General features: G+C 54.3%; 2 protein-coding genes across 2 annotated transcripts; both read right to left on the reverse strand.

Moving 5' to 3' along the window:
* Positions 1–20309: 20309 nt before the first annotated feature.
* Positions 20310–29003, reverse strand: CRX (cone-rod homeobox). The gene is made up of 4 exons (XM_039250137.1): positions 28844–29003; positions 23834–23967; positions 22867–23018; positions 20310–21267 (listed from the first exon to the last, which is right to left on the reverse strand). Exons 2-4 carry the CDS (start codon positions 23931–23933, stop codon positions 20620–20622), a joined length of 900 nt encoding a protein of 299 aa, XP_039106068.1. The 5' UTR covers positions 23934–23967; positions 28844–29003; the 3' UTR covers positions 20310–20619.
* A 20232-nt stretch (positions 29004–49235) lies between these two features.
* Positions 49236–54233, reverse strand: SELENOW (selenoprotein W). Its single transcript, XM_039251129.1, has 6 exons — positions 54097–54233; positions 52473–52497; positions 52314–52367; positions 52078–52152; positions 51881–51979; positions 49236–49591 (listed from the first exon to the last, which is right to left on the reverse strand). The coding sequence occupies exons 1-5, from the start codon at positions 54141–54143 to the stop codon at positions 51899–51901; spliced, it is 282 nt and encodes a 93-aa protein (XP_039107060.1). The 5' UTR covers positions 54144–54233; the 3' UTR covers positions 49236–49591; positions 51881–51898.
* Positions 54234–60937: the final 6704 nt, after the last annotated feature.

Consider the following 60937-nt stretch of genomic DNA (forward strand, 5'->3'; position numbering starts at 1 on the left):
CTTTTTTACTGCCTTGGTCCAGAAAGCTTCAGACAGCTACTAAAAATAACTTGCTTTACAGTATTAGAATTAATCAATTAAAAATCAAGGAGAACTCAGGGTAAGACAGCAAGAGGTGAAGTTAGCACCATGCAGGCGTCTCGTGGGGTTGTACAATTGGAACTGACCTTTCTAGCTGCCAAGTAGATAGGAATGCGTGCTCTGTGCCAATAATCATATTGCATAATATAATGCCATTCCATCACGTTGAAAACCTACTTTCAAGAGATTTTCAGAGGGGCTTATCACTCCCCTTCACAAGAGATAAGTTTTTCCCCCTCTACCCTTGCTACCTTTCTGCCTTGAGGGGCCATACTAGACAGTGACTAAAAACACAACTTCTGGAGATAATTACTAATTCACCTTTTACTGCACCTCTCTGAGCCTGCTTTCTTAGTTATAAAATGTGCATTTAATAGATGACCATTCATAACCATTCACAGTGGCTATGGAGGTGGGCATGCTAGTTGACTTACCTCACAGGGGCTGTGAAATCAATGAAGTCAGATCACTTGTATTATATAAAGCTCTGGGAACAATGACTAATACGGAGTGAGGGTGTTTGCATTTTCCACCCATTTCTCTTTCTTCTCCATCTTTTCTTTGTCTCCTCTTTCCCTTACTTTCCAATTTTTTTCTATGAAAAGGAAGAGACTTCAGATGGAGTGCACAGCCAAATAAAATAACATTAATTAAAAGTAGGTAAAAAAAAATATAGAGGATGAGTGGGATGGAGACCTGCCTGGCACTAATAGATTAAAGGAGAACATGTAGGAGCACCTGAGTGGCTCAGTCAGTTAGGTGTCCGACCTTGGCTCAGGTTCATGAGTTCGAGCCCCATGTTGGGCTCTGTGCTGACAGCTCAGAGCCTGGAGCCTGCTTCAGATTCTGTATGTGTGTCTCTCTCTGCCCCTCCCCTGCTCGTGGCCTCTCTCTCTCTTTCTCTCAAAGAATAAACACTAAAAAAAATTTTTTTAATTAAAAAAAATTTAAAAAGGAGAACACGGGGCATCTGGGTGGCTCAGTTGGTTAAGCATCCAACTCTTGATTTTGACTCAGGTCATGATCTCACGGTGGTAGATTGAACCCCATGTTGGGCTCAGCATGGAGCCTGCTTGGGATTCTCACTCTCCCTCTCTTTCTCTCTGCCCCTCCACCATGCACATGCTCTTCTCTCTCAAAACAAATAAGTAACCATTTAAAAATAAATAGGGGCACCTGGGTGTCTCCGTTGGGTGGGCATCAGACTCTTGGTTTTGGCTCAGGTCATAATCTCATGATTTGCGGGACCCAGCCCCGTGTTGGGCTCTGTGCTGATAGCATGGAGCCTGCTTGGGATTCTCTCTCTCCCTCTTTCTCTGCTCCTCCCCAATTCACACTCTTTTTTTTTAATGTTTTATTTATTTCTAGGAGAGAGAGAGAGACAGCGTGAGCAGGGGAGGGTCAGAGAGAGAGGGAGTCACAGACTCTGAAACAGGCTCCAGGCTCCGAGCTGGCAGTCAGCACAGAGCCTGACGCGGGGCTCGAACCCACGAACCGCGAGATCATGACCTAAGCGAAAGTTGGACGCTTAACCAACTAAGCCACCCAGGCGACCCCCCATTCACACTCTTGAGTGCTCTCTCTCTCTCCCTCAAAATAAACAAATAAACTTTTAAAAACGTATTAAAGGGGCGCCTGGGTGGCTTAGTTGGTTAAGCGTCCGACTTTCGCTTAGGTCATGATCTCACGGTTCGTGGGTTCGAGCCCCGCGTCAGGCTCTGTGCTGACTGCCAGCTCGGAGCCTGGAGCCTGTTTCAGAGTCTGTGACTCCCTCTCTCTCTGACCCTCCCCTACTCATGCTGTCTCTCTCCTAGAAATAAATAAAACATTTAAAAAAATTTAAAAAAAAGTATTAAAAAATAATACAGTATAATTTGCTTGTCTTTTATGGGTACCTTCTACATTGATTTTTAAGTGAGTATGTAAGGGCTGGCTTTTTAAAATTATTATTAGAAGAGTGGAGTGGAATCACTGGGCCAAGGGAGATGTACATCTCAAGTGTGTGTGTTACATATTAGGTTATTCCAAATTACCCTCTGTCAACATTTTTAGACTGCCCATTTTTAACTTTCTGAACACCGAAAATGATCAATTTAATTTTTTTCAAATAACAGACTATGTAATTTCTGCTAAATAACCAAGAAATTAAAATGATCAATAATGGGATATTGAATATGAGAGGAAGAAGAAATCCTTAAACTCTCCTAAGGCTACCAACTCTCAGTGCTCCTCTGTCTTCCTGTTCCAGTCACGCTATTTAGTTTCTAGGGGTAGACCAGATGTCCCATTAGAGAGGAAGCCAATTATCTTGTTGGGGAGACTGTGATACTATCCTAACCTCTGGCTTTTGCTTTTGTTTTTGTTTTCCCCCACAGTCTTTAGGTAAGTCTGGGTCGTGGAAGGCACAGAAGTTATAGGATTCATCAGCTGCCTCTCAAAATATGCCCTTTCCCTGATCATTGCAACCAATAAAGATTTGACGTCTCTTCCATATGGGTGATTCTTTTCGTTGAAAAAAAGGCACGGCCACCGCTCAGTGGCAATCAGTGCCTTGCTGACTGTGCTGGGGTGGGGAGCCAGTCATTCGTGGGGAAGAGCTTGCATTCAAATCAAGATCCTGATGAACTGCTCATTGTATAGTCTTTGGCGAATTAGGTAAATTCTCAGACTCACGCTTCCTCTCACACAATTTTTAAAATTAAACTATAATATACACTTCCAGTGTTTTGAGATCAAATTTATGACATAGAACCACCCATTGTAACGTAAGCAGTTCAGTGGCACTTAGTGCATCACGATGTTATACAACCATCACCCCTGTCTACATTTAAATCATTCCAGGGGCGCCTGGGGGGCTCAGTCGGTAAAGTGTCCGACTTCGGCTCAGGTCATGATCTTGTGGTCCATGAGTTCAGGCCCCACATGGGAGTCTGTGCTGACAGCTCAGAGCCTGGAGCCTGCTTCGGATTCTGTGTCTCCTCTCTCTGCCCCTCCCCCATTCGCACTCTGTCTCTCCCTCAAAGATAAATAAACATTAAAAGACTTTAAAAAAAGAAACCACAGACCTATAGATGGGGTGGCTTACAGACAACAAATTTATTTCTCACGGTGCTGGAGCCAGGAAGTCTGAGATCGGGGCACCAGCATGATCAGGTGAGGGCCCCCTTCCCAGCTGTGAATTCCCGTTTGCCTCTGAGCAGGGCAGAAGATGAGGGAGCTAGCTCTCTGGGGCCTCTTTTATAAAGGCCCATTCATAATCCTTCACCCTCTGGACCTAATCACCCCCAGAGTGTACAGAGTGTCCTAATACCATCACTGTACAGCATAAGAATTTGAAAGGGGCACAAACTTCAGGCCAGAGCACTAGCAGAAATGCAAAATGATAAGTCACTCTGGAAAGCAAGCCGCCTCTTCCCAAGTTTTGCGTTCTCCACAAGTTCAGTCGCAAAGCTCTGAAATTTGTGTCTGGCTCCCTTTACTCATCACCGTGTTCCTGAGATTCGAGCTCACGCACAGTACTTCATGGGGTGAATGTCCCACAGCTTACTTTATCCATTATATTGCTGATGGGCATTTGGGAAGCTTCTAGTTTGGGTTTATAACTCTTTTGTGTGTGTGTATGTTTTTTAAGTTTACTTATTTTTGAGAGAGAGAGAGAGAGAGAGCACGAGTAGGGGAGGGGCAGAGAGAGAGGGAGAGAATCCCAAGCAGGCTCCAAGCTGTCAGCACAGAGTCTGATGCGTGGCTTGATCCCACAAACCATGAGATTGTGACCTGGGGCCGAAATCAAGAGTAGGACACTTAACCGACTGAGCCATCCACGTGCCCCAGGTTTATAATTCTTTTTTTTTTAATTTTTAACATTTTTATTTATTATTGAGAGACAGAGAGAGACAGAGCATGACATGGGAATGGCAGAGAGAGGGAAAGACACAGAATCTGAATGAGGCTCCAGGCTCTGAGCTGTCAGCACAGAGCCCAATGCAGGGCTCAAACTCACAAACGAGAAATCATGACCTGAGCCGAAGTCGGATGCTTAACAGACTGAGCCACCCAGGCGCCCCAGGTTTATAATTCTTAATGCACCTTTGACTATATCTTTTTGCACATCTCTCGGTGCACATTTCTGTTGGGTATACACCAGAGGGCTGGGATTGCCAGACCCAAAGTTGTGTGTGCATGTGCCGGGAGCCGCACCGGCCTCTCTGGATGGCAATCACAGCAAGGAAATGGCAGTGTTTGCACAGCTCCTGCCATGAGAAATGAAAACTGGTATCTCCTTCTGCTGTTATTGGCTCATGATGAAAATGAGGCTGCTGGTATTGACCAGGCCTTACAATGTCCCATATCAGACCCATATTCTGAACACAGATGCCTCATAAGGAAAAGCCTATTCCTGCCTTTACAAAAGAGACTTTAGATGAAAGCTCTGTGGGCAATTGTCAAAAGGCTCTTCCTATGGACCTTGCAGACCCAAGACTTAGATAATAAAGGGGGTTAAGAACACAAGAGTTGCAATTGAGCCTGGCCCCGAGACAAAGAGCCTATTTTGGGGTTAAGGGCAGAACACAGTTACCACATATATCTTTGCTAATTGGTGAAGCATGGCAGTCCCTTCCTCAAGGCCTGCATTCCACAAACACCCTCCCTTACACTGGCAGCTGGGATGAGGATAGATAAGAGTAGCTAAAACATAAACCCAGGTGCAAAGACTGACACATTCAGGGCCCCCATGATAATTTCCACAAACAAACCAATTCAGAAACATTCACCCTCTTGAGAGCCAAACAGAATGACTCCTAGCTTATCTATATACAATTTAACTTGTATGTTACCCTATTTTTCACTAAGAACATTCTGTTATTTCCTTGTTCGGAATAATTCTGCAATTGATATCACAAAAGGCCTCCCATTGTAAGAAATTCTTTTCTCTGACCTCATGCTGTTGCTGAACTTTTAAATAAAGACAAAAACCGACAGGACAGAGATGCCTGCCTGGTGATCAGAAAGAATCTCGGGGCTCTCTCTCTCTCTCGCCGACACCGTCCATCATTCAGGGACCCCTAGACCTGCTGGAGCCGGCCTCCGACATGCATGACCACATAATAACGGTGGCCAACTGCTTTATAAAAAAGTTGTTTCCATTTAAATCCCCACCAGCCATGGTTCCAAATCCTTGCCAAATCAGTATTTTCTAGCCTTATGGGTTTAGCTGAAAATTATACTAATAGAAACAAGTGTAACGTTATGTTACCTCTGGCTTTTCTCCCTTTGAACTTGAGCACCTCTACCAAGGTCCCAACCCAAAGTCCAACTCGGAAGCGGTGGTATGTGGATGCCCCCTGATGGCCTCAAGGCATCACAACAGGTATGTGCACACCCCGTTTCACCCTGTCCCTGGGGCACTCCTTGAATGAACCTCACGTTTGATTTGACCTGTGCCTCTAGGCACGTGGTTTACATAGCAACCATTTCAAAGCTGCACTAGTTTAGAGTTATTTCTTGTTTGGCATTTTCTTTAGAGGAATTTCAGGTAAAGAGGGAAAAGCATTGGTTTTAATTTTTAAAAATTTTTTTACAAGCAATGTCACTGGCGGGTACTGTATTCACTTAGTATAAAGACAGCAATGATTAGATACTTTTCGTTTTGTGGCACTTGGTGTTTTTAGATAGATTTTAACGAAAGGGACAATCAGATGCAGCCATTTTGTTTTGTTTTGTTTTTTCATTTTTTTTAATGTTTATTTTTGAGAGAGAGAGGGAGCATCAGCAGGGGAGGGACAGAGAGAGAGGGAGAGAGTGAGAGGGGGAGAGAGAGAGAGGGGGAGAGAGAGAGGGAGACACAGAATCTGAAGCAGGCTCCAGGCTCCGGGCTGTCAGCACAGAGCCTGACATGGGGACTCGAGAACCGTTAGATCACGACCTGAGCCAAAGTCAGACACTTAACTAACTGAGCCACCCAGGCGCCCCAGATATAGCCATTTTGAATTTTCTTTTAGTGAAATAAAGTCTGGAATAGTCTTAATAACGACACCAATAGTTCAACTCCCTGAGTACATCTACTCCTCGTCAGGGAAGGGATTTGACTGAGAACAGATCTCAAGCTGTGCACATTAGAATCCCCCGAGCGGTTTTTTTTTTTTTATGTTTGCTTATTTATTTATTTTGAGAGGGGGTGGGACGAACAGGGAATGACAGAGAAAGAAGGAGAGAGAATCCTAAGCAGGCTGTGCACTGATGGCACGGAGCCCGATGTGGGTCTTGAACTCATGAACCGTGAGATCATGACTTGAACCAAGAGACAGACGCTTAACCAACGGAGCCACCCAGGTGCCTCTCTCCCCTGAGAGCTTTAAAATATACCGGTGCCTGAGTCATACCCCTTGAGACACTGCTTAATTGGTTGGGGGTGGGGAGGGGGCAGTATGGGCATGTGAAAATTCCCAGGTGGCCCTCATGGGTGGCAAAGTTTGAGAACCATGATTTAGAGCAGTGGTTCTCAAAGTGGAGTTCTGAGCATCGCTGGGGAACTGAGAAATGTGGAGTCTCGCCCCCCCCCCAGATGTACTGAATCTGAAATCAGGGATCTGGATGAAAAGGGGGTGTCTGGAAAGCCCCCCTAAGGTAAGCACCCTGGCAGATCTGGTGCCGTGGCCGGGTGGATGGGGGGCTCCTGCGAGCAGGTGCCAGGTTCACCCAGGTGAGGCGTCGCATGCCCCCCCTTCCCTCTAGCCACGCCGAGGAGCCAGCACACCTGGGACTCAGGTGATGCCTGTGTGACTCAAACAGCGCTCCGTCTTCCGAGCCTTCAGAGCCTCAGTTTGTCGCTGCTAGGAAATGGGTTACCTCTTCTATTTTCTCTGATTCCCATCTTGTCATCGAGAAATGGAGCTCCGTGGGAACCGAGACTAGAAACTCGCAGCCATTCCTCCAGACCCCCAGGCAGTGGCTGTGTCCTTTGCGTCTTTCCCACACTTTGGTTCTCCAGGACAACGGGACATCTTGTGTCTCTGGGGCTGAATATATCCCACACTGTTCCCTGGATATCTCAAACTGGGTATCCCCTTTGCCTGCTGGTGCAGAGACACACACACCCCCATCTGTCCCTTCTGGCAAATGGCCCCCTCCTTCTGGGTCTCGCCAGATTTTTGCTTCACTTCCTTTGACCACTGATGCCATAGTTAACAATGGACCTATAAGGATCACCCTGAAAACCACCAAAGATGGATCCGGATCATAGGGATCACCGTGGGTCCCAACAGATCAACAGTGGTGATGGGCCATACATTTGGTTGGTTTTTTTTTATTAAAAAAATTTTTAATGTTTATTTTTGAGAAAGAGTGAGCAGGGGACGGGCGGGGAGGGCCCGGGACAGAGGATCTGAAGCGGACTCTGCACTGACGGCAGCTAGCCAGATGTAGGGCTCAAACTCACAAACGGTGAGATCAGACCTGAGCCAAAGACGGAAGCTCAGGTCGGGCACTCAATCACTAGGCGCGCCAAGTAGCTGTACACTGGAATGAATGACTGCCGTAATTTTTTTTTGTAATAGGTAGGAAAACAGAAACTCTTGCTCTGGCACTTCTGTGGGGGACACAGATACAGGTAAGTCCCAAGACTTGTCTTTGAGAAGGTACCACCTGCCCCCCTCCTTCCTGAGCGGAGAGGGAAGTCCAGGTGCCTCTACTGGGGATGGTCCAGACACAGCCTGGGATTGTGGAAAGGGGAAAGTTCCCTGGGGGTGGCGAACACTCCTGGTTTCCGAGGGGGCAGGCTGCCGGGGGCTGATACTGAAAAGGTTAAGATGGGAGGGATCCGGGGCGACTGGGTGGTTCAGTCGGTTAAGCGTCCGACTTTGACTCAGGTCTTTATCTCACGGTTCATGGGTTCAAGCCCCACGTCGGGCTCTGTGCTGACAGCCAGCTCAGAGCCTGGGGCCTGTTTCAGATTCTGTATCTCCCTCTCTCTCTGACCCTCCCCTGCTCACACTGCCTCTCTCTCTCTCTCTCAGAAATAAAAACATTAAAAATTAAAAAAAAAAAGAGGGATCGGTGTTATTTAATCCACTCTTTCTGTGCGGTAAGGGGGTAGAAGCAAATTCTCTCCATTGTTAGACATTCCCTCCATTGGCCACACAGCATGGCCACCCCGTGCCTGCAGGTGCCCAAGGACACCAGCCTCCCTCCCGCTGCCTAGTGGGTGAGTCTGAATCTTATCTGACCCCTACCACTCCTCCACCCCCAGGAAGTCCTCAGGGGCTCCCCCTGCGTAAATTAGACTTCTCCCTGCATATTGGGGGGAGGGCTGGGGTGTGGGCTCGGTAGTGTGTGTGTACCTCCCCCCCAGGGTCTGTAGGATAGGGAGGGGCTTTCGCTGGCCCTCTTCCTGGCCCTGCCTCCACACCCCCCACACTCCCTGACACATGAGTGCCCCTCCCCCAAATCTGATCTAATTCCCTCTCTGCTCTGCCGAGGTCAGGTCGGCCTGGTCTAAGAAGATTGGAGCATTTGCTAAATGGGACCAGGACAGGGTCAGAGAGCCAGGTGTGGGGAGACCCGGGGGCCAGGGCAGCCACGGGGGGAGGGGGAGGGGGCAAAGAGAAGGGGTGAGGGGTTTTCTCCTGGAAAGGTGGGAGGGGTACTTCAGCATGCCATACAAGGGGAGAACAGCAGCGAGTTCTGCAGGAAACATTTCCAAGGTGACCATGAACTTTATTAAACTCCAAGTTATCGGTCCCAAAACAAGGTCCTGGGAAGATTACGATTAAAATGTTGAACTGGGTTCCTGGATACAAAATAACTGTAGCAGCTGAATCCTGTATACAGGACAAACAGATTTAAAAAAATAAAAGTTTAAACATCATCTAAAGTCAGGCACAACAGAAGATAAAAATGCTACAAAATCACCCTCCGGAAAGATGTACAGAAGACCTGTGCAGTTAAAATAACATTTCGTGGAGAGTCTTTGGAAAGCACCCAATGAACGAGTGAGTAACATGCTTAGGCTGGAAAGTTCCTTCTTGTAAAGATGTCAGTTCATCCCCAAACCATTTATGGATTTAATGCGATTTCGACTGAATTCCCAGCGAGGTTGCTCAGGCCTCACAGAGGAAGCCGGCAGAGGATCCGCGAGGCAAAGGGACGCTGGGAGCAAGGAGGGAGACCTGGGAACCCACAGAAATGCGCACGCGCGCCCTAAATGCGGGGACACCTCTGGGCGGCGCGTTGTCGGGTGACCACAAGATGCCACCTGCAGCAGCCCGACCCGCCAGCCACCGGGACGCGGCGCGCAGGCCCACACCCCCTAGTCGCATCTGGCCCCGCGGTAACTGCAGGGCTTTCTGGGGACAGATTCCCCTATAAATTCGGTGGCGGAGCCCGAGTCTCTGCCTTCTGCAGGGTCTCCTCCCTCTAGGGACTGGGCCATCCAGGGAAAGGGAATCCCTCCAAGGGGTCTTGGGGGGGAGACGGCCGCTGTGAAATTGGGGGCTAGCACGCAGTCAGGGTGTGGCGAGATGGCTGAGGCAGAAGAGCCCTGAGCCCAGGCGGAGCTGGGGGCGGGGCCGGGGGCGGGGCCGGGGACTTGGGCGGGGCCTGGGGCGGGGCCGCGGCCCAGGGCCGGAGCAGGCGGGACCCACTCCCGGGAGCCCAGCCGGGCCCACGGGGCGGGACTGAGGCTGGAGGTGCGGGGCTCCGCTGCCGGGAGGACCCTCCAGGGGCTGTGCGGAGCCGGGATACAGACGCCCGGGTTCGCTGGGAACACGGGGCCAGAACGGCCAGTGACCTGGGGCGGGGCGGGGTCAGGGCCAGAGGCGGGAACAAGGACAAGGGGAGGGTCAGGGTCAGGGACACATTGGGGGACGTTGGCTCCGCCGCCCCAGGTCTCCGCTGCGCCGGCTCCCCGCCCTCGCGCTACGAGCGGTCCCTGCAGCCTAGCGTGCTTGGCGCGCCGGTTCTTGAACCACACCTGGAGGGGCAGAGGGGACACGGCGAGGGTGTAAGGGGCGACGCAGGGGCACCTACCTGCCTCCGTCCCGGGCGTGCGGCGGCTCAGGAGACACAGGCAGCCTCGTAGCTCTCCCGAGGACCCCAGGCCCAATTCAAGGTGCCCCGGGGTGCAGGGGGCAGTGGGCGCGGGGCTTGAACACCCCGGAGCCCAGGGGCCAGGGAGGGGTCTGCCCGAGGGGGGGGGTCCCCGCGCCTTCACAGAGACCCGGCGGGGCGTCAGTCTGGGTGGGACCATGTCGGCTGGTTTGTGCAGCACAGGCTTGAGGCGAGCCTGGGGTCCGGCCCTGGGTCTCCACAGGGGACCCCTTGCTATGTGTGAGCCAGGGGAGCGCTCAGACCCTCTGGCTCGTCTTCTCCCCCGCAGCCTGGGAGGGTCCAGAGGGCGGCACGTCCCCAGGGGCTCCTGTGAACAGCGGGGGCGCAGCGGGGCGGGACCTACGGATATCTGCTGCTCCTCCAGGTTGAGCCTGGCTGCGAGGGCCACGCGCTCCTGGAAGCTCGGGTACTGGTTCGTGCGGAAGAAATCCTTCATCTCCTGCAGCTGGTCCTTGAGGTACACGGAGCGCTCCTTACGGCGCCTCCGGCGCATTCCGGTTGATGGGGGGCCTGACCCGAGGAGAAACAGGGTCAGAGGAGCCCCACAGACAGCCCCCAGCCCACCGAAGACCCTCCCCCTGCCTGGGCTAAGCCCGAGGGAGCCGGTGGGAGGCTCAGGCCTGCGGGGGAGGGGGGGTGCGGGGAGGGGGGTACAGCTGTGCACGAGAGGCGGCATCTGGACCAGCGCCCTTGGGTGCCGCCCTGGCTCTCCACCTTCAGTCCGAGTGTCTGTAGCTGTCTCAGGGTGCATGTCTTTGAAATGGGCCGATAACTGGTTGTCTCGTTATTCCAGGACCCACGGCCGTGGAAGGCAGGCAGGCTGAGCTCCCCAGCTTGGCCAGGCCGATGCCTCAGGCGGGCTCCCACCTCACCGGCCCCCCAGCCCCTCCCATCCAGGCCCAAAGCCACCCTGCAGCTTGGGGGGTGGCGGCCGTGCACCAGGCCCTCTGCTCGGCCCACCCCGGGAGTTTAATCCCACCGCCCAGCTGCACGAAGTCCCCACAGCACAGTGCGGGATGCCCTCCCTGCCAGGGGCCTCCTCCCGGGGTGCAGGGCCTCCCGGCCTCCGCCACCGTCGCCACCCCGCAGCTCAGCCCCCCAGGCGCACCCCCGGGAGGGCCGGGCTCCTGCATCCTCGCCGGCGCTCCGCCCCCTGCACGTGGGGCTCTGCCCACTGCACCTGGGCCTTAAATCCCACCCAAACGCACCCTGAGGGTCCTGGGACTCTCCCTCTCTCCCCACCCTCAGCCCCGCCCCCTCACTCCTGGGGGAGTGAGTAATCCTTTCCTGACCGAGCAGCTTCTGCACAGCGACCAGGGGCTGGGGGCTGGGGCCTCAGTGGCAAGACCCTGTGGTCCCACCCGCAGGGGGCCCTAGCCCAGGGAACCCCGCATTGGCCCTTGTGGGGATCCCCATCCCAGGAAAGGGCCCCTCAGCCGGTTCCCCAGGGGTCATCCCCCCAGTCCTGGGGGCCCCTCCCCCCACTTCCCTGTCCAGCCCCCTCCTCTCCTGCCTGGTGGGTCCAGCAGCCTCCCCGCCGTCTCCCAACCCCATGCTGGCCCTCTGGTCCCTTCTCTGAGTCTCCCCCAAGTCCTGGACGGGGCGGGTGCTCAGACACATGGGCTCCGTGATGGTTTGGGGTCCCTGCGGGTCTAGGCCCTATGGGGTCGATGGGGGTGCAGGTGGGCAGCCGCTCCTGCGTCTTTGTGAATGAATGAGCCCGGGCTGCCTTAGGTGCTGGGCTTGGAAGCCAGGGTCCCAGTCCCCCCAGCCTCCCCCCGGGCTGCATAGACCCACATCTAGACAGGCTGAGCTCCTCGCTGGCCTGGGGTCTGCTCAGCACTTGAGTCTGGGAAGAACACCACTTACAAGCCTCAGTTCCCCCGCGGGGAGGGGGCTTTTGTGATCATCAGTGCGACAGGAATGTTAGACGGCGATCTCACACACAGTGATCCGTAGCAAAGGGATCTTGTTGGAGGTTAGCATGGCTCTCTTGAACTGCCCCATCATCTCACAGTGACATCGCACCATCACCCGTGCGTCACTGCTCCTTCCTTTCCGGAAGCATTCTGCCTTAATTGGACAGTTTTCTCCTTCTTGGGCAGGTGGGAGCCCAGGCGTCACCCAGTCGAGGCCTCTGCTCTCAACAGGAAGTGTCTAGCAATGTCCTTGGCCTTTAAGATGTGACCAGAAGCCACCTTCTCTCTCATTTTTATTTTTTTATTTTTATTTTTTTTTAATATTTTTATTTATTTCTAGGAGAGAGAGAGAGACAGCGTGAGCAGGGGAGGGTTAGAGAGAGAGGGAGACACAGACTCTGAAATAGGCTCCAGGTTCTGCGCTGGCAGTCAGCACAGAGCCCGACGCGGGGCTCGAACCCACGAACCGCGAGATCATGACCTAAGCGAAAGCCGGACGCTTAACCGACTAAGCCACCCAGGCGCCCCTCTCTCATTTTTAATAGAAATTAACTGTACCATTTTGTTGAGGACAATGGCACAGATGGAGAAGAGGGGTCATGCCTGGGTGTACAGGTGGTGTTGTCGCAGCGCTCATACCGGTCTTTCTTTCTTTTTTAAAAATATTTATTTATTCTTGAGGGAGAACACATGTGGGGAAGCGGCAGAGAGAGAGGGGGACAGAGAATCCAAAGCAGATTCTGTGCTGACAGCAGAGAGCCCAATGCAGGGCTCGAACCCACAAACCGTGAGATCATGCCCTGAGCTACCCAGGTGCCCCTCACACCGGTCTTTAGGGTTAACTTGCTCCCAGCTTCTTGCTTGCCGCCTAAACCCCCTAGTTTTTGCACAACTAAGCCGCTTCCCTTGAGATCCTGCAGACTGCTGACCCTGAGGCTCAACCGCTGACCCTTCTTTCCAGAAGATACGCTGGAATACAGCCACCACTGGCCCTGGTGTCCTCATGATGGGTTCCCGGTGCAGGGAGGTATCTGGTTGGAACTTGGTTTGGCCTTTCCTAGGAGACACCTGGGAGCCGTGATTATTGACAGATTATTGGAGGAATCTGGAAGCCTTCCAAGGACCAATGATTCACTCCACCATTTTCCTCACCTTCCCCTTTAAACGCTTTGGCTCCCCCTGGAAGGAGGAAGGTGGTCTTTGAGATATTAGTCCGCCATCTTTCCAGGTTGACAGCTTCCTCAATAAAACTTTTCCTTTCCTGGGGCGCCTGGGTGGCTTAGTCGGTTAAGCGTCCGACTTTCGCTTAGGTCATGATCTCGCGGTTCGTGGGTTCGGGCCCCGCGTCGGGCTCTGTGCTGACTGCCAGCTCAGAGCCTGGAGCCTGTTTCAGTCTGTGACTCCCTCTCTCTCTGACCCTCCCCTGCTCACACTGTCTCTCTCTCTCTCTCTCTCCTAGAAATAAATAAAAACATTAAAAAAAAAATTTTTTTTAAAAAAAACTTTTCCTTTCCTGCCAAGCTTGTCTTGAGTAGGGGCTCTCCAGCTGCAAGCAGGGGAACCAGAGTCCAGAACGGTCCTCTGTCCAGCAACAAGCGGATGGAGAATCTGATTTTCTCATGCTTTTGGGGTGTAGGTTAGTTTTGGAGACAGACTTGATGATAGTGGTCGATGTCCCTCAGCTGAGGGCCATCGAGACACCAGGAGTTGAGCTAATGTGGGTTTAGCTTCCCATTGCAGGGAGCGGAGGACGCACACCATGGAAACCTACGGGCATCTCAGTAAGAGGGTGTTTGGATGGACCCGCATAGGACGTGGGCTTCTATGAGAGGATCTGGGGGAAGGTTCCAAGAAAAGTGACTTTTATGTGGAAAAGAATTGAAGTCAGGGACTCGGGCAGATACTTCCCCCCGCTAAGCATATACCCATATATCTAGAGACAGAAAGCCGGTTCTGGGGGCTGGCAAGTGTGGGGAACAGGGACTTAGTGCCTAATGGGGACAGAGTTTCAGTTTGGGGTGACGGAAGAAACCCCGGAGATGCACGAATTGTGAATGTACTTAACACCACTGACGTGTACATTTAAAAAATGGTACAAAGGGGGGCACCTGGGTGGCTCAGTCAGTTAAGCATCTGACCCTTGATTTCGGCTCAGGTCATGACTTCACGGTTCGTGGTTCGAGCCTCACGTCGGGCTCTGTGCAGACAGCTTGGAGCCTGGAGCCTGGAGCCTGCTTTGGATTCTGTGTGTGTCTCTCCCTGCCCCTCCCCCATTCATGCTCAGTCTCTCGAAAATAAATAAGCATTAAAAAAAACTATTTTGGGGGCACCTGGATGGCTCAGTCAGTTGAGCATCCGACTTCGGCTCAGGTCATGATCTCGCAGTTCGTGGGTTCAAGCCCCGCGTTGGGCTCTGTGCTGACAGCTCGGAGCCTGGAGCCTGTTTTGGATTCTGTGTCTCCCTCTCTCTCTGTCCCTCCCCTGCTCTCTCTCTCTCTTTCTCTCTCTCTCTCTCTCAGAAATAAATTAAAAAACACTAAAAAAACTATTTTTAAAAAAGGCAAGGCTTCGCTCTGGGTTGGAGGATGTCAGGAAATGGGGGTCATTCTGTGATGGGCTCTCTCGTCTAGAAGGTGAGGCGGTTGGAGCGGCTGGAGACGGGATTCATATGGACAGCGTCACCTGTGTTAGTCTGCATGGGGAACATCCATCTCTTTGGAGGTTTGGACAATGTGTGTGTTTCTCTTAGCGATCAGACATGATTTTTTTAAAAAATTTTTGACAGTGGAGCAGGGGAGGGACCGAGAGAGGGGGAGACACACACAGAATCTGAGAGAGGGGGAGACACACACAGAATCTGAAGCAGGCTCCAGGCTCAGAGCTGTCAGCACAGAGCCCAATGCGGGGCTCGAACCCACAAATCGTGAGGTCATGACCTGAGCTGAAGTCGGCCACTTAACTGAGCCACCCCAGGCGCCCTGTGATCAGACGTGATTATCGACAGGTCACAACACAAGGACTGACCTTCTAGGCGGCCGGAGGGCACCAAGTCCTGGTTGTGAGCACCTGGCCAGCTCCCGGCTGCGGGGTCTCCTGTCTAGTTCCCCCATTCCACAAATCCCTTGAAGCCAGCACGCCAAGTGCTACGTCTCAGCAGCTGGGAATCCCTGGAGGTTCTTACCATCATCAGCTGCTTGACCTTGGCCAAAGACCTCCTCCCCCGGCGGCCTTGATGGTCCCCACCTGTATAATGGGCTATCCCAGGCTCTGCCCACACATGCATAAGAGCATTCGCAGCTGACCATCCGCTCAGGAAAGAACCTATCACAGCAGCTGGGAGAACCCACTCTGCTCCCCACAGATTTGTCTCCAGGGTGATGCCACCGGTGGTGTGGCCCACCTCCACCCTGCAGGTGATATGGATCAAATACTATAATTGCCTGGGAACCAACTTATCTCCCTAGCACCTCTCCCCAGAGATTTGCAAATTCTGTGCAGCATCAGAGGGTGTATTAGCACCCAGACTACCAAGCCTCCCCCTCCCGACTCATTTCGGATTCAGTGGGTGCTGGGGGTGGGAGCCCAAACTTGCATTGCTGACAAGTTCCCAGATGATGCTGATTCAGCTGGTCTGAATCATTATGTTTTTAATTTCTGCTCTCATCTTTACTATTTCTACCTTCATTTCTAACATCTTGAGATGCTGTTAAAGATGGTTGGCTTGGGGCGCCTGGGTGGCTCAGTTGGTTGGGTGCCTGACTTTGGCTCAGGTCATGATCTCATGGTTCGTGGGTTCGAGCCCCGCATCGGGCTCTGTGCTGACAGCTCAGAGCCAGGAGTCTGCTTCAGATTCTGTCTCCTTCTCTCTGCCCCTCCCCCACTTGGACTCTCTCTCTAAAAAATGAATAAATGTTAAAAAATTTTTAATAAAAAATTTTTAAAAAAAGATGATTGGTTTTAGGCTTTCTTCTTATCCAGATCTGATAGATCATTTAACGCTATGGACAAAGCAAATGGAAATTAGAAGATCATGAACAAATATATGCCAACAAATTTGACGACGTAGAGAAGAAACGGACAAGTTACTGGGGCTCCTGGCCAATTCAGCATCCGACTCTTGATTTCCGCTCAGGTCATGATTTCGCGTTTCGTGAGTTCGAGTCCTGAGTCGGGCTCTGCGCCCGCAGCGCCGGCTCTGCGCCCACCTTCCCTGTCCCTTCTGCGGTTGCCCACACTCCCTCTCAAAATAAATAAATAAACTTTAAAAAAAAAAGAATGGACAGATTCCTTGAGAAATACAACTTTCTGAGGCTGACCCAAGAAGAAATCTGAAAACACGAACAATGAGACACCTGCTGAAGAAACTCAGCGCATAATTAACCTTCCAACCAAAAAACTCCAGCCCCATACGGTTCACAGGAGGATTCCGTCTCCCACTTAACGAAGGGAGCACAGCTTGCACCAAGTCCCTTCCTGGCATCTTGGCTTCTCTTTTCCTAATCCCCTCCCGCACTGTGCTTTCTCTTCCTCCCTCTCCGTGCTCACCTCCTCTGGATGGCCCCCCGCCTCCTCCATACTCTGAGGGGCTGAAAGCACCATCCAGAAGTCACCTAGCGGAGGTCACACTTGCACCATTCCATCCTCCCCTCCCAGCCTCTGTTCCGTGTGTGTCCTGAGAAGCACTGGGAAGCACTGGGAAGACTGGGACTCGGTCCTGTTAGCCTTGGGAGGGTTCCCTAACCCATCCTGATCCATAAATTAGGGGAGCTGGGGGATGATGTGGACAGCATGAGGCTGTAATGGAGATTCAAGGAGGGAGACATACAAGCAAAGTATCTAATGGCTCTTGGAGGATGGGAAGTGCCCATGAAGAGTCTGGCTGTGACTTCATCATCACTACCTGTCCTAGGCGTGTTTTGCCATGGAGGAAGGCATCCCTCGGTTAAAACTCACTTGTCTTCACGGAGCTCTCTGCCCCCCACACTTCCCCCGGACCCAGGAATGGCGGGGGGGAGGGGGTCATGTGTCTGAACCTAATCCCTGCTAATTCCCAGCCATTCTGCTGAGGCTGGACCATCATAAGAAGATTGGAGCATTTGCTAAATTAGTCCTGTTCAGGGACAGAGGAAACAGCCAGGGAGGGGCTCAGAGACCAGGAGGGCCGGGGTGAAGGGCGGGGGGAGAGGACACAGACACGTGGGGGTGAGAAAACAGACATACACACACCTGAGCTTGGGACGGAGGAGGGAAGAATGAGGCAGGACCAAAGTCGGAGGGAAGGGGAGAAAGGCCAGGAGGGTTGCAGAGGGTCCAGCAAGATGAATATAAATCCCAGTTTTACCTCTTCCCAATTGTGAGAACTTGGGCAGGTCACCTGACCTCCCACCGCCTCAATTTTCTCATCTGTGAAATGGGGGTAATCACAGCATCTACCTGATACAAACAGCATCTCCCTGGTGGATTGTTGTGAGAATTAAAAGAGTTTGGACTGGTTGCTCCAGGGTCTGGCACATAGTATGTACTCAATGGATATTTGTTTCCTTCCAGTTTAATGAGGTATAGTTTATATAATATAAAATTGACTCATTTTTAACAGTACAATTTGAGGCATTTGGACAATCATATCCAGTCATAGAATCACTACAGTTATCAAGACACAGAATATGCCCCGTGCACCTGGTGGGCTCAGTCAGTTAAGTGTCCGACTTCGGCTCAGGTCATGATCTCGTGGTTTGTGGGTTCGAGCCCTGCATCAGGCTCTGTGCTGGCAGTGCAGAGCTTGGAGCCTGCTTGGGATTCTGTGTCTCCCTCTCTCTCTGCCCCTCCCCTGCTCATGCTCTGTCTCTCTCAAAAATAAACATTCTAAATAAATAAATAAATAAATAAATAAATGGAATCGTACAATATGTGACCCTTTGTGTCTGGCCTCTTCTGTGAATGTGCTTAAAAACCACTCAACTATACACTTTAAGATGATAATAATGGTCAATTTTATATGCTGGGTCTTTTAGCACACACAAAAAAACATTTACTGGTCCATCCTACCATGGGCCTGGTTCAGTAACAGGTGCTTGGTATAATGATCTCATTTAATTCCCTCGAAGTAGGGCTTCTCAATGTTACAGGTGGGGAAACTGAGGCTGGGAGGAATGAATTGACCGGGGTCACGTGACCAGAAGTGGCTGACCCAGCCTGGACAGCAAGTCTGTTTGTCCCCACCAACCCTGTGTCCCCCTCCCAATGCCCTCACAACACACCACACACACACACACACACACACACACACACACACACACCTTAACCTGGGACTCAGGGATTGAGAACAGTGGCGGACGATGGTGCCTTACAGTTAGAGAAACAGAAAGCCAGGAACAAAAAAGAAAAGGAGAAATAAAAGAGAGAAGCAGAGACAAGAAGGACCTGAGGGTGGCTGATAGGGAGCCCTTCTGTCATCACCCCAGGCCACCGAGGCAGGAAGTGTGGCAGTCACCCCTTCCCTTGCAGGGCGAGGGAGGGGGGCCAGTGAGGTCACAGCAGGGAGAAGCTAGCCGTCTGGAGCCCGAGTCCCTGCCTAATTGGCTTTGGGGAGATACCAAGGAAAAGACGGTGACCAGACAGAAAGCACGTGGACAGACCCATGTGCCCAGAGATACAGGTGGGGGAGGGGGGGAAAGGACAGAGCAACTGCTGTCTCCCCCTCCCCCTTCCCCAATGCCAGCTACCCCTTCACAGAAATTTAAAAAAAAAAATCACCCAGACTTGAAGTGAGAGTCAACATTTTAATTGTTTTCACTCCATGGGTGGCTTTTCGGGAAGGGGACTGGATTTCCAATGAGTGGAAAAAGGGACGCAGAATGAAAGGGGGCTCCTGACATCTTATCCCCGTTGGCCTGTGACCGGGGCCCCCAGCCCCTCCCCCCCCTCCAGAACCGTGATGTCCATCCTTCAAGCCCTGCCTGGACGCCCTCATCAAGGTGCCTGTGAATTGTCTGCACAGACGCGCCCTCCCTTGTGAATGGGGAGCCCCGTGGGCAGAGGGGGATTCCTGTGCACACGCCTGAGACCCCCCCCACCCCACTCCCAGCCTCCACACAGACTCTGGGAGTCTCTGCAAAATGAATAAATGACAGTGCATCCCATCCCAACTTTTATACGATGTCACCTCCTCCCTGTCCCTCCCCTATGAATGGCGCCTGGATTCCCCCCACCCCGGACCCCTCTGTGTATCCTTTGTGCCCCAGGCTAGACTCCGAGCCACTCCCAGGTCTAACGTCCCAGAGGCTGACATGACCTAGGCCCTTGAGAGATGGTGGTGTGCTGAGTGCACTGTCTCTGTGGGCTCCAGTGAGCCCCGTGGGCAGGGGTCTCAGGGGCTGTGTGCACCTCTCCTGGCCTCTCTCCACACCATGCCCGCCTCCTGACCCCCATCCCTGCACCAGGGACCTACAGGCTCCTGAGCCCAATGAGCATGCATCCCGCTCTGGGTCTGTGAGCTCAGATGGGTGCCTGGAAATCAGCCGCAGTGGGAGAATTTACACCACAGAAACTGGCTGACAGTGTGTTGGGTGTGGCTGGGTGAAATCCGCCTTTAGAAAATCCTCACCCAGGGGTGCCTGGACCGCCCCATCAGCAGAGCATCCAACTCTTGATTTCGGCTCAGGTCATGATCGCAGGGTGGTGGGACGGAGCTCCTCGCTGAGCACAGAGCCTGCTAGGGATTCTCTCTCTCTCTCTCTCTCCGTCTGCCCCTCCCCTGCTTGCTTTGCTCTCTCTCTCTCTCCCTAAAATAAAATTTAAAAATCCTAAAACAAAAGGGGAAAAAGGAGACATGAAACAGGCAACTTGCCTTCCATTCTCCCACCAAATATGCCCATTCTCCATGCCCGAAAGAATGCATGAATGATGACATGTCTTTAAGAAACTAAGAAGAAGAAAAAATAGATTGATCGATCAAACAGCCCCCTAAACCTACCATGTAAACCCGAGATTTGTGAAATCTGCCAACGGAGTTTTTAATTTAACCGTACGATTGGCCTAAGCTTCCGTAGTGGGGCTTCTTAAAGTCTGTCTTTGGATTTTCTAGAAGAATCTCTAGCCATCTGCTAAGGAAGTGTCCTAAATGGAAGATACAGAATGAAGCCTCCCTCCCTGGTCGTTCGAGGGCATCTTGGTTCTGGCCGGCCTGGTACCCCCAGATCAACGGCAAGTTTGCTTGAATTTCATCTCGTGGTGAAATTCCCACCGAGAGGATTTCTGGAGTCTGGGATGTGTGGTTTCCCAAGGCAGCTAAAGCCACGCGAGCCGGGGCTGGGTTGAGGGTTCCTAAGACCTACTGAAGGGGGCCCCACCCGCCCCCGGCCCGGGAGAGTGAGGAGACGCTCCCCAGAGGAGGGGGGTGGGCTGCGGTGAGCTACACCAACACACTACGCCAGAGAGCCCCCAGCCTCCACTCTGCTTTCCCAGGGACGCCCTCCCGGGGCCGGTTCAGACGAGGCGCAGAGAGGAGAGTTCTCTTCTACAAGATCTGAAACTTCCAGGCACTCTGATCCTTGTAGTCCAGAGGGTCCATGGGGTTGTAGGTGAACTTCCAGGTTCCTGTTGGGTCCCTGAATTCCAAGCTGTCCACGGGGCTGTAGGTGCCATAGCTCTGGCCTGACAGGGAGGTGGGGGACTGGGCCAGGGAGGGGCCCACGGAGGGGCCGGAGAGGGGGCTGAGGGCCGGGCCCCCCAGCTGGGGCACCATGGGGGAAAGATAGGGGTCCAGGCCACTGAAATAGGTGCTTGGAGACCCGTAGGCCGAGGGGGAAGAGCAGAAAGCGGAGGCGGGGGTGTAGGTCATGGCGTAGGGCGCCGAGGTCAGAGGGGGCCCCGGCGCCACGAGCCCCGCCCGCTGGGCCTCGGGCAGAGGGGACTCTGAGGCCGGACTCCAGATGGACACCGTGGCCACGGCCGAGGTGGGGGAGCCCGAGGGGCCGGGAAGAGGGGGGCTGTAGGAGTCTGAGATGCCCAGGGGGTCTGGACAGACGTCCGAGGAGGATCTTGGCGACAGGCCTGCCTTCCTCTTGGCGGGACGCGCCTTAGTCGGCGCCCCGGGGGGCTGCGGCTGCTGCTTCTGCTGCTGGCGCTGCTGGCGGCACTTAGCCCTGCGGTTCTTGAACCAGACCTGGGGGTGGAGGGGAGATGGGGTGGCTGAGTGCCCTGCAATGGTGGCGGCTCTCCATGATGCGGGCCAGAGTCACACCTCCCGGTTCAGCAGTCGGTTGTGGGGACGCTCTGTCCATCTATCCGACCACCCGTCTGTCCATCCAGCCAGCCATCACACCTGCAACTGTGTACACACACACACACACACACACACACGATTGTGCAAACACACGTACATGCACGTATCCATCCATCCACTCAATCAATTCATAAACATGTGTGAACTTTGGGGACACGTCCATGGAGCTGACATTTTTGAGAGGGGCAGATTATAAATAAATAGTAAGTCAGTCAGTTGCATGGCATTCTAGAACATTCTAGAAGGTGATAAATACTATGGAAGAACCGACTGAGCGGGAGGAGGGGACAATAGAGCGGGGGGGGACATTGTGACTTTTTAAAAAAATTTTTATTTTTCTGAGAGAGAGAGAGAGAGAGATGGCGTGAGCAGGGAAGGGGCAGAGAGAGGGAGACACAGAATCTGAGGCAGGCTCCAGGCTCTGAGCTGTCAGTACAGAGCCTGACCCGGGGCCCGAACCCACAAACCCTGAGATCATGACCTGAGTCGAAGTCGGATGCTTAACCGACTGAGCCACCCAGGCGCCCCGACTTTACTCTTTTGTTTAAGTTTATTTTATTTTGAGGGAGAGAAAGAGAAAGCAAGCAGGGGAGGGGCAGAAAGAGAAGGAGAGACAATCCCAAGCAGGCTCCAAACCCTCACCACAGAGCCCAACACGAGGCTTGAACTCATGAAACCTGGGATTGCGACCGGAGCCGAGATCAGGAGTCTGACGCTTTACCGACTGAGCCGCCCAAGTGCCCCTGAACATTGCAACCTTATTTTTTTTTAATATTTGTATTTATTTCTAGGGGAGAGAGAGAGAGAGAGAGAGAGAGAGAGAGAGAGAGAGAGCGAGGGAGAGAGAGTGAGAGAGGGAGGGTCAGAGAGAAAGAGAATCACAGACTTAAACAGGCTGCCGGCACAGAGCTGGCAGTCAGCACAGAGCCCGACGCGGGGCTCGAACCGATGAACCGCGAGATCATGACCTAAGCGAAAGCCGGACGCTTAACCGACTAAGCCACCCAGGCGCCCCCACATTGCAACTTTAAATGCAAGCGTCCGTGCAGGTCCCACTGACTGACATGGTGACCTCACTGGTCGATAAATAAAGACTTAAAGTGACAGGGAATACACCTTCCAGGTAGAAGGGGGCGGGCGCCTGGGTTCAACTTCAGCTCAGATCAGGGTCGCCGTTCGGGAGTTGAGCCCCACACTGGGGTCTCTGGTGTCAGCACGGAGCCTGCTTCGGACCCTCTGTCCCCCTCTCTCTGCCCCTCCCTGGCTCTTGCACTCTCAAAAATAAATAAACATTTTAAAAAGGCAACAACAAAAACCCTTCCAGGCGGAGGGAACAGAGTGTGCAAAGAGGGTAGAGGGAAAGGTTAGACGCCAGCACAGTGATGGGGGAGAGGGGTTATGACTTGGGCGCCCTGACTCCCCATCCTCCCGTCACTGTCGGGTGCCGGGGAGGGCCGGGGAGGGCCGGGAACAGCCCACCTGAACCCTGGACTCCGGCAGGTTGATCTTCAGAGCCACCTCCTCGCGGGCGTACACATCCGGGTACTGAGTCTTGGCAAACAGGGCCTCCAGCTCCTCCAGCTGACTCCGGGTGAAGGTGGTCCGCTCCCGCCGCTGCTTCCTCGGGGCGCCTACGGTGGAGACGGGACAGGGGGCCGTCGGGTCACCGGGGCCTCCCGTTCTCTCCGCCCGCCCGTGGGAGGCCCTGAGCCCGCGTGGGATGCCGAGACGCCCTTCCTGGGTGTTCGTCTGCCCCCAAAGAAGGGTGCGTCTACTCCCTGACCCTGCAGACCTCACTCTGTCCCTCTGGGAAATGGGGGTCCTCTTTGCCTGTTATCTTGGGGCTCCTGCCTCGCCCCAAGAACTGGCCAGAAGGAGGTATAGAGATTGGTTTTTATCCCCTGTCTAAAATTTCTTTTGCACCTGGGGCGCCTGGGGGGCTCAGTCGGTTAAGCGCCCGACTTCGGCTCAGGTCATGATCTCCCGGTTCGTGGGTTCGAGGCCGGCGTCGGGCTCTGTGCTGACAGCTCAGAGCCTGGAGCCTGCTTCAGATTCTGCGTCTCCCTCTCTCTCTGACTCTCCCCTGCTCACGCTCTGTGTCACTCTCTCAAAATTAAATAAACATTAAAATTTTTTCATAATAAAATAAAATAATAAAATTTCTTATGCACCAGGACACGTTCGGTTAAAACGTGCCACTGAGTGTATTCAACCGCTTGGAGTGGATTAATGTGTCCAGTGGAGCTACAAGGAGCCACATCCGAAAATGCCACGGACGGATCCCTGTGCTTTCCTGTGCCTGTGAGTTTGGTGCTTGCAAGTGACTACGTCCAGCTGGCGTGTGGCTCTGAGGTCACCCCAGTGAGTTCCCACCTTCTTCTCCCTGAGGACGAAGGACCCCCAGGCACCACCGAGAGCCGGGCGGCCAGGAGAGGACCGTACTCACTCGGGTAGGACACAGCTTGGTGCATCAGATCCACACTGGGACCACTCAGGGCCAAGGCATTGACCGAGTAGTGGGGCCCCGGGTTCATATACGCCATCATGATCTTCGGGGACGCGCGGCCCAGGTCTGCGGGCCTGCAAGAGAAGAGGGGGCGCTCAGACGCTCCCCGGTTACAGAAAGGGGGAGGGTGGCGCCTGGGGGCTCCGTCGGTTAAGTGTCCAGCTTCAGCTCAGGTCACGATCTCACGGTTCGTGGGTTCAAGCCCCGCGTCGGGCTCTGTGCTGACAGCTCGGACCTTGCAGCCTGCTTCAGATTCTGGGTCTCCCTCTCTCTCTGCCCCTCCCCTGCTCACACTCTGTCTCTCTCAAAACTAAACATTAAAAAAATGTACAAAAAATAAAAATGCTTATTTATTTTGTGAGAGAGGGGAGGGAGTGGAGGCGGGGCAGAGAGAGAGAGAGAGAGTGAGCGAGATGGAGGGAGAATCCTAAGCCACCAAGGTACCCCGAGAGGTCCTATTCAAGACTCCACAATGGGGCTCCACAATGGGGCTCCTGGGTGGCTCAGTCCGACTCTTGATTTCGGCTCAGGTCATGATCCCAGGGTCGTGGGGTCGAGCCCCACATCGGGCTCCGGGCTGAGTGTGGAACCTGCTTCAGGTGCTCTCCCTCTGCCTGCCCCTACCCTGCTTGCACGCTCATTGTCTAAAAAAAAAGAAAGCCTCGTGTCCAGCGTGCAAACACGCCCTTGCAGATGACGCCGAGGGCCCAGCCCGGTGCCCCGCCCCCACTGTAGCAGGTGCTGCTGTAAGGAGCTTACTGCACAGCCACCTGAAGACTTAGACGCTATTCTCATCCCCAGGTTCCCACGAGGGGAACTGAGGCACCCCGAAGGCTGGTGCCCGGGGAGGGGGGTGCAGGGAGAGGGAAGATGGCGTTTTGGCATTTCGCGTTGAGAAATGTTTCCAGTGTGTTCTGAGACCTGCGGCTCCGGACCCGGGAGTATCAGGCCGCCGCTGGGGTTCATGAGCCCCCCTGACAGGCCACACGTGGCCTCACGCCGCTCTCCCATCTGGGACTCTCCCAGGTTCTGTGGGGAAAGGCCCACGTCTCAGCAAACCTCTGTGTCCCCGAGCAGGCTGGGACAGCAGGTGACCCTGCTACGGTCCGTGATTCCATGACAGGCGGCACATCTTTTCTGGGGTCACAAGAAGGAAAGCTGCGGAGAGCGGGGGAGCAGCCAGGGTCTCAGGGAGGCCTATGCCCACCTTAGGCGGAGGGAGGGCCGTTGTACAGGTGTGGAAACTAAGGCACAGAGAGAGAAGTGCCCAAGGTCACACACCTAAAAAGAGTCTGAGGGGGGCACCTGGGTGGCTTAGTCGGTTAAGCGTCCGACTTTCGCTTAGGTCATGATCTCGCAGTTCGTGGGTTCGAGCCCCGCGTCGGGCTCTGTGCTGACTGCCAGCTCAGAGCCTGGAGCCTGTTTCAGTCTGTGACTCCCTCTCTCTCTGACCCTCCCCTGCTCACGCTGTCTCTCTCTCTCCTAGAAATAAATAAAACATTTAAAAAATAAAAAATAAAAATAAAAAGGGTCTGAGGAAGGACTTGGACCTAGGCCTGACTGTCACTGCAAAGTCACTGGGGAGGGTTTTGTGGGTTTTTTAAAATACTTATTTCTTAGAGAAAGAGAGAGGAAGGGGGGAGGGGCAGAGAGAGAGAGGGAGGCACAAAATCAGAAGCAGGCTCCAGGCTCTGAGCTGTCAGCACAGAGCCGTACGCAGGGCTCGAACCCACGAACCCTGAGCTCATGACCTGAGCCGAAGTCAGTCGCCCAACCGACTGAGCCCCAGGAGTGCCTCTTGCTGGGTCCCTGTCACTGGCTAATTCCTTCTCTTCCTGAATGTTCCAGCTCAAGCATAACTTCCCAGGGTGGGGAGCTATCCCACACGCTAAACTGGATTTCTCTCTCTCTCCCTGTCTCCTTCTCTCTCTCTCTCTCCATGTCTCTCTCTCTCTCTCACACACACACCAATAAATATTAGAGACATAGGTAAATAAATAAAAACAGAAGGCCTATGGGGCACCTGGGTGGCATCTCATCTAGATAGTGGTCAGGGAAGACCTCTCTGTAAGGAGGTGACCCCAGAGGGGTGCAGGGGTGGCTCAGTCAGTTAAGCGGCCAACTCTTGATTTCAGCTTAGGTCACAATCTCACGGTTCATGGGTATGAGCCCTACATGGGCCTCTGTGCTGACAGTGCAGAGCCTGCTTGGGATTGTATCTCTCTCTCTCTCTCTCTCTCTCTGCTCCTCCCTTGCTCACACACTCTCTCTCAAAATAAATAAATAAACTTTTTTTTTTTTTATTTTAAAAAAGGAGGCGACCCTGGAGCTGAACAGTGAAGGCTTTTTGGTCAACCCGGCAAGGGACCTCCAGGCAGAGGGAACAGAGGTTGCAAAGGCTTGAGGCTGACCTCGTTCTTGCCCGGTTGAGGGGGAAACAAGGGGCCGGTGTGACTGGGAGAGACCCCATCCGGGTGGAGAGGGAACCGGATGGCGCGGGGCCTGACGGGAAGCGCGGTGCTGGTGGTTACAATCAAAGCAGAAACCGCTTTAAATCTGAAGAATCACATGGCATTCTAGGAGACCCTCCGCCCCAGTAACCTTCACCCTGGCATTCGCTCCCTTGGGCTGTCCCCTCCCACGGAGCAGGCCTGCTGGGAGGTCCCTGTGGCCGGGGACCTGAGCGCCGCCCCCCACAACAGCCATGGCACCCACCCCCTGGGCAAGGTCAGGTCCAAAGCCTCAGACGAGCCTGCAGATGGCTCAGCCCCCCAGGTCAACCCCTGGGAGACCCGAGCCGGAACCAGCCAGCGGAGCCGCCCAGACTCATGTCCCTCAGAGACCACCTGAGGCCCTAAATGCTCATTGTCATTAGACAAATGCCCTAAATGCTCAGAGTTAGTGTAACTCGTTACACAGCGATGGAGAAGCCCGTGCACACGAGCCTTCTTACATCCTCAGGGCCACCTTGGGAAACAGACGATGCATTACTGCTATGCTCCCATTTCACAGAGGGGAATGTCTTGAGGCTCAGGCACGGTTCCTTGCCCAGGGTCACCCGCAGGCTGTCAGTGGGGACTCGGGGATCCAGCCCTGGGGCAGAGGCTCCCAGCACCCAGCCTGGGCCCCCTCTGTCCCTCTCCTTATTCTCCAATGAGGCGACGATGCTATGGCAGAGCTTTTGGAAACGGGGACACTTGTAAGAACTGCCGGGCCAGGGACCACGGGCGAGGTCTGAACAAGACCATCATGTTCCTTGTCTTCCCCATCGACTCGACTCAGTGCCACCGGGTGAGCCAGGCTCAGCCTTCCGGGAAAGCCCCGCCTTCTCGCACGGGGAATCCAAGCCTGGGCTGAGGAAGGTGCTCACCCAAGACCCAGCAGCTGATAATGACAATGACCCGTAGCCAACAAGGGCCTTGTGACAAGACAGCAGCAGAGAATAATAACGAGAATCCTATCGGACACCCGCTGACATTTGTCTCTGCATGTGGCAACAAGGTGAGGGACCTCACGACCTCGGGACGTCCTCGCTCGACACGGGCTCTTTGTGCGCGCTGTTGCAGAAGCAGAGACCGCAATAACTACAGTGTGTGCTACCGATGGCTGAGAACTCACGCAAAGCCGGACAGCACCCCTCTCATCCCCCTGCCTGGGGAGTTTTAAGGCAATGATGCCTCATTATCTCAAAGGTGGGTTGAGGGAGACCCTTGTCCTTGCACCAGGGCCCCCGGGGCCCCCGATGTTCACCAACCACTGCGTCCAGGGTCCCATCTGAGCAGGTAAGGCTCATACTCCCCTTGTGGGTGGTCAAGGAGATAAACCCATTCTACAGGTGGGGAAACTGAGCCTGAGGGGTGCGGAGGAAAGTGCCCATCCCCCGACAACCATAAGGCCCCCCATTGGTGTCCCGAGCACTCAGACATTCACTGAGGGCCCCGGGAACAAGATCTTGGGGAACAGTAAGGTTGTGAAAACTTCCTACAAGGTGAGTCCTATTATGAACCTCACATCACAGAGGAGGAAACTGAGGCTCAGAGAGTAGAGTCCCCTGCTCTTGACCCCCAAATCCACCCCAGATCCCCCAAAGCAGGATGAGGCCAGCTCCCTCTCCTGGGTCCCCATGCCTATGACACAGGCTCCCCGTGGCTCCTCTGACTGAGTCATCATGGGACCCTGTCACTGTGTCCCCATAGCAGATGAGGAAACGGAGGACCAGAGAGGTCACGTGAATGGCCCAACGCCACACAGCGAGGCTTTAAGCCCAGACTCAGGCGGCCCCACATCAGCCCCAGGGAGGCTCCCCGAGCTCATCCACGTTCAAGGTCCTCCTTTGTTGGACCTGTGCCGCCATTAGCCCGGCCATCACAGACAACAGGGGCCTGGACCACACATGCTCATGACCAAAGTTGGACACAGGCAAGCAGGAGTCTCTAGGGTCGAGAGGCGCCTCCCCTAGTAATCAGGCCACCGGCATGGGATCCGTGCCTTCCTGGCCCCGTCGGGCCATCCCAGGGTCTACCCTGAGAGGAAGCCCGGGGTCCGCGGGGAGACGGGTGTGTGTCCGTGAATAAACGCACAAATGAAGAGACAGTTTCAGGCAGTGTGTGTTTTAAAGAAAACACAACAAGCCGATGTGCTGGGAAGTTGCCTTGGACGGGGCGGGGGGGGAGGGCGAGAAGCCCCCAGCCCCAGTCTCCTCCCCAACAGGCCGCTCTGAGTCCCCCCCCACCCCCGCCCTGTCCACCCTCCATTCTCCCTGCACTCACAGCCTGCCCTGCACCTCCAAACACCGGGATTGAACCTCGGTTCCCTGTAAGTCCCTGCAGCAAACATCACACGGGCCTGGCCCGGGCGCTGAGAACACAGTTGGGGATAAAACACACCCGACTTCTGCCCCCTCTCTTGCTCCCCTTACATCCACCCCCTCTGCCGCACGCACCTTCGCACCTTCGATAACAGGGACGGGGGCTCTCCCGGTGGCCCGGAGCCTGGGCGGGAGCGGTCAGAAGGCAAAGGCTGAAGGAAACAGGGCCCCTCACATGGGGAGATTTTAAGCTCCGGCTGGGAGTGATGTCACTTGCGGTGGCCTGGATCTCAGAGGGTAATCCTGGCCTGGGGTGGGGGACTTGACTGGGCGCCAGGAGGTGACATTGGCGGGGAGGGGGAGGGGCGCCCAGCTGCCTAATCCCCTCCCCCCCATGACATCTTGGCAGTTAGGGCTGATGGGGACACCCTCAGCACCCTGCCACTCCCCGGGGAAGTTCTTCCTCAGGTCTGGCTGGCGTTCTTTCAGCTTTGATGTCCCATCAAAGAAGAAAAAGGAAAATGCGGGGGGGGGGGGGGGTTGTTGCTGAGGGATCATTTGAAACATAAAGGGGTATGGGGCTTTCTGCCATTTTTCTCCCCCACATTCTGTCTGCTGACGGGTTCAAACCCATATGGCCACATTGTTCATGGCTGCTGCCTCAGTTTCCCCTTTTCGGTCTGTGTGCCTCCCCTTCTACCGCTCTCAGGCTGTGCCAGTCCCACCACGTGCCACGTGTGCCCCCACGTCACTCTCCATCCTGTGTCCCTCTGTCTCTGTCTCCCTGTCTACCTGTCCCTGCAACCCCCTAACCCCCAGCACCTCTGTTTCTTTACCGGACACACCTAAGTCCCACAGTCGGGGGTCTGTTCTCGCTTCCGTCTCCTTTCCTCCCTCTGCCCCCTGCTTTCTGCCCATTTGCTTGCTGCCCGTTTCCCCTGCGTGTCTGCTCTCTCTGTATCTTGGGTCCTCTCTCATTCGGCACTTCTGATCGTCTTTGCCTCTGTCTCCCTCCCTGGGTCTTTTCATCACCATGCACCCAACATGCACACATGATCGCGCCCGGGAGCCGGTGGTTGGTAATCCTGCCTTGTGGCTGGGTCATTGTGTCCCACCATAAGGGGCCCTTTCTTTCTCCCTCCCCCCCTCCCCCCTGCAAACCCCCTGCCGGGGGAGATTAAGGCCAGCAGCCTGGCTGGGGAATCAGGGCAGGTCCCATTAGTTTGAAGAGAGAGGGAGGCACTGTCTGTCCCTCAGGGAGCAGACAGGAGGCTACAGATGGGGGAACCCAGTGCTAGACAGGACCCTCCTGGCCCACGCGAGCAGGGAGAGGGAGAGAGGGTCCTTGCAGACCCTCAGAGAAGAGACTCAGCCTCTCCATGTCACCTCCTCCTGGGACCGTGTGCACCGATCTGTTGTCGGGCCCAGAGCCCCCTGGGGTGGGAAGGTGTGAAGAGGTGGGTCTCAGAAGGTCAGGCTCATGGCCCAAGGGTCAGTTCAGTCCAAATCTAGGCCCTCCTTCTTCCCAGCTGGATCCCCTCGGGCAAGTAGCTTTCTTTCCCGTCTACACCCAATGACCTAGTGAGTGGAGTAGAGCCTGACCTTTAGCCTAGCTCAGATTCAGGTTCTGTGTCTCCATCTCTCTCTGCCCCTCCCCCACTCATGCTCTGTCTCTCTGTCTCTCTGTCTCTGTCTCTCTCTCAAAAATAAATAAGCATTTAAAAAATTAAAGAGATGGGGCGCCTGGGTGGCTCAGTCGGTTAAGCGTCCGACTTCAGCTCAGGTCATGATCTCACGGTTTGTGGGTTTTGTTTCTTTTTTTTTTTTTTTAATATTTTTATTTATTTCTAGAAGAGAGAGAGTCAGCGTGAACAGGGGAGGGTCAGAGAGAGAGGGTGACACAGACTCCGAAACAGGCTCCAGGCTCTGAGCTGGCAGCCAGCACAGAGCCCGACGCGGGGCTCGAACCCGCGAAACGCGAGATCATGACCTAAGCGAAAGTCAGATGCCCAACCGACTAAGCCACCCAGGCGCCCCTTTTTTTTTTTTTCCTTTGTTTCTTTTTTTTTTTAATTTTTTTTTAATTTTTTTTTACGGTTTGTGGGTTTGAGCCCTGCAGCAGGCTCTGTGCTGACAGCTCAGAGCCTGGAGCCTGTCTTTGGATTCTGTGTCTCCCTCTCTCTCTCTGCTCTCCCCTGCTCACACTGTCTCTCTCTCAACAATATATATTTAAAAAATTTTTTTAATTAAAAAGAGAGAGAGTGAGCGGAATATCACTATCCCCAGTAGAACCTTCTCTTACCGCCTCCACCCCTTGGAGTCCCTCCCAGGCTGTGGAAGCCTCACCCTTCCCACAGCCCCACCCCCCCCACCCTAGCAGGTGCTGGAACTTTGGCTCTTGATCGAAGATCAAAGCCTTAATTGGGGCCACAACTGAAAGAAAAATCCACTCTGTGCCCAGATCTATGTGATCTGGCCCCTAACCACCCAGTCCCCTTCTGTCCAGGAGCAGACATTTTCCCCTGCACCCCTCAGGCTCAGTTTCCCCACCTGTAGAATGGGATTATCTCCTTGACCACCCACAAAGGGGGTGTGAGCCTTCAGGCCTCACCTGTCGGAGCACCTGCTCAGATGGGACCCTGGACCCAGTGGCGAGTGAACATCGGAAGCCCCAGGTGCCGGTCTCGGGTCCCCCAGGTTGGGCCTTGGGGCAGGGGGAGTGGTCTCCCTTAGCCCAGCCTTTGGGAAGATAAAACATCATTGCCTTGAAGTTTACCAGGTTGCAGAGGACTTATTCAGACGTTTCAGAATCAAGGAGAGTACACGGTCCATCCAGGCATGACGCAGGGCACGGTGTCATGGGTCACAAGGCAAAGACCTCGAGATATAAGACCTGGAGATGATGCCTCTATGTCCCACCACATGGCTAAACTGAGAAACTGAGGATTCTGTGTGTTGCCTCACGCACGGCTGGTGACACATAGGCAGTACGGCCCCTCCAGGAAGCCATGTGGCAAGATTGTTAAATGGTGAGCCTGTGCCAGGGCACCTGGTGGCTCAGTCGGTTGGGGGTCTGACTTTGGCTCAGGTCATGATCTCATGGTTCATGGGTTCGAGCCCCGCACAGGGCTCTGTGTGCAGCACCTGCTTGGGATTCTCTTTCTCTCCCTCTCTCTCTCTGCCCCTACCCCTCTTGCACTCTAGCTCGCTCTCTCTCTCAAAAATAAATAAACATTAAAAAGAAGAAGAAGAAGAAGAAGCCAGGCAGGAAAGAGAGAGAATATGGTATGGTTCCATTGACGCAGAGTACATCTGGCACCCTGAATCTATGGGGTTAGAAGTCAAGATAATAGGGGCGCCTGGGTGGCTTAGTCGGTTGAGCGTCCGACTTTCGCTTAGGTCATGATCTTTCAGTTCGTGGGTTCGAGCCCTGCGTCGGGCTCTGTGCTGACTCCAGCTCAGAGCCTGGAGCCTGCTTCAGTCTGTGACTCCCTCTCTCTCTGACCCTCCCNGGGCTCTGTGCTGACTCCAGCTCAGAGCCTGGAGCCTGCTTCAGTCTGTGACTCCCTCTCTCTCTGACCCTCCCCTGCTCACGCTGTCTCTCTCTCTCTCTCTCCTAGAAATAAATAAAACATTAAAAAAAAAAAGAAGTCAATTAATGGTTGCCATTGGTGAGTGGGGGGGAGCAGCGGGAAGGGGGACGCAAGAAGCCCCCCTGGGGGTCTGGTTATGTCCATTTCTTGATCTCGGTGCTGGTAACTGTGTGTGTTCACTTTGTGAAGATTTGTCAAGCTGTGCTTTTCTTCACACATGTCAGAGAGATGTAGATACACACACGTGTGTTATATGTACTATATATTATTATATCACATGACATTATATGTTACATGCTCTGTCTATTCCATATGTGTAGATACATACATGCATATATATGATGCACCTTGGGCCCCAACAGTAATGGCAGGTCCCCGGGACATTAGCCCTGTAATGGCTGGACCATAGGGACACACAGAGTTCCCAAAAGACGGGGCCCTTGAGGGACACAGGGATAAGGTGACGGCCAACCCAGCTTTCTTGGGACTGTCCTGGTTTAAGCACAGAAAGTCCCACATCCCAGGGGCCCCCGAACCCAGGGAAATGGGGCAACTTGCTCCCTACTTTGCGGAGGAGATATTGACCTACAGAAGGGATACTGACCAAACTCAGGGCCATGTTTCGATATAACCAGACCCTCCACAGCGGTGCGTATGCTGGAAGTGTCATCAGGTCTTGAGGTGAGAATTATCAACTCCAGTCTTCCTAGGAGAAGAAACAGATACTCAGAGACACACAGCTAATGACGATTGGAGACAATATTTGGGCCTTCGTTGGTCTGCCATTGAAAGTGTGTTGGGGTGCCTGGGTGGCTTAGTTGGTTAAGCGTCCGACTTTCACTTAGGTCATGATCTCACGGTTCGTGGGTTCGAGCCCCGCGTCGGGCTTTGTGCTGACTGCCAGCTCAGAGCCTGGAGCCTGTTTCAGTCTGTGGCTCCCTCTCTCTCTGACCCTCCCCTGCTCACGCTGTCTCTCTCTCTGTCTCCTAGAAATAAATAAACATTTAAAAAAAAAAAGAAAAAAGAAAGTGTGACCTGGAGGGCCGCCTGGGTGGCTCAGTCGCTTGAGCACCTGTCTTCGGCTCAGGTCATCATCTCGCGGTTCGTGGGTTTGAGCCCCGCGTTGGGCTCTGTGCTGACAGCTCAGAGCCTGGAGCCTGCTTCCAATTCTGTGACTCCCTCTCTCTCTGTCCCTCCCCGGCTCACACTCTGTCTCTCAGAAGTAAATAAATGTTAAAAATTAAAAGAAAAGAAAAGAAAGTGTGTCACCAGGAAGGACACACCCGGGAAAGTCAGTAAGGACCCAGAGAGCTTTGTTGATATTGGTTATGTCAATCACTCTTTACTGTGGTAGACCCTGAAACTAAGGACTTAAAAAAAATATATTTTTAGGGGCACCCGAGGGGCTCACTCAGTTAAGCATCCCACTTCAGCTCAGGGCATGATCTCACAGTTCATGAGTTCGAGCCCCGCGTCGGGCTCTCTGCTGTCAGTGTGGAGCCTGATTTGGATCCTCTGTCCCCTGCCCGCCGCCCCTCCCCGCCCTCTCAAAAATAAATAAATATTCTTTTAGTTAAAAAAAATTAAAAATATTTTAAATATGTTTAAATTTATTTAAAATGTATTTAAAATTATATGCTCAACACTCTACTTGGGCACTTCAAAGCTACAAGGATGATGCGTCATGTTAGAGCCAGACCTCAGGGCTCTGCATTCATTCCTGACAGGTCAGACCCTTCCGGAACATTCCCAGGCCATCTCTCAGACGCCCCCAGACCTGCACATCTACACCTCATTTTCCCGGTCTCCACAGCCCCCTGTAACTTCCAAAAGGACAGAGAAGGGGGAGCGGAAAGGAAATCGGGCTATAGGTTCACGATAAATTTTTTAAATGAACAATGTTGGCACCCTCCTAACCCTTGTAATGTAGTTTCCTAAACACCCTGTGGGTGCTAGCTCTGTTCCCCTCACCCCTTCTCTGCTCCTCTGCCTCCTCGTCTCCTCTGCCGCCCCCCTGTGGCCTCCCTGACCCCCCGGGTCTCCCCACACCTGGCTCTCTGACCCTGTCCTGGTCCCATTTAGCAAATGCTCCAATCCTCTTAGACCAGGCCGACCTCGGCAGAGCAGAGAGGGAATTAGATCAGATTTGGGGGAGGGGGCACACGTGACAGGCTATGGGGGAGGGGAAGGGACAGACTGTCAGGATCGAATAAAAACTCCTGCTTATCTGAAACCCCACGAGGAGGAGGTCTGAGAATCTCACCCACTGAGATCCCAGGAGGAGACAGGGGCGGGGAGAGGGGGACCCCGAGTGGCAGGGAGGGCAGGGAGTGTTTGGGTTTTGTTTTTTGTTTTTTGTTTTTTTTTTTATTTCTAGGAGAGAGAGAGAGACAGCATGAGCAGGGGAGGGTCAGAGAGAGAGGGAGACACAGACTCTGAAACAGGCTCCAGGCTCTGAGCTGGCAGTCAGCACAGAGCCCGACGCGGGGCTCGAACCCACGAACCGCGAGATCATGACCTAAGCGAAAGTCGGACGCTTAACCGACTAAGCCACCCAGGCGCAACCATGGGTTTTTTTTTTTTTTTAATGTTTCATTTATTCTTGAGAGACAGATAGAGCATGAGGGGGGGAGGGACAGAGAGAGAGGGAGACAGAATCTGAAACAGGCTCCAGGCTCTGAGCCATCAGCACAGAGCCCAACGCAGGGATCGAACCCACAAACCGTGAGATCATAACCCGAGCCAAAGTCGGACACTTAACCGGCTGAGCCCCCGAGGCGCCCCAGGCAGGGAGTGTTTTATGGGACAGATGTTGACTGTCCTCAGCTGCCCTACCCCCAACTTCCTTCACAGACAGCAGGACGGACAGTGGTGAGACTAAGGATTTCCGGGGCAGGAGAGTCCAGCCTTCAGCATCTGATGAAAGTTCTAGGCCTCTTCCCAATGACACCCATCTGTAGAAATCCCCCCAGGAACTCACAGACCACATTCTTTCTGGAACTTTCTGAATAGGGCAGAGGGCATGACATCAGGACGAACTGGCGGAGGCAGACGGCTGTGTGGTCAGGGAACCTGCACTGGGGTCCGCTCTACCCAGGGCCCCGGCACTTCCCTGGGAATTTTTGGAACCCCTACCTCCCCACCAGATTAGACTGTAGCCTTATCATAGCCCCTTCCTGTAAAGTTCAGATTGGGAAGTTACCTTTTTTTTTTTTTTTTTTTAAGTAGGCTTCATGCCCAGCTCAGAGCCTAACTCGGGGCTCAAACTCAGGACCGTGAGATCGAGACCTGAGCTGAGATTGAGTCGGACGCTTAACTGGCTGAGCCCCCCAGGCACCCCTAAAGACTCATGATTTAATATATATCAACATATATTGTGATACTGGCCAAAGCAGTCTTTTTTTTCAATATTTTATTTATTTATGAGAGAGAGAGAGAGAGAGAGACAGCATGAGCAGGAGAGGATCAGAGAGAGAGGGAGGCAAAGAATCCGAAGCAGGCTCCAGGCTCTGAGCTGTCAGCACAGAGCCCGACGCGGGGCTCGAACCCACGAACCATGAGATCATGACCTGAGCCGAAGTCGGACGCTTAACCGACCGCACCACCCAGGCACCCCTGGCCAACAGCAGTCTAAACCCACGCCTGAAGGAAGCACGGATTTTCTCCCTATGGCACAGCCCAGCTTTCTTGGACCAGACAGCACTTGAGGGTTATGGTGGAGGGCATGTTAAGCACAATCACCACCAACCGGAGTGAAAATGCCCCCTGACCCAGCAATTCCACACGGAAAGCAGACGCTCAAACAGATACCCGTGTACCCACATGTGCCGCAGCGTTATTCCCAGAAGCCAAAGCCGCCCGAGTGTCCATCAACAGGTAGATGGAGAAACAAAGTGTGGCCCATCCAGACGATGGAATATTACCCGGCCACCGAAAGGAACAGACCATTCGTACTCGCTACACCGAGGGTGAACATGGAAGACTGCGCTTCACGAGGAAGCCGGACACGGAAGGACAAATATCGCATGATTCCACTTACGTGAAGTACCTGGTCAAACTCATACAGACAGGAAATGGATTGGGGAGTCCCAGGGCTGTGGGAAGGGCAGAAGGAGGCGTTCTTGTTTCTGTTGGAGGCAACAACCCAGTTTTAAGGACAGACAGTGCTGTGGTTACACGGTATTGTGACTGCATTTAATGCCACTAATTGTATACTTACAGATGGTTAAAATGATAAATATCAGGTTAGATATAATTTACCATAATTTGGGGGAGTTGTGTTCTTTTAAGTTTTTTTTAAATTTATCTATTTATTTTGATTGAGCGAGAGAGAGAGAGAGACAGAGAGAGAGAAAGCACGCACATGTGGGGGAGGGGCAGACAGAGAGAGAGAGAATCCCAAGCAGGCTCTGCAATGGGGGTCGATCCCACGAACCATAAGATCATGACTTGAGCTGAGATCAAGAGTTAGATGCTTCGGGTGCCTGGGTGGCTCAGTCTGTTGAGCATCCGACTGCGGCTCCGGTCATGATCTCACGGTTCGTGGGTTCGAGCTCCGCGTGGGGCTCTGTGCTGACAGCTCAGAGCCTGGAGCCTGCCTCAGATTCTGTGTCTCCCCCTCTCTCTGCTACTCCCCCATTCATGCTCTGTCTCTCTCTGAAATAAACATTTAAAAAATGTTTAAAAAAGAAAAGAGAGATGCCTGACTGAGCCACGCAGGCACTTCAATTTTTATAACACACACACACAAAAAAATGTGGCCCTAAATATTCCTCCAAAGCACACTTGTTTACAGTATAAGAGCTGAACCGAAAAGGCAGCTTGAAACGATGTGAAGTCCATCACACGATTTTTTCAACACTCAGCACTTGTCTGTGAAAAAACAAGAAAATGTGGGGAGTATTCATTTTGGGGTGACAAATTTCCGCAAGTAGGCAGATTCACAAATACGGACGCCATGAATAATGAGGATGGAGTGTAATTCAAAAATGAAAGAGGAAGTGGAGAGACACAGAGAGGAATATCCATCACAGAAAGTTAGGCTAGAAGGTTCTAGGGTTAGGCCAGAAGGTTCTAGAAGGCCAACCCCCTCACCCCCAACTGCCCATCTCTCCAATGTTGTCTTCAACGTTCAGCTTGCTCTGGTTTCACCTCCCCATTTGACCTCCCCACCCTGGGCCCCCCTTCCCTCAGGGAGTGATGCCTCTCTTTGCACACAGAGAGGAAGGTGTCTGGCTCTCCGTGAGCATCCTGGGGGCAGGAGGCAGAAGCAGGTCGACCACACGAGTGGACCAAAATCAAGGCCTGCCCGGGAGGGAGTTGCAGAAGAGATAAGGCATTAACGGAGGGGGGAAGCCATTGTTTCGGTTCTAACTGAATCAGAGATAAATGGGTTAATCCTTTCTTCTTAGCACCTGTCTCCATCACCTCCCTTCCCACTCCCCTCCTTTGTTGTTCAGACAAGGGCTACAGACAACCTCCCCATCCCTGTGTTTCTGGAAATTGGCTGCCAGTCTGGGAAACCCAATGGGAAACCCTTAGGAGCTCTTGCTCCCCCTGCTGTCCGAGGGGGGCTCTGCACCCACCGGGATTCTACCCAGCCCTGGAAGGAGTCGGGTTCAGAAGAACAGAGGGCCAAGCATCGATGTACCCTGGGCAACGGCCAAAGCCAGAAATGTTCCTTGTTTTTCTTCTTGTAAATTAAACAAATAATAATAATGAGCAGTAGAAACGAGAGAAAATAAGCATCTGACATTCTCCGTAAACCCTGGGTAATTAATCAGTTGCTGGGTGCCTTACTGTTGCCGGTGAACATAGGATATATGTGTACGAGTATGTATCTTTTCTTTTTTTTTAATTTTTTTTAATGTTTTATTTATTTCTGAGAGACAGACAGACAGACAGCGTGAGCAGGGAAGGGTCAGAGAGAGAGGGAGACACAGAATCTGAAGCAGGCTCCAGGCTCTGAGCTGTCAGCACAGAGCCCGATGCGGGGCTCGAACCCATGAACCATGAGATCATGACCTGAGCCGAAGTCAGACGCTTAACCGACAGAACCACCCAGGCGCCCCTCGTGTATGTATCTTTTCAGTGTGCTTATTAAATCCATGCATTCTCAAAAATCACCAATGTGACTGAGACATTACTGGATGTCAGCAACTGCATTCAATCACTTAACACAGCATTGGTCACTAAATGTGTGCCCTTCTAACCCTTGAGGAGGGGACTCCATAGCAAAAAGCAAAAACAAAAAAACTAAACTTAGAACCCACCAAGGACTCCGTGTTCGGGACACATTTATTCTGTAAAAAGAAGACAGACCTCTGCCTCTCAAACAAAATAAAGCATACACTAAAAATCACCAACCGTTACTAAAAGTTCTACCCCTCATTCCTTCCCACTGCTCATTAGCATTCTACGGTCAGAGGTTGCTGAGAGTTTTTTAATCTTTCCCTTATTCGTGAACATGAACGCATGTCATTGACTCCATCGCTTGAAATTGCAAATAGATACATTTGTGCGTGTTCACAGCAGCCAGTTTCTCCCGGGATAAACCTCTTCTGATAAAACCCCTGAGGCAGAAGAGTGCTGTGCTCATTTGGCTCTTTCTCAGATCATCCACTTGGGCTCCAAAATCTCCAGAAATTCTTTTTCTGACCAACCTTGACTCCATCAATGGCAGCAGAAATCCGTGTTCCCCAGCCTGTGCCCCACTTAGGTCTTGATGAAACTTGTCACTCAGATCTGCATCAAACCAGTGGGCAATATAATAAGCATTTCATTAATGCATCCACAGCATATAAAATTCACCCATGGGAAGATGTCCCATTCAATGTTTTTTGTTTTTTGTTTTTTGTTTTATTGCGAGCACATCCCCAGAACTAGTCTTCGGAATGACATCATCCCAAATGGAAGTCCCGTACCTGTCACCACGTAGTCCCATGGTCCCCACCCCCATTTCCCGGCAACTAATCATCTAGCTTGTGTCTCCATAGATTTTCTCTATTCTGTACATCTCGTGTAAACGGAATCGTACATACGTGACTTCTTGGGTCTGGCTTCTTTCACTCAACATCATGGTTGCAAGGTGCATCCGTCCTTCCTTTAAGGTTAGATGACATTCCATTGTGTGAGCATATGAGTAGACGGCATTGCGTTTCTCCCTTCATCCATTGACAGAGATGTCGAATTGCTGTCACCTTTTTGCTCTTCCTCTTATGGGGGGGCCATAACTCTCTTGTATTTAGAGGCATATTCGCAGAGCATGGGTGAGTGAGTCCATCCATTCACGCCTCTGTTGGACAATTCAGTTGCTACACAGCAAAATCTCTGAGGCCAGGGGCACTGCTTTCCCAGTCACCCCTGGGTTCCCAGTGAACTGTCACACTTGCGGCACCTGGGTGGCTCAGTCGGTTAAGCTCAGGTCACGATTTCACAGTTCGTGGATTGGAGCCGCACATTAGGGTTCATGCTAACAGTGCAGAGCCTGCTTGGGATTCTCTCTCTCTCCCTCTCTCTGCCTCTCCCCCACTTGCCCTTTCTCTCTGTCAAAATAAATAAACAAACTTTAAAAACTAAATATAAATTAAAAATCAGAAAGAAGGTGGTCTTCTGGTCACATCTTAAAGGCCAAGGACATTGCTAGACGCTTCCTGTTGAGAGCAGAGCCCTCAACTGGGTGACGCCTGGGCTCCCACCTGCCCAAGAAGGAGAAAACTGTCCAATTAAGGCAGAATGCTGCCGGAAAGGGACGCGCGGGTGATGGTGTGATGTCACCGTGAGATGATGGGGCAGTTCAAGAGAGCCATGCCAACCTCCAACAAGATCCCTTTGCTACGAATTTGTGTGTGAGATTGCCGTCTATCTAATGTTCCTGTCCCACTGATGATCACAAAAGCCCCCTCCCCGCAGGGGAACTGAGGCTTGTAAGTGGTGTTCTTCCCAGACTCAAGTGCTGAGCAGACCCCAGGCCAGCGAGGAGCTCAGCCTGTCTAGATGTGGGTCTATGCAGCCAGGGGGGAGGCTGGGGGGACTGGGACCCTGGCTTCCAAGCCCAGCACCTAAGGCAGCCCGGGCTCATTCATTCACAAAGACGCAGGAGCGGCTGCCCACCTGCACCCCCATCGACCCCATAGGGCCTAGACCCGCAGGGACCCCAAACCATCACGGAGCCCATGTGTCTGAGCACCCGCCCCGTCCAGGACTTGGGGGAGACTCAGAGAAGGGACCAGAGGGCCAGCATGGGGTTGGGAGACGGCGGGGAGGCTGCTGGACCCACCAGGCAGGAGAGGAGGGGGCTGGACAGGGAAGTGGGGGGAGGGGCCCCCAGGACTGGGGGGATGACCCCTGGGGAACCGGCTGAGGGGCCCTTTCCTGGGATGGGGATCCCCACAAGGGCCAATGCGGGGTTCCCTGGGCTAGGGCCCCCTGCGGGTGGGACCACAGGGTCTTGCCACTGAGGCCCCAGCCCCCAGCCCCTGGTCGCTGTGCAGAAGCTGCTCGGTCAGGAAAGGATTACTCACTCCCCCAGGAGTGAGGGGGCGGGGCTGAGGGTGGGGAGAGAGGGAGAGTCCCAGGACCCTCAGGGTGCGTCTGGGTGGGATTTAAGGCCAGTGCAGTGGGCAGAGCCCCACGTGCAGGGGGCGGAGCGCCGGCGAGGATGCAGGAGCCCGGCCCTCCCGGGGGTGCGCCTGGGGGGCTGAGCTGCGGGGTGGCGACGGTGGCGGAGGCCGGGAGGCCCTGCACCCCGGGAGGAGGCCCCTGGCAGGGAGGGCATCCCGCACTGTGCTGTGGGGACTTCGTGCAGCTGGGAGGTGGGATTAAACTCCCGAGGTGGGCCGAGCAGAGGGCCTGGTGCACGGCCGCCACCCCCCAAGCTGCAGGGTGGCTTTGGGCCTGGATGGGAGGGGCTGGGGGGCCGGTGAGGTGGGAGCCCGCCTGAGGCATCGGCCTGGCCAAGCTGGGGAGCTCAGCCTGCCTGCCTTCCACGGCCGTGGGTCCTGGAATAACGAGACAACCAGTTATCGGCCCATTTCAAAGACATGCACCCTGAGACAGCTACAGACACTCGGACTGAAGGTGGAGAGCCAGGGCGGCACCCAAGGGCGCTGGTCCAGATGCCGCCTCTCGTGCACAGCTGTACCCCCCTCCCCGCACCCCCCCTCCCCCGCAGGCCTGAGCCTCCCACCGGCTCCCTCGGGCTTAGCCCAGGCAGGGGGAGGGTCTTCGGTGGGCTGGGGGCTGTCTGTGGGGCTCCTCTGACCCTGTTTCTCCTCGGGTCAGGCCCCCCATCAACCGGAATGCGCCGGAGGCGCCGTAAGGAGCGCTCCGTGTACCTCAAGGACCAGCTGCAGGAGATGAAGGATTTCTTCCGCACGAACCAGTACCCGAGCTTCCAGGAGCGCGTGGCCCTCGCAGCCAGGCTCAACCTGGAGGAGCAGCAGATATCCGTAGGTCCCGCCCCGCTGCGCCCCCGCTGTTCACAGGAGCCCCTGGGGACGTGCCGCCCTCTGGACCCTCCCAGGCTGCGGGGGAGAAGACGAGCCAGAGGGTCTGAGCGCTCCCCTGGCTCACACATAGCAAGGGGTCCCCTGTGGAGACCCAGGGCCGGAACCCAGGCTCGCCTCAAGCCTGTGCTGCACAAACCAGCCGACATGGTCCCACCCAGACTGACGCCCCGCCGGGTCTCTGTGAAGGCGCGGGGACCCCCCCCTCGGGCAGACCCCTCCCTGGCCCCTGGGCTCCGGGGTGTTCAAGCCCCGCGCCCACTGCCCCCTGCACCCCGGGGCACCTTGAATTGGGCCTGGGGTCCTCGGGAGAGCTACGAGGCTGCCTGTGTCTCCTGAGCCGCCGCACGCCCGGGACGGAGGCAGGTAGGTGCCCCTGCGTCGCCCCTTACACCCTCGCCGTGTCCCCTCTGCCCCTCCAGGTGTGGTTCAAGAACCGGCGCGCCAAGCACGCTAGGCTGCAGGGAGCGCCCGTAGCGCGAGGGCGGGGAGCCCCCAGTCCCCACTCTGCCCCCGCCCCTGCTGGCCCCGTGTTCCCAGGGCCCCCAGGCGCCTGCAGCCTGGCCCCGCACAGCCCCTCGGGGGCCCTCCCGGCACCACCGGAGCCCAGCACCCTCAGCCTCGACCCAGGCTGGGGGAACCCAGAGCTGGGCTCCCAGGAGTCCGTCGCAGCCTCCGGCCCCGCTTGGCCTCAGGGCTCCTTTGGCTGGGACTTCTCGCGAGGCTCCTTGCTGGCCCCCCATTCCACAGCGGCCTTCTCGCCCCAGGTCCCCTTGGAGGGACCCCCTTTCCCCTCGATGTCCGGGTACCAAGAGGAAGAAGACGCTGGAGAGGGTGACTCGGAACTCATGATGTTGCTGAATTTATAGGGGAATCTGCCCCCTAAAAGTCCCGCAGTTCCCGCGGGGCCAGAGGCGACTAGGGGGGCCCGGGCGTGCGCGCGCCGCGTCCACGTGCGTGGTGACGTCACTGGGGGTTCCGGCTACGCCCCGGATCACTCCTCTGGTGGCGGGAACACCCCTCGGTTCTTCCCACTTGTGAAGGTGGGATCTCGTGCTCCCTGTGTGGCCGCCACACGAGGCGCTGCTGTGAGCGTCCCCGCAGCCTTGAGGGCCCACGTGAGTATGTGGCTTCCCAGGGGTAGCATGGAAAGGTTGCTCCCCCGTCTGTCTGCTTCCTGGATGCTCCGAGAGCTTTCTCCGAGCCTCGACCCGCCCAGAGCACCCCTGATCAGAGTCCTAAACACTGAGGATGGGAGAGATTTTGATGCTGGCCAATCTGCGGCCAGAGGTTTTGGGGTGGTTTTGATATTCATTTACTGATGGCCAAGAAGTTAGGTCCTCTTGCTTGTTAATCAAACATTAGGAGTACTCACAACGGTGTGTTTCTTTGTTTTATTTTGTTTTAAGGTTTTCTTTTATTTTTTGAGAGCAGGGGAGGGACAGAGAGAGAGGGAGACAGAATCCCAGGCAGGCTCTTTGCTGGCAGCTCAGAGCCCAACGCAGGGCTCAAACTCACCACCCTGAGATCAAGACTTGCATTCTCTATGGACTGAGCCAGCCAGGAGCTCCGTTTTTGTCTTTAACCCATTTACTCTTACACCCTTCTTGACAATATATTGCAAGTATTTTTCCTATTTGTATTTTGTTCATAAATGAAATTTCTCAATGTCAATGTCTTCTGTTTTCAGTGGTTCTCATTATCTGTTATAGGCCAGTTTCTTCGTTTTTCCTTCCCATCAGTGTCCCCATTCGCCATAAAGGAAAATAAAGTTATTTAATAAAAATTAACAGTGACTTTCACAAGATAAGCCTCATTGTCAACTTGACATAAAAGTTCATAACAGCTGGCATCCAATGTATCTCCTCGCCTTGTCACAAACTGGAAACAGTTTACAGAGGCATCAGTCTGAGGTCCGCAGGGTACTGCTTTGAATAGAGCTCTGGTTTGATTTGGTTTGGTTTACTTTTCTGCTCTAAGATAATCCCTCTTATTTTTGCTTTTTTGTGGAAGAAATCTTTATCATTAGCTCTTGGTCATAAAAATACTCTGTTCTATTCTCTAAAATATTCTTAGTTTTATCTCATTTAGGTCTTTTTATTTTTTAATGTTTATTTTTGAGAGAAAGAGAGCATGAGCAGGGGAGGGGCAGAGAGGGAGACACAGAATCCGAAGCAGGCTCCAGCTCCAAGCTGTCAAGCGCAGAGCCCGACTGCAGGGCTCGAACCCACGAACCATGAGATCATGACTTGAGCCAAATTCAGATGCTCAACTGACTGAGCCACCGAGGAGCCCCTCATATTTAGGTCTTTAATGCATCTAGAATTGATTATCTGTACGGTGTGAGGTAGGGATTCGCTTTTCTTTTTTCTTGAGGATTGTCAGTTGTCAGTTGATGGGGAGGCTGGTAACTTGTCATATGTCAAGCGTCCATTCATGGACGGGTCAGTATCTATAAAGTCTGTATTGGGGGCGGGGGGGGGTCCATGGTCTCTAGATCCTCCCACAATTCCCTCTTGTCTCCTGTCTCCAGTTTCTCTGCTGCCCCCCAGTGACCATCCTGGCCCCTGCACTTCCCCACCGCCAGCTCTCTGACCCTGTCATGTTCCTATTTAGCAAATGCTCCAATCCCCTTAGGTCAGGCCAGCCTCAGCAAAACATAGGGAGAATTAGCGGGGATTTAGAGGGACATGTGACAGACTGGCATGGGGAAGTACAGCTACCAGGATATAATGAACCCCTCTCCTGCTTCTCAAAGAGCCCTCTGGTAGCAATATACACAGAAGGACACACTGAGACCACACAAGGAGACTGAGGGGCAGAGAAATGGCAAGACACAGGGGGAGAGAGAGGGGAGAGATGGGGAGGCGAAAGAAGGGGAAACTGAGGCACTGGAGTTTCTTGCTCTCAAAAGCAGAAGAGGCAGCCCCCCTCCCAGCACTTCCCACGTGACAGAGCTGTCCTAGGTGCTCTGATTTCCTTATGAAAAAGGTCCTGGAAAGGCAACCAGCCTAATTGCTTGCCTACAGGACGTCACACCAAACACCAGAGCATTCAGGTGCCTTTCCGGGGACACAGCAAGCATCCGAGCACCAGGCTGCCCAGCTGGAGAGCACAGCCCTTAACCTCCCGTGCCAACAGACGGGGCCAAGTCCATCACCTTCCTGGACTATTCGGAATAGGACATGTGGACAGGTGGACATCCATGAGACTCTGGGTAACAACCACACCCTCTCCACATGTGTGGCTGTGGATCACATGGAATGTGCCACTTACACGCTCACCACGGAGCTGGATTTACGGGGAGCGCTGAGGAAATGGGGGGGGGGTCTCATTCTTGGGCCATCAGACTAGCCCCCATCTGCACATCTCTCCCGGTTTCGCCCCCCTCTCTGCCCTGCACAGACCCTGGCTCTTCCCTCTTCTTTGCTCCGTCCCCCACCCCCTCAGCCCCTGGGCTTCCCCCCAGCAGGTTTCCTTGGCCTTGACCTGACATACCACCTGTCCCCACACTCTTGGGTCAAGTCAGCATCGGCAGAATGTCAGCCAGGTCAGAGGAGAGGTGACGGGGACATGGGGAAGTGTCGGCAGAGAATGGTGAAAGCCTTCTCAAGGGACTGCTGGCATCTGCTCACACTTCCTCGGTGGCTGGGAGACTTCCATTACAGCAGTGGGTGCCCACAGGGAGGCGTCTGGGATCCCCTCCCCGCCACAAGTCACAGAGAGTCAAGATGCTCTCTGGCGAAACTGCAAAATCTCAATCATCCGCAATGACCAGGCATTGTGACATTGTGACACGACCCTGTGCACAGATAGAGTTGTTTGCATTCATGCTTTGAATCAAAAAATTAAGTCGGAGCGCTTGGGGGGCTCAGTCAGTTAAGCATCCGACTTCGGCTCAGGTCATGATCTCCCAGCTTGTAGTTTGAGTCCCGCGTTCGGCTCTGTGCTGACAGCGCGGAGCCCGGAGCCTGCTTCAGATTCTGTGTCTCCCTCTCTCTCTCTCTGCCCCTCCCCTGCTCACATTCTCTCTCTCAAAAAATTAATAAACATTTTTTAAAAATTAAAAAAAAAGAAAAGAAAAAAGACATTCAGCAAAACTAAGGAAGATTGAATAAGTTAAGGCCTTTAGTTAATAATCGTGCATCGATTTTGGTTTATTCACTGTAACAGACGCACCTGCTAATGGAAAATGTTAATAAGAGGCACCTGGATGCTGACTATAAAGCTTCTCAATTTTTCTGTAAATTTGTAGTCTTTCCCCGCCCCCCTCCTTTCCACACCTTCCCCTCCCTCTGTTTCTCCCCCTCTCTGGTGGGAGCACCCCTCCACGCTTCTCTTGGGTGGGGGGGGGGGGCTTCTCGCCCTTTCCTCTGCTGCCCCCCTGTGGCCGTCCCCACCAGCCAGCTCTCTGACCCTGTCCTGGTCCCATTCAGCAAACGCTCCAATGCTCTTAGGCCGGGCCAGCCTCAGCTGAGCTGAGAGAGAATTAGATCGGGTGGGAGGGAGGGCGGGGGCGGAGGGACACGTGACGGGCTGTGGGGGAGGGTGCACAGCTCTAACGGGGCGCACAGGGACGGGGGCTGCCCCGGCGACAGAACAAAAGCCGCTCCCGCTTATCTGAAGACCCTGGTAGGGACAGAAATGCGCGCTGAGGAATCAGATGCAGACGGCGGCGAGACCCAGTGCAGAGGCATCTCAAGGTTAGAGGCAAGGAAAGGTTAGAGCGAGTCCTCCAGCCGTACAGGGGTGAGCAGTGCTGGGCGTCTTGACCTCTTGAAGGCCTGCAGATTCTGGGTTTTTTTCTTTAAGTTTATGTATTTATTTTGAAGGGGGGAGGGGGAGAGAGAGAGAGAGGGAGAGAGAATTCCAGGCAGGCTCCGCACTGTGGGCGCAGACCCAGACGCCGGGCTTGAACTCGTGAACCATGAGATCATGACCCCAGCCTATCGAGAATCCGACGCTTAACCAACTGAACCACCCAGGAGCCCTAGGCCTGCAGATTTTCTTACCTCTCATCTATTTTATTTTATTTTATTTTATTTTATTTTATTTTATTTTATTTTATTCGTTCATTCATTCATTCGCTGTTAAAGAGAGAGAGGGGCGCGCCTGGGTGGCTCAGTCGGTTGAGCGTCCGACTTCAGCTCAGGTCATGATCTCGCGGTTCGTGGGTTCGAGCCCACGGCAAACTGAAAAATGTTGATTCACTCGACTATTCCAAATCTCAGTGACCGGAAGTGATTCCACCGGGATGCTCTGGTTACCCGGAGTGATGGGGTGCGGTTCTCAAGACGACCACACGGTGTCGCTGTTGGACAAGAATTCACTGTGTCTCCCGGTTCAGGAGGTGAGAGGGACGGTCTCGCTGCCTTTTTTCTTGAAGGTGTGAATTGTCCCAGTTAAGCAAAAATAGGACCAAGGAAGTTTCTTTTTCTCTTCCATGCCTACGACCAAATCAAAATAAAGGACCGTGATAGATATTTCTAGTGCTCCCCAATTCCTCCCGCTCACCTCCCCTTCCTGAATACAGGAAGACCTCGATCCCCAGCCCACCTCCGCAGGTGGGCGGGGCCGTGTCCCTGTTCTGGCCAATGGGCTGCGAGTAGAGGCGATGAGCGTCACTTCCTTGCTGAAGCCTTTAAGAGCCAGTGCAGGCTTCTCTGCGGTCTCCCGCAGCCAGGGGGACTGAGGATGCGGTGGGTCCTATTGCAGCCACAGGAGACTCCAGGAATTTCGATCTGCAACTGCTCAATGAGGTAACCGTTAGCACACGCCACGCTTATTTGATTGCACTTTTTTTTTATGTTTTATTTATTTTTGAGAGAGAGACAGCATGAGCAGGGGAGGGCCAGAGAGAGAGGGAGACACAGATAATCCGAAGACAGGCTCCAGGCTCTGAGCTGTCAGCACAGAGCCCGGGGCGGGGCTCGAACCCAGGAACCGTGAGATCATGACCTGAGCTGAAATCGTATGCTTAACCTACTGAGCCACCCAGGCGCCCCGATTGCACGTTTAAATAGACCAAAATAAACCATTCAGCTCATCAGTCACGCTCACATTTCAAGTGCTCAGTGACACCACGTGGCCTAGTGTTGGACAGAAGAAGTCCGTCATCACAGAAAATCCCGCCGGGCAGTGCTGTGCTAGCCTGGTCGAATGGGTGCGTGGAGGGTAGTTGCCCCGAGGGGCATTTGCATGCAGTGTGTTAATCCCCTGAGATGTGGGTTAGGTTTTGTGTGCTTGTTTCCACTGCCGTGTATCCCATCCTAGGCCTGACCCGTCAGATGTCTTGCTGAAAGGTCTTGAGTTTTGTGTCTTTGAAATTGTCAGTTGGCAACACAACACTAAGGCAAATGGAGAACTGGGAGCTGCGGATGGCGAGAGCGCCGGCAGACGGGCTGCGATCAGACTCCAGCAAGTCTCAGAGTTGTTTTTACTGGGGCGCTTGAGTGGCTCAGTCACTTGAACATCCGACTTCAGCTCAGGTCATGATCTCGTGGCTCCTGAGTTCGAGCCCCGCGGTGGGCTCTGTGCTGACAGCTCAGAGCCTTGAACCTGCTTCAATTCTGTGTCTCCCTCTCCCTCTGCCCCTTCCCTGCTCACGCTCTGTCTCCCTCTCCCTCTCTCTCTCTCTCTCAAAAATAAATATTAAAAAAATTTTAAATTGTTTTACTAAGAAAAGTGTCAGAGTCGTTAGAAATGAAGACATGCAGGGGCACCTGGGTGGCTCATTCGGTTAAGCATCCAACTTTGGCTCAGGTCATGATCTCACGGTTCATGGATTCGAGCCCGCGTCGGGCTCCGTGCTGACTGCCAGCTCAGAGCCTGGAGCCTGTTTCAGATTCTGTGTCTCCCTCTCTCTCTGACCCTCCCCTGCTCACGCTGTCTCTCTCACTCTCTCTCCCTCTCTCAGAAATACATAAAACATTAAAAAAAATTTTTTTTTTAAAGATTAAGTTACAATGAGGCTGTGTCGAGTGGGGCAGGGGAGGGGGCAGCACCTAACCCAGTCTGACTGCTGTCCTTCCAGAAGGAGGAAATCTGGACAAACGGGTCACCTGTGTCCTGCAGAGGCCACATGAGGGAGGCCACAGCGAGGTTGCCATCTAGAAGCCAAGCAGGTGCCTCCCAACAAGCCAAACCGGCCTCACCTTGACCTTGGACTCCCCATTCCTGTGGGCTGAACCAGGGTCTGGTATTTTGTCAGGGGCCACAGCAGAATGTACTGGGACCAATCCCGGAGCCTGGGCCTCGTTTAAACCAACATCACTGCTGCTCACTGATCTCTCCTCGCTCAGCCTCAGAGCTCGGCCTCATGAAGAGCTTCACGACCAGCAAGGTGCCCAGCACAGGACCGCTCAGTACATGGTGGCCAGTTTCCTGGGCTGGGGGTGGGGGGCGGTTCCGGGATACAACAGACACCTGTAGACACGTTTTGTGAAACTCATCCAATGTTTATTGAACAGGAAACTGTCGTCCACACTAACGAAACCCACAACACCCTCACCGAGATCCCTTTCCCGGCCACCTCAAGAAGGAAGCCGGGAGCAGGAGAACCCAGGGGACAGGGGGGTGTGAGGGGGGAGGGGGCAAGGCAGGTGGGTGCAGAGCTACACGCACGCGCGCACACACACACAACACACGCACACAGGCAAGGACCAGGGGCGTCAGTCTCTGCCCCCACGCAGCGGCCGCAGAGACATCAGGGAAGGACCAGGCGTCCACCAGACATTTCAGTCCTTCCCGTCATGAAGCATCGGCTGCGAGGGGCTGGGCCAAGGTCACTGGGCTGTGCGGAGAAGAGACGGGGAGAGGTCAGACTGCAGGGAACAAGGGCGGGGGGGGGGGGGGGGGCCCATGATGGGGAAAGGGGGCGCCTGGAGGGCTCAGTCGGCTAAACATCCGACTCATGGTTCTGGCTCAGGTCATGAGCTCACGGTTCTGGGGTTCGAGCCCCGCACTGCACTCTGCACTAGCCATCATGGAGCCGGCTTGAGATTCTCTGTCCCTGCCCCGCTCTCAGGGAAACTGAGGCACAAGGACAAGGGGATAACATGAAGGAAGAATGGTAACCCGACAGGCAAGAGGGCCAGGACCTCCTTCCCAATCGAGTCTGTCGTGACGGAAATGAGGTTGGGGTGGGGGGGAGGGCGCCAGATGTGGCTGCTAGAATACCAATCACGTGCACCCCATGGGGAACTCGGGTTTCTGGAGAAGCCACTGACGGAACAGGTTTCTGGGACAGCCGTGAGCCCCAAAAGGACCCCTTCACTGTCACCGACCGGCTGTGCAGGCCTCGCCAGGGCCCCAGCTCCTGAGGGTGGCCCTCGGCACTGGGAGTGAATGAGGGGGCTGCCTGGTTAGGGTCTTGACTCCAGGCCCCGGGGCCCCAGGGACTAGTCTATGCTAACAGCGTGATTCACGGTGGCGCCTTGGGCGGGCGGTAGTAGCTCCTGACTTCTGGAGGGGCCAGAGGCCAAGGTCGGCCTTGGAGGGTGAGCTTCCCTGTGGCAATTCTCTTGACGGTGAGGGGACACCGGACCCCAGAGACCTGCCCCTGCCCCTCCCTTCGCTGCCTTTCGCTGTCATGAACCACACCCTGGCTGTGTTCTGAGTCCTTGTGGCGAATCTCACACCGAGGGTGGTCTCGGGGACCCCGGAAACGGTACTCACAACCCATGCGAACGAGAACCACTGCGCCCTCTTCCTTCCTTCTCTTACAGAAACCCACTTTCGCTCATGCGGATGAAATCATCTGTTTGGTGGACCCCCCTCTAGAATCCCAGGAAACCTAATGCTGATTTAAGTAACCAGTTCAGAGGCAGCAAATGGTGTATTCATGCAAGAGATGGGCTCTATTTCGGCCTTTAGGAATTCGAATCCCCACCCCCCGGGCCACATGGGCAAAAGTTATCAGGTTCATGCAGCCTCAGAATTCACAGTTCCTCATTTTCTCTTTTTTTACTGGGGGAGACTCACTACTCATTTCAGACCTGCACGGGGGGGGGGGGGGGGGGGGGGGNATCCACTCGGCATGTTCAAGTTCACACTGAAACGGGACCTCCCTCTGCTCTAACAAAGGACTTAAAGAATCCTAACTTGCAGGGGGCGCCTGGGGGGGCTCAGTCAGTTAAGCCTTTGACTCTGGATTTCAGCTCAGTTCATGAGCTCACGGTTTTAAGTTCGAGCCCCGTGTCTGGCTCTATGCTGATAGCACGGAGCCTGCTTCGGGTTCTCTTTCTCCCTCTCTGCCCCTCCCCTGCTCATGCTTGCTCTTTCTTTAGAAATAAATAAATATGGGGCCCCTGGGTGGCTCAGCCAGGTAAGCCTCCGACTTCAGCTCAGGTCATCATCTCACGGTTTGTGAGTTTGAGTGCTGCATCAGCCTCTGTGCTGTCTCTCAAAATATAAATAAATGTTAAAAAAAATTTTTTTAAGTGGTGCCTGGGTGGCTCAGTCCGACTGAGCATCTGACTTCGGCTCAGGTCTGATCTCACCATTTGTGAGTTCAAGCCCCGCATCAGACTCTATGCTGACAGCTCAGAACCTGAAGCCTATTTCAAATTCTGTGTCTCCCTCTCTCTCCCTGCCCCTCCCCGGCTCACGCTCAGTCTCTCTCAAAAATAAAGATTAAAAAATCTTTTTCTTAAATAAACTTCAAAAAAACAAGAAAGAGGAAAGGAGGGAGGGAGGAAAAGAGAAAAGAGAAAAGGAGAAGAGGAGAGAAGAGAAGAGAACAAACTGGAGTTTGAAGCACTTGAGAACCACTTTTCTGGAGCAAGGCACCCTGGGGACGGGAACTTGGGTCTGTAGGACACTGGGATGAAAGAGTCCATTCCAGAACAACAGAAAAAAGGGGGGAGAGACTGGCGCTCAGTCAGAGAACGTTTGGGGCTCATCTGGGACAGGGTAGCTCGGAAACGGGACTGAAGAGCAGCTCTGGATCCAGAGCGCAATACGGAAACCGCTACTCATTCAGGAATGTAAACTGGGCAGGGACCCGGCCTTGGGTTCAAACTGGCTGTCAATTCCAGGCCCCGGGCATCAGTCCCAGAGTGTAGCAGCCCAGCCCCCTCACCTCTGCCTTCGGGGCACATTAGCCCTGCGCCAAGGCGGCTTTGATGGCGGCCACCAGCCTCAGAAACTTGCTCTCCGTGTCCACGTAACCATCGCCTCTCTGGGGCCGTGGGAAGAAGAGGGAAAGAGTCAGCCGGGACCCAGATCCCAACTCAGCCAGCCTGAACACGGGTGGGTGGGACAGACGGACGGACATACCTTCTTGGAGTGCACCAACTTCCCCCCTACCATCACTTCAAAGAAGCCGGTGGCCTGGGGAGTCCCCTCGCCGCACTGGGGAGAGAGAGATGCTGGGGGGCAGGGCTGAGATGCCCTCTTGGGGACACCCGCACCCCCAGAAAATGGGAGAACGGGGGGAAGGGGAGGGCCGACCCGAGGCTGAGGGGACACACAGGAGACCATCTCTGATGCTCTTCCCCATTCCCAAAACTCACGATGTCCAGGCATCCGGGGAACTCATCTTCTAACTTCTTCTTGAGCTGAAGATACTGAACAGGGCGTGCGAGGTCACGACGGGGGTCAACGGGGGCCGTGCCCGCTGGCCGTCCCGCCCACCCCCCTGGGACACGTCTGGGGGCTGCCACTCCACTTACCTTGGACTTGTAGCCTCAAGCACCACTGGTGGGAGGTCCGAGAGAGTGGGTCCCGAGGGAGAGGGGGAGCCGTGGGGATCCGGGGGAGGAGGGGAGAGGCAGGCAGCAGGGGGCCAGAGGGGAAAAGGGGGGTGGGGGGGGCGGGAAGACAAGAAGAGGTACACAGACGACAAAACCAAACAGGAGACAGAGAGGAGAGAAAAAGACACAGAGAATGTAGGAAGCAGCGCAGACATGGGGCGGGGGGGGGGGGGCGGGCAGGACAACAGAGGCAGGACACCCACCCACCAGGAAAACGAAAAAAGCAGAGCGACAGGGGGGGGGGGGGGCAGACATGGGGCGGGGGGGGGGGGGGGGGGCGTGCAGGGACACAGGAGGCAGGACACCCACCCACCAGGAAAACGACAGAGGCAGAGCGACAAGAGACAGGGGGCGCAGAAAAGGGGGGTGACGAAGAGAGACCACAAGTATGAGACACAGGCGGGAGGGAGGGAAGCAGAGAAACGGGTTAGGATCCGAACCTCGGAATCACCATCCCCACCCACAGCCCGTGGGCAGGGCTGGAGGATCAACCTTTACTCCTGGATCCCCAAGGTCCTCCCAGCCCTGAGGACGGGAGGCAAACGCTTCCCCACCCCCCCCACCCCCCCCACCCCCACCGCCGGCAGGCTATTTCTGGACTGGAGTCTGTAGCACACGCCTCCTGGGGACCTCAAAATGTCACTCCGCCCTCTGCTTTGCTGAGGGTGCGGGGCCCTTTCCAGCGCTGAGACTGACCTGAGCCTTCCAAAGCCAGCGGGTGCCCCTGGGCATTTCAGACTCGGGCTTCGGGCCTGACCCCACCCTCTCCCCGCCTCTCCCCTCACCTATAAACCAACACGGAGCCAAAATTCTCCTCCTTTCCAGAAGGAGAAATGCACCTAACAGGTATTTATTAAGCGCCTACACGCAGGCGTGTCTACGCAAGCCCGCCAGCACCACGGGCCAGCCCGGGGGGTGGGGGGGAATAACGCAGTCAACAAGGCACAAAGTCCCCTGTCCGCTCGGGACTCCTCCCCTGTAGCGGGGAAGCTGGATCAAACACGTTTAGCACCGATACCCGGCCCTCCATCCGTGGGGACTACTGAGATCACTCTCTTTCCCTCTGCAGGTGGGGAAACTGAGACTCCGAAAAGATGGGGCGGGTACTAGCGATGGGCAGCCGCAGTGTTCATTCCTTTCCAACCCACGCTGGAACATTCTCGAACCTTTCGGACTCTCGCGGTCCCCACCCCAGGGCTGTTCACCGCGTTGGGGGAGGGGCAACCTCAGCGTAGACGGAGGCCCGTCTCCCAGGACAAAACTGACCCTCTCCCCACCCGCAAGGGTCCCCGGAGTCGGATGTCGAAAATGACCACACGCGTGTCTCAGTTCCACCTTCGAGAACCTGAGCTTTCCTGAATGACACCCCCCGGGGAAATGGGTCAGCGCCCTTCCGCCTCGCCCTTCCACTCACGCCCACCCGACCCGCGGGGAACCCCGTATGTCGGGGAAGGATCCCCTTGGGGCCGGCCCCCAGCACCGTCGGGTCGAGGATGGAGTCGGGCGGGGAGTCGCGGAGGGGGCCTCTGGCCGTCGTGCTTACCAATAAACGACTCGGATGGCGAGGGCCATGGCTGGGGACCGCAGCATGCGCGGGGGCGGACAGACGACCCACGAGCGGCGCGCAGCGGCGAACCCCGCTTCCTCCCGGCGGCCGCACGAAGGTTGCTGCTCGGCGTTACACGGCGCGAACCAACGCGGGAGAACGGCGGGGGGAGACGGGAAGGGCGGGGGGGAGGCGGGCCCCGGGGCGGGGGTCCAAGGATCCTGCCTCCCGGCACCCTGAGCCCCCACGCGGGCTCCTCCCCTCCCCCGCTGGGCCCAGGATGCACCCAGGCGGGAGGAGTCCCTGGGGAAGCCCTGCGCGTCCCTCGCGGTCCCCCCGTCCGGGCCGGAATGGTATGGCCCGTGGGGCGGGGTTCTGGACCAGTGGCTCCGCGAACCAAAAGGAATTGCTAATAAGGGTGGTGGTTTTCCAGCGTCCGCCGGGAGGGGGCTGCTCTCTCAGGCCCCTTCACCCACCCACCCCCCAACCCCCCGGGAGAGGCTAGGAGGGCGGAGTCAGAAAGCCTCAGGGGTGTGCCGGGAAAGCCGGGTTTCCGGGAAGCGCGGCAGGGTCCCCCGCTTTCTTATTCACGCGTGGCGGTCGCTGGCGCTCTCCAGCCCTCTCCAAGGCAAGAGGTTCATGGAAGGGCTGGAAGCCAGCAGCTAGGGAAGGGATTAGAGCGTGGGAGCCTTTCTCTGAGCCTCAGTTTCTCTGTCTGGAAGATGGGCGCAGTCGCCTCCAAGGACTACTTACTCATTTAACCACTAGGTACCGCATACCTACGTGCAATCAGCAATCAATTCTACGATGGGAAAATAGACAAAATCCCTTCTCTAATGGGGGTGATTTAGCCTGCAGGGGGGTGGGAGCAGATAAGGGCGTTCAAGTGCGCGCGTTCACTGGGTTCCCACAGGTGGAAAGACTTGAGCGCCGGCACATGGAGATAGCTCAATAAAGGTGAACTCTGGCCTCGGTCTTCCTGCCCCACCTTCTGTCTCCGCCTCCAGGTCCTTGGTCCTCACCTGCGATAACCCTGCCCCTGTTGGCTGTGTGACTTCTGATCCCCATAGTCCCGGAAGGATATAATGAGCCTGTGATATAGGGGACTTAACACAGCGCTGGGTGCAACCAATGTCCCATAAATAGAGGGCTCTCTCGGTGGCTTCCAGAGCCCTCAGAACAAAACCCCAAATCTTGGCCCCATCTCTGTCTGCCTGGCCCCATCCCTCCCTTCTTGACCCTTTTTTCAGTGCCCTAGCCACACGGACCCCCTGCAATCCCACCTTGGACCTCACCGACTTTCCTGCCGCTGGGCCTTTGCACATGCTGTTTCTACCCTTTTCTGCTGCGGATTCCTGCTCATCCTCCAAGAATCAGCGCCAACATATTGTCACCAGCTAGACCCCAAGGCCTGACCTTGACTGCCCACCTGCGTGTACTCCTCTCCCTTCGTCCCACGTTTTCCCTTAAGCTTTTCTTTCCAGATGATCTCTTAACTCGGGCAAATGAAAAAGCAAAACCCCACCCCGGTGAGTGATAGCGACTCTCCTGACAAGACCTCCAGCCAGCCCAGACCACCAGACCGGTTTGAGCTTGACCCCTGACCCGTACCTGAGCAGGTGGATAATGGAGCGATCTCAAGAATGGCGGACAACTACCTTTATCTCATTATAATACTAGCCCCCTCGCCCAGCCAGGAGCACAAGCCTCATTTACACAACACACAATGTGTGTATTGGCATGTTGCTTAAGGCACAGGCAGAACCTTCTTCTGCCTGCCAGGACCAGGAGTCCCTATATAAACATTCGTCCTCACCCTCAACAAAAGGAATCCATGCCAGGGGAGTCACTTTCAGAAGCTATTTTCCGAGATCGCCTTATTTGCCGCAAATAAACTCTTCCTTGTGCGCAGGCTCACCCTGGTGCCATTTCTGGCTCACCAAGGAGCGAGCGCCTGAGGTTCACTTAAAATATTTTAGGGAAAATTGTGCTTCTGTGGAAAACTTGACCTTCTCCATGGTACATCTGTATCTGTTAGCGCTGCCTGTCGACACAGCGCATCGGACGCTGTGGCTTCAGCCACAGAGATTTCATCTCGAGGTTCCAGAGGCCGGAAGCTGGAGATCAAGGTGTCAGTAAGGTTGTGGGGAGGAAGAATCAGGCCCGCGCTTTCCCTCCAGCTTCCGGTGTTTTGCAGGCCATCCCGGTGGGGTGGTGGTGTTCCGTGTAAAAGCTTCACGTGGCGGTCTCTGGGGGGGGCTCAGTCGATTAGGCAGCCTCGGACTCTTTTTTTTTTTTAAATTTTTTTTAATGTTGTACTTATTTCTAGGAGAGAGAGAGAGAGAGAGAGACAGCGTGAGCAGGGGAGGGTCAGAGAGAAAGGGAGTCACAGACTGAAACTGGCTCCAGGCTCTGAGCTGGCAGTCAGCACAGAGCCCAACACGGGGCTCGAACCCACGAACCGCGAGATCATGACCTAAGCGAAAGACAGACGCTTAACCAACTAAGCCGCCCAGGCGCCCCAACCTCAGACTCTTGATTTCAGCTCAGGTCATGGTCTCAAGGTTGGGTGCAAGTTCGAGCCCCGCCTCGCGCTCCTCACTGACTGTGTGGAACCTGCTTGGGATTCTCTCTCTCTGCCCCCTCCCCTGCTCACACTCTCTCTCAAAACAAAAAAGTAACAAACAAGTAAATAAACAAATAAATGCATCGCATGTATCTCTCTCTTCATCTTCACATACCAGTGTGTGTGTGTATGTGTCCCCAAATTTCCCCAGTCTTTTTTTTTTTTTAATGTTTTATTTATTTCTAGGAGAGAGAGAGACAGCGTGAACAGGGGAGGGTCAGAGAGAGAGGGAGTCACAGACTGAAACAGGCTCCAGGCTCCGAGCTGGCAGTCAACACAGAGCCTGACGTGGGGCTCGAACCCACGAACCGCGAGATCATGACCTAAGCGAAAGTCAGACGCGTAACCGGCTAAGCCACCCAGGCGCCCCTTTAATGTTTATTTTTAAGAGAGAGCGAGCGCATGAGTAGGGGAGGGGCAGAGAGAGAGGGAGAGGGAGAATCCCAAGTAGGCTCCACGCTGTCAGTACAGAGTCCGACGCCGGGCCTCGAACTCACAAGCCATGAGATCATGACCTGAACCGAGGTCGGACGCCTAACCGACTGACCCCCGGGTGCCCCGTAAGCGGATTTAATTTGACCTACCATTTCCTTCTTTCTTTGTTCCCGCATCACTATGGAAGGAAGAGCGATGTTGGGGTTCAGGAAACGGAGGCCATAGGTTTCTGGAGATGAGGTTACTGACAAGATTGCCTCTTTCTTGTCAGTTACCAATATTCTAAACTGATGGACACACTGATCTCTGGCAGGTACAGTATTTGGTTTGCCCTTTCCTTTGTGCTTGGGCAGCCCGGAGCGCGTGATGACACACAGATCCCACCCTGGGGGTGGGGGTGGGGCAGGTGATTCTAGATTGTTCTTTGCCCTCAGCGTCCACAGCGCCTCCGCAAATGGTGTGCCTCCGTTTGAACATTTGCTTCAACAGAGCTGCGCGCGTGTCTGCTCTTCGATCCTGCTCCGAGCCGGTCGTCACGCCTGACCAGTGCAGACTCCAGGCTCCCACACAACGTTTGCTTTTAGGTTTGTATGAGTCGTGATTTTCCCTTTTTATTTTTTCCCCCAAACTTATCTTGTAACGGCTCGGTCCTCTCCGACGCCCTCCTGAGCCCCTCGCCCGGGGTCACAGTCCCCTGGGGGCTTCCACATCTGTGCCCTGACTAATCCTTCAGTCACAGGTTCGGCCCCCACTGGCTTTCCCGGCACCCCGGGGACGTGGCCAGCCTCAGAAGCTCCGGGAGTGTTTGTTGGCGAGGCTTTGGGTGGAGAACTTGCAGAAGCCTCAAGAAAAGAGGAACCCTCCCCCCCACTTCTGCCCTAAGAACAAAGAGGTCTTTGTTGAACAGCAGTGCAGGAGGCTGCAGGAATTAGTAATGACCCTTCGGCTGGGAGTCTCTCCCTCCCTCCGTCCCTCACACACACACACACACACACACACGCACGCACGCACGCACACGCGCGTGCGCTCCAGTGTGGCCCACACCTAGGTCCAGGGAACATGCAGAGAGTGGACGTGGGTCCTGTCTCCTGGGGCTCACATTACTGCTGGGGGGAGGGGAGACGGACAAAGGGAAAAACATAAACAAATGCGTGTTCCGTGAGGGCGCAGTGAGGGCTGGGAAGGAAAATAAAGGCAGGAAAGGGTGGTAGGCAGTGCCGGGCAGAGAATTTTGTAAACAGATCAAGGAAGGCAGCTATGGGGGCGCCTGGGTGGCTTGGTCGGTTGGGCGTCCGACTTTCGCTTGGGTCATGATCTCGCGGTTCGTGGGTTCGAGCCTCGCGTCGGGCTCTGTGCTGGCTGCCAGCTCAGAGCCTGGAGCCTGTTTCAGTCTGTGGCTCCCTCTCTCTCTGACCCTCCCCTGCTCACACTGTCTATCTCTCTCTCTCTCTCCTGGAAATAAAAATAAAAATATTTAAAAAAAAAAAAAAAAAAAAAAGGAAGGCAGCTATGTAATTCCTGAGACCAGCCAGGGGCGCCTGGGGGCTCAGTCGGTTGAGCCTCCTACTCTTGATTTTGGCTCAGGTCGTGATCTCATGGGGTCGCAAGATCGAGCCCCGCGTTGGGCTCTGCACTGACAGCCTGGAACTTGTTTCCGATTCTGTGTCTCCCTCTCACTCTGCCCCTCCCCGCTCGTTCCAGGTCTCTCTCAAAATAAATAAATAAACTTAAAAAAAAAAAAAAAGAGCAGCCAGCCCTTAAAGAGGCATGAGCTGCGATGATCCCATTTTACAGACGGGCAGACTAAAGGCATTCACCTGAGGTCACCCAAAGCATAGAGCAGGGCTTGTGACCCCAGCTGTCTGGCTGCAGAGCCTACACTCGGAGCGGCCTTCCTGTGGGCCAGATGGGTGGGGCAGGGGGCCGTTGTTAGGGACCCCAAAAGCTCAGAGGTGTGAAGGAGGCCGGAACTTCTGAAGGTCCAGGACAGCCAGCTTCTGCCTTATCCCTGCCCCCGGGGAAGATCTGCTCTGAGGCTTTGTGTCCAATGTCCCCTGGAGCGTGATGGGCCAACCCCTTCAGGCTCTTCCACCAACTGGGTGCAGGATAATCAACATCAGGACCTCCGTCCGTCCGACTGTCCTTCTGCATGGGGTCAGGGCCCCCTTGGGGCTGCAGCTCCTCTTTTTGTCTCCCTCCCCCCCCCACCTATTCCCATAGGACCACTGAGCCCTGCACGGACTGAGCCCGTCCGGGGAGGACCCCGCTTCCACCCGTCTTGGGTCCAGCGTGTGCGGAGACAGACTTTCTGTTGGGTTGTTCACCTAAATTATTAAGTTGTGTTCTTTGTATATTCAAGCTACACATTCCTTTGTTGGTGATAACGATTTGCAAACACTTTCCCCGTCTTTCCCAATCTGTGGCGTGCCTTCTCATTCTTGCAAGTGGTTGTGGGTTTGTTTGTTTTTTAACATTTATTTATTTTTGAAAGCAGGGGAGAGGCAGAGAGCGAGGGACCCGGACGCAGGGACCCGGACGCAGGCCTCGAACTCACGAACCATGAGATCATGCCCTAAGCCGAAGTTGGATCCTCAACTGACTGAGCCCCCCCGGCGCCCCCTTTGCAAGTGTCTTTTGATGGGCAGAAGATTTTAATTTCGATGCAGTCCCACTTAATTGTGCTTCCTTGTTTTTTCTTGAATTTTCTCTTTGTCCTTTCTCGTGTCCTACGTGTGTCAAACTTCAGGCCGTGTTTCCTTCCGGAAGTGTTTGTGCTTTTAGCTCCTCGTTTAGATCTCACGTTTTCTGCTCCTTATCTGGTTTCTTCTCTCGTTTCAAATCAGTTGCTGCCACCAGGCCTCTGAGCAGCATCGGGGGAGGAGAGAAAGTGGGGCGCTATCCTTAGAAAGGGTCCCCCTTGTGACGTTGGTCCTCATTTGGCATCTGGGGAAACTGGCTGATAAATGCTTCCCGATACTGACAGGAAACTCCCCTAAATGACAAAGCTCACTGGGCTTTGGCGTTTTTGTACAAAACAATGCGGTTCTCGCCGACCCAGGCTGTGCTTCCGAAAGTCTGGAGTCAGGGTTCATGCGAGGCAGACGGGGCCTCGGGACCAGCCCTCCCCCAAATCCTTGCGGTCCCTAATGGGCTTCCCTGGGCAAAGATTTTGCACACGTGTTGCCACAGGTTCGCTGTAGGAGAAGCCTGCTCTGTGTGAGCCTCTCATGGGCAGAAGCCAACACACAGATTCTTCCAGATCGCACCTGTGCCCTCCCCCACCTTGTGATCCGCCTTGTGGCCTTACAACGTCACTAGAACACATCAGTTACAGGGGCGTCTGGGGGGCTCAGTCGATTGAGCATCTGACTCTTGATTTCAGCTTAGGTCGTGATCTCACGATTCATAGGTTCGAGCCCCACGTAGGGCTCTGCGCTGACAACAGGGAGCCTGCTTGGGACTCTCTCACTCGCTCTCTCTCTCTGCCCCTCCCCTGGTATCTCTCTCTCTCTCTCTTTCCCAAAATAAATAAACTTAAAGAAAAAATAAATCAGGGGCACCTGGGTGGCTTGGTTAAGCGTCCGACTTTCGCTTAGGTCATGGTCTCGCGGTTCGTGGGTTCGAGCCCCGCATCAGGCTCTGTGCTGACTGCCAGCTCAGAGCCTGGAGCCTGTTTCAGTCTGTGACTCCCTCTCTCTCTGACCCTCCCCTGCTCACACTGTCTCTCTCTCTCTCTCCTAGAAATAAATAAAACATTAAAAAAATTAAAAAAAAAAA

This window comes from Hyaena hyaena, unplaced genomic scaffold, assembly GCF_003009895.1.
Source record: "Hyaena hyaena isolate Hyena2069 unplaced genomic scaffold, ASM300989v1 scaffold_9, whole genome shotgun sequence".
NCBI lineage: Eukaryota > Metazoa > Chordata > Mammalia > Carnivora > Hyaenidae > Hyaena > Hyaena hyaena.

Excerpts from the sequence above, each read along its gene's own strand:
- CRX (XM_039250137.1), bottom strand. The coding sequence starts at position 23,933 with ATGATGGCGTATATGAACCCGGGGCCCCACTACTCGGTCAATGCCTTG. Across the intron at positions 23,019-23,833 it reads CCAAGCTGTGTCCTACCCGA|GCGCCCCGAGGAAGCAGCGG; the intron begins GTGAGTACGGTC and ends TCTCCACCGTAG. Across the intron at positions 21,268-22,866 it reads TGCCGGAGTCCAGGGTTCAG|GTCTGGTTCAAGAACCGCAG; the intron begins GTGGGCTGTTCC and ends CTCCACCCCCAG.